Source organism: Bidens hawaiensis, unplaced genomic scaffold (genome assembly GCF_021521415.1).
Source record: "Bidens hawaiensis isolate Kalapana, Puna unplaced genomic scaffold, B.hawaiensis_p1.1 tig00009662_1, whole genome shotgun sequence".
NCBI lineage: Eukaryota > Viridiplantae > Streptophyta > Magnoliopsida > Asterales > Asteraceae > Bidens > Bidens hawaiensis.
In genome coordinates this window covers 524295-595069 of record NW_027491725.1, presented here as the reverse complement: position 1 = coordinate 595069, position 70775 = coordinate 524295, and the positions used below count along the sequence as shown (strand labels likewise).

Below are 70775 nucleotides of genomic sequence, written 5' to 3'. Positions count from 1 at the left end.
TAATGTGTAATAGCCCAGTAGGCAAACCATGTATACAAAACCCCACAATACCAGTAGTAACCATCCCGTAAGTCTACAGAGACTTAATCACAGTAATGTATTTAAAATACTTTAAAAATATATTTGAAAACATTTAGACCACCTGCCATGAGTTTTATAAGTTTTGAAATCATCATGACAGTGTCGCAAAAACAGTTATCTCACGCAAATGTGAGTGGTACAAAAACTCGAATATTTCACCTTGCAAGTTCACGGTTTATGAGCTTCCTGGTATTAAGCACCTAGGTTAGATACCATGTAGTATAGCTAAGTTAATATAAACCCATAATCATAACGATAATCACGAGATTAGAAACTTTACACGATAACACAATGTCTTACCTTATTCAGGTAGAGCTTTCGGATTCGTGTATAAAAAGCTTATTTCTATCGGATAGGATATCGTTAAGACCACTCGGATATTATACCAACATCCTTAAGAAAATTTGAGAGAGAAAGAAAAATTATGAGCAGAGAATGAAGGCTGATTTTTGCCCCATTTTATAGCTGATTTTCTGACCCATCGCGTATCGCGATGGGTTCAATAAGCAGGCGTCGCGTATCGCGATGGGTTGATGAGTCATCCCCATTTCTGACACGTGTCAGGTGACGTGGCACCTTTGCGTAACTTCCACGTCGCGTATCGCGATGGGTCACTTTGGGAGTTCATCACGTATCGCGATGGACACGTAAGCTTCTGGATAAGCTACACGTCATCGTGTATCGCGATGAGGCTAACTAACCCCGTCGCGTATCGCGATGGGTGGATTTATAAAAATTTTAATTTTCTACAAAAATAATAAGGCGGCCCTATAGCGGCTCGCGACAATGCGAGCGTGCGAAGTGCGCCATCAAAGCAGCACATTGCGCCCATCGCACTCCGCCTGAGCCTGTGCACGTTCGGGCTAGGACCACTTGAGAGTGACCTATCATATAAGAATTTTATTATAGAAACTCATTTCCTTATAAAGAGCTTCTATTTTCTTTCAAGTTTCTATGTGGGATCAAATTTCATTCCATATTTATACCCATGCAGAAATTCCATATTTTTTTCATCTTTAAATGTGGGATGAACCCATCCTTTCATTTATTCAAAGTGAGGTATTTCCATTTTCTTATTTTATATTTTACATTGTATGTTTTGGAAAATCTGGAAATGTTATATCCGTTGAACTATGTTAAGTTTTTATGCGAATTTTAAAAATGATGTTTTAGTGCTTTTAATCGGAAAGAGAATGCGAGATAATTGATTGATTAGAGTTTAAAACAAGCTCCATGCTTGGTTTTAAAGGAAATATGGAATAGTACTTTTGTCGTCCACCTTGGTTTCTCATACATATTTAAACGATATTCTTGCACATTATACATGTTGGTCTAACTTGACGATGTCTTTCTAAACAACTATAAAGAAGTAAGTATGCAACATCTTCTTTAGACAAGGAATGAGGATTGGAACTAAGAGAAATTTGTGGTCAATAAGATTTTGAACACTAAAGTCAACTAGTCTTAAATGAAATCGATTAAACTTGAAGAATTTGATGGTGGGGAATGGAAATTTCATGGGATATGGAAAGGATGGCTGTAAGTCTGTAGTTATTAGGGTTTAGAGATGTGTCTTGAAGAATTTATGAAGTAATCCACTCGATTAGGAAACGAAATAAGCTATTATGAGAAACACGGACATAATAACTAACAAAATTCAGCTTTGACAACAAGAAAACGAATTGGAATGTTATAAAATATTAATTGACGTGTCTTGGAGCTTAAGTTTCGTTGAATTAGTCGAAAATAGAAAAGATTTGGCAAAATTAGTTCATGTACTTCCATAAAACACGTTTTTTAGCCGTTTTAAGCGATTTTAAAGGTTTTCAAACATTGTTTGACAAGTTTAAAAGTTATTAAAATATTAAATAAGTTAAATCAGGTTAAATACTAATAAATACTAGTTTTTATTAATACGGAAGTTCGAAATATATTCCCGAGTCGGGTAAACGAATACAAATTCAAAAATAAAAATCCGAAATGTTACAATTCTGATATGGCGCCATATTATTATTACCACCCTAGCCACCTTTTTATGGCGCCATTTTATTATTATTTTTATTAGGGGGGGGGGGGGTTGTTACGTTTAGGTTAACCATATTTTAGGGAGAGGGAGACCCTTAGTATGCAAAATTTTTTCAGATAACGCTCAATAAGCTACGTCACATAATGTGAGAATGCGGTTATTATCCTTTTGGCATAAATGGTCGAATTCCAGTCATTTAATATATTATTCTATAGAATAACTATTAGAACTACCTTCACTTTATGCTTTAGAATATTTTGAAATAATGAAAAGGCAGTTCATAAAAAAGATGTTGGAGTGATGAAGTTAATATGAATCATGGATCTAGAAAGTAAACTACATCAATAAAACACGTACATTTGAGTGATGGTAAATATAACGGAAACATGTGTTGAAAGCAAGTAGAACTTGTAAGGATGATTATGACACATCAAACTGTTCACGAGTCGAGTCAGGGTGGTTTCGAGCTTGGGCTCGCAATTAAACGGGACAACTCAAACAAGACTCTAGCTCGATTTTGAAGTTAACCGAGATTAACATCGAGCCAACGAGCCGAGCTTAGGTCAATTTTGGCTCGATAACAAAAACGAGCCAACTCAACTCAGGATGTTTCAAATCAAGTGTTTTAGTTAGTTTTATTCGAGCTTTTATCAAGCGAGCCACGAGCCCGAGTTTTTTAAACAGCCCTACATAAAACATGGGACATATGCATAACTTATCGGGTAATACCATTAGTGATGATAAAGATGTTGAACGAACAAAAAGAAAAAAAAATTAATTTGTAGACAATGTTTATGGTGTTTTAATTGTGTTTTGAGTTCTAAGCGTTCACATCACGTCATTCCAATTAACAATTATATAGGGTCTTGGTATAGTTGTACGTCATCATGCCTCTTCTATAATCGCCTCTTTTATAATCTTGTGATGCATGTTCAAATCCCGCTTGCTAAGCCCCCTTCCGTAGTTCCAGCACCTTCATGTCATGAGACCAGAAGACTCATGACCCTGATACAAGTATTTAAAGACTGAATAGTCATCAAATCGATATACTTTTTGATTCGACTCGAACTAGTTTAAATTGACTTTAGATTATTAACCAGTTGATATTAAGTCGTTTACGAGCAACTCAACTCTTCAAAACCTACCATATTCATTTCGTGGAAGATTTCAATCCAAAACGATTCAATTAATCATAACCAAATCCAAGCATAATAAACGATGCTCTTATTTGAAAGCTTCAAAATAATATTCCATTTTTTAAATCATTTTTAATGCCTAATATTTCATACTTGCCATTAAAAAAATTCAGATGATGAATCTGTAACCGACTAATCATTTATTCGTTAATATCGTTACACGTATATACCTTCCGCGTCATTTCGTCGAACATATCCCAAAGCTTGAAAAGAGTCGGTTTCCTTTTCAAACTAATTTCACTATAAATTTAAACTTCTCTATCCCATAATCATCATTCTCTTTCCAACAACAATTCATTCATGGAGTATCGAAATCTAACCCTCACTCTCATCTCCGCAACCGGACTCAAGAAATCAAGATTCACTGGCAAGTCGAATGTTTACGCTGTCGCTTTCATCTCGGACGCAATCAGAAGCAAAGAACTAGTACGGATAAAACCGGTGATACCGACCCCACGTGGAACTTCCCCATGAAGTTTGTTATTGATGAAGTCTCGGGTATGACGCTGGTGGTTAAGATAAAGGCGGAGGGTTTGTTCAGTGGGAAGAATTTAGGAGAGGTTCATGTTCCGGTTAAAGAGCTTCTTGGAGGCATTAAAGATAACGGGAAGGCGGTTCAGACGGTTAGTTATCAAGTGAGAAGGTCGTCAGGTGAACCAAAAGGGGTTTTAAGTTTTAAGTATGAGTTTGGGGACAAGTTTGTTGGCAAACCGGCTGAACCGGTAACCGCGTATCCTCCCCGTGGGGTAGCGTATGCTTACCCGAACCAACAACCTGGGGGATATGGGTACCCGAATCAACAACCGGGATACGGATATTATCAACCACCGCCGGTTGTCCAGCCTCAGCCTCAGCCTCAGCCTCGTCGGTCTGGAATGGGGTTTGGGACGGGTTTGCTGGGAGGAGCACTTGGCGGGTTGTTGATCGGTGATATGATGTCTGGCGGCGGGTGTGGTGGCGGCGGGTGCGGTGGAGGAGGTTGTGGCTGTAACACCCCGATCGATGGCGGATTATACATCGGGGCGTCACGTATTGTTTCATTACTCGCGACACTATTGGGTGTCAATATTTAATAAATACATTATCATTGCGCACACGCAGAACACGAATCGTAAGGTAACATAATTCATATCATAACTTAAAATATTCAAATAACATAATTTGTCTTGTTACATTTTAATCTAGGTCCAAACAAAAGAAAACATCCTACGTGTCCTTGAGATTCCCAAAAGCAGCTACAGCAAACCTGAACACGTGTTAAAATAAAACGTCAACACTTGCGTGTCGGTGAGAAATCAAGTTTAATAGATATAAATAGATAATACAAACACTGCGCGCAACATGTGCTTAACTGGGGTTTAACATAGGGTGAAATCAGATTGTGATCAAGCCTTAGATCATAGCTCATAGTTCAATCCGTGCTCCCAATTGAGCACAAAAACGATAAATCATACGTGCATGTGTAATAAAACAAGAAAACCGTAAACGATAGGTCTCCCGTGTTCATCTAATGGATCCATGAAAACTTCGGAATAGGCCGTCAAAGCGGTTAATGAATCACACATACAAATAAACAGCCAAGTAAACGTCCATAACACATGGGGTTTTGCGCACATAAAGTTCATAAAACAAGTTTAAGACTCAAGTTGTACGAACACATGAACATCCCAAAACGTTAAAAATAAAAGGGGATTAAGTACGAGATTACTCACCTGAAAAAGGTGTGTTGAAAGATAATGCAAGAACCAACTTTTAACCAAGCACAAGTTAACCTATAAATAAAAGGTTATTGGTTTAACGATTGGTTTTTATGTCTTGAATATATGCAGTAAGTATCGATTTTTGTTAGTTAACCAGATTAAAACAAAATATATATATTTATATTTACCGAGATTCTGGGCAGAACAGAAGAGAAGACGGAGGCAAAGAGAGGGGTTGCAGAGGAACTAAGGCAGAGAGCAAAGGGAGAGAGATTTGGGGAGTGTTTAAGTGTAGTGTGTGTAGTGTTACAAGAAATTAACTTAATTTATAGGAAAACCCTAGGGAACACAATCCCTAAAAAGGAGGAAAAGATCTTATCAAATCAAGCAAAAGATATTAAAAAGCACAAGAAAACAAAAGCAAAAGATATTAAAAAGATATGCCGGCAGCTGCAGGGGATGGGGAAAAGCTGACAGGTTAAAGGTCAAAGCATGGGAGGTGTCAGATAAAACACTGTTCAAGACATGCGAAAGAAGATTTCAAAAGATTATGTCAGTCACTTTTTCTGTCAACCAATAGGATTGGTGCGCATGCTGCGCCGAAAGTGGCTTTTCGGACAGATGTCGGAACTGACCTAAAGTGCTCATACTAAAGATAAGATATTTCAAAAGCATACAGGCTGACCTAAACAGAAGAAAAGACTTAAGGTCTAGCGCGAGAAAGCTCGAGCGCTGCGCGCGAGGGCGAAGGCAGACAGAGCAACCCTTAGCACACCGCGGGAAGAACTTAAATCTTTAGCGCGTCGCGGGAAGAACTACAAATCCTTAGCGCGCCGCGGGAAGAACTAAAATCCTTAGCGCGTCGCGGGAAGAACTATAATCCTTAGCGCGTCGCGGGAAGAACTACCATTCTTAGCGCGCTGCGAGAAGAACTACAATTCTTGGCGCGCTGCGAGAAGAACTACAATTCTTGGCGCGCTGCGAGAAGAATTCGTCTCGCGTATCGCAGGAACAGCCGGTCTTCACGCAGGCTTCCTTGTAAAGAGTCTGGCGCGTGGAGCTGCGCAGACATCCTTAGGCGGGAAGAACCAAAGGACAAGCAAAGAGTTAAGAGAAAAAAAAAGGGTTTCAGGCTCAAGGGTTAAGCAAAGGGGCGGGACGGCGACAAGAGAGAAAAAGAGGCGGGACGGCGGAAAGGAAATTATTATTATTAGTAAGTAATATAAAATATATATATATATATAATTTATTTAATGTTAAATTTACAAAGATTAATAATCAAATTTTAAATCATAAAAAGAATCGGATTTGAAAACGGGTACCTGGGTCGGGTCGGATTGGGCAGATGTCACAGTCTCCCCTACTTTAAGAAATTTCGTCCCGAAATTTATCTCGAAGTAGGTTGCGCAGAGAAAAGGTGCGGGTACTTGATCTTCATCTGATCTTCCCTTTCCCAAGTGAACTCGGCTCCGCGCTTGGACTGCCAACGAACTTTAACAATAGGGATGCGACTGCGCTTGGTTTGCTTTACCTCGCGATCCATAATCTCAACAGGCTTCTCAACGAAATGCATAGACTCATCAACTTGAACTTCATCAAGTGGTATGTGGAGGTTCTCGTCAGCTAAACATTTCTTGAGATTGGATACATGGAAAGTTGGATGCACATTGCTGAGCGCGGGCGGCAGGTCAAGCTTGTAGGCAACTTTTCCCACCCTCGCAAGAATCTTGAACGGACCAACATAACGAGGTGCAAGCTTACCTTTCTTCCCAAAGCGGACAACACCCTTCCAGGGCGACACTTTGAGGAGAACAAGATCACCAACTAGAAATTCGAGAGGCTTCCGCCTGCGATCTGCGTAACTCTTCTGTCGGCTTCTGGCAGTCAGCAGATGATCACGGATCTTGGCGATTTTATCGGTTGTCTCTTGAACTAGTTCGGGTCCTGTGATTTGAACTTCACCCACTTCGTTCCAACAAATTGGTGAACGGCACTTTCGACCGTAAAGTGCTTCAAATGGGGCCATACCGATGCTGGAATGATAGCTGTTATTATAAGAGAACTCGATCAGAGGTAGGTGTGAATCCCAATTACCTCCAAAATCAAGAACACAAGATCGAAGCATATCCTCAAGGGTTTGGATGGTTCGCTCAGACTGTCCGTCAGTCTGGGGATGGTATGCAGTACTCATGTCCAAACGAGTTCCTAACGCAGATTGGAGAGATTTCCAAAAGCGAGATATAAAACGGCCATCGCGATCGGATATGATGCTCAAAGGAGTACCATGACGGCAGACAATTTCCTTGACATAAAGATGCGCAAGTTGTTCAACACGGTAGGTTTCACGAATGGGCAGAAAGTGAGCAGACTTGGTCAATCGATCCACTATTACCCAAATGCTATCATGTTTGCTTGCGGTCAAGGGTAACTTGGTGATAAAGTCCATTGCTATACTTTCCCATTTCCACGTAGGAATTCAGGTTGTTCGAGCAAACCAGATGGGCGTTGATGTTCAGCTTTTACCTTAGAACAAGTTAGGCATTTAGCTACGAACACAGCAATATCCTTTTTCATACCAGGCCACCAATAAGAAAGGCGCAAATCTTTGTACATTTTGTCAGCACCAGGATGAACGGAATAACGAGTTTTGTGCGCTTCACTCAGTATGACAGAGCGAAGATTCTTATCATTGGGGATCCAGATGCGATTGAGATAACAGAGAATTCCATTCAGGTTAGGGACTAGATGTACTTCTGCACCACACGCTAACTCGGCGCGTAGGTTTCCTTTGCTGATCGATGCGCGCTGCGCGTCGCGAATGCGCTATTCAAGATCGTTTTGGATCGGCGCGAAGCGAAGCTGCGTGCGCGGCAAGATACAGTTAAGTTGGCTGGGTTTACGGCTGAGCGCATCGGCTACCACATTAGCCTTTCCAGGGTGATATCGGATCTCACAATCGTAATCGCTGATGAGTTCGTTCCATCGGCGTTGTCTCATGTTAAGTTCCTTTTGATCAAAAATGTGCTGAAGGCTTTTATGGTCGGTGTAAATGATGCACTTAGTCCCATAGAGGTAGTGTCTCCAGATTTTTAAGGCAAATACAACTGCGCCAAGTTCGAGGTCGTGAGTCGTATAATTCTTTTCATGAATTTTAAGTTGCCTTGACGCGTAAGCGATAACCTTGCCTCGTTGCATAAGTACACAACCGAGACCTTGGTTGGAGGCATCGCAATAAACGACAAAATCGTCAGTACCCTCAGGTAACGCTAGAACAGGAGCTTTGCACAACAATTGCTTGAGTGTTTGAAAAGCTTCTTCTTGCTTAGAGCCCCAAATATACGGTTTGCCTTTGTGCGTTAAAGCTGTTAAAGGCAAGGCGATTTTTGAGAAGTTCGAAATGAATCGCCGGTAGTAACCAGCTAAGCCCAAAAAGGAACGGATTTCGGTAGGAGTGGACGGCGTAATCCAGTTCTTGATTGCTTCAATTTTGGATGGGTCGACATGAATACCCATCTTGTTTACAACATGACCAAGAAACTGTACTTCATCCGACCAGAATTCACACTTGGAGAGTTTGGCATAGAGTTGTTCGGTTTGAAGCTTTTGCAACACCAACTGAAGATGTTGTTCATGCTCGGCCTTGGTTTTGGAATACACCAGAACGTCATCGATAAACACGATCACGAATCGGTCCAAGAAAGATCTACACACCCGGTTCATTAGATCCATGAAAACAGCGGGTGCGTTGGTTAAACCGAAGGGCATGACCAAGAATTCAAAATGACCATAGCGGGTTCGAAAAGCAGTATTGGGAATATCCTCTTCGCGGATACGCAACTGGTGATAGCCAGAACGGAGATCGATTTTGGAGAAACAAGAGGCACCTTGGAGTTGATCAAAGAGGTCGTCAATACGCGGTAAGGGATACCGGTTCTTAATGGTGAGCTTGTTCAACTCGCGGTAATCGATACACATGCGAAACGAACCGTCTTTCTTTTTAACGAACAACACCGGAGCACCCCATGGCGAAGAGCTAGGGCGAATGAATCCTTTATCGGTCAACTCTTGAAGTTGACTTGCTAATTCTTGCATTTCAGCGGGTGCAAGTCGATAAGGAGATTTGGCTACGGGAGATGCACCAGGGACAAGATCAACACGAAACTCGACTTCCCGAGCGGGAGGTAAACCAGAAAGATCATCGGGAAAGACTTCAGGAAAGTCACGCACGATGGGGATTTCAGAAAGTTTCTTCTTTCCTTCATCGGGTTTGACCACATGAGCTAAGAACGCGACACAATTCTTCCGCAAAAGTCTTCGGGCTTCAGAGCATGACATAAGTTTAAGACCGTTAGATGGTTTCTCGCCGTAGATATGAAGATTTTCACCATTTTCCCGAGGAATGCGAATCAACTTCTTGGCGCAGATTACTTCGGCGCGATTTTGCGAGAGCCAGTCCATTCCAATAATTACATCAAAACTTCCAAGAGGCATGGGAATGAGGTCGATTAGAAAATCATGTTCATTAAGGTTAAGCGTGCAATCCTTGATCACGGAGTTTATAAAAATAGTTTCACCATTAGCCAATTCAACTGAAAAGTTTTCGTTTAAGTTTACTCGCGGTCGCGCGAGTTTTTGTTCAAATGCGCGAGAAATAAAACTTCTATCGGCGCCAGTATCAAAAAGTATAGATGCATATTGTCCGTTAAGTAAAAATGTACCATTAACCACGTCATTATTCGCCTGCGCTTGGTGCGCGGTTATATTAAAAGCTCGGCCGCGCGTCACTTGGTTTGAAATTTGGTTAACCGGATTAGCTTGCGTAATTTGTACTTGCAGTCTCGGGCACGCGTTCCGGAAATGACTGGGGTCACCGCAGTTATAGCACGACCTGGGTCGTGGATTAGGGTATGTTGGCTGTGGGTTTAGCGGGTAAGTTGGTGGTGTTTGCGCGATTGGGTTGGCGGGAAGGACTCTACAGTTCTCAGCAGTGTGTCCAGTACGGCCACATCGGTTACATTGTCGGCACGGGACTTGGGTCGGATGGTGAAGTCTACAGGTTGAGCAAAAGGGTTGGTTTCCTGTGTAAGGTTTCTTAGTTGGCGGGGCAGGGAGTGCGGGATTGGTTAAGGCATAGTTATGGACTACAGGGGGTGTTGGGTAAGTTGACAGTGGGTTAGGAGCGTGTACTAGAGGTTGGTAGGCGGGTTGCTGGACAACGAGCGGGTTGGTAAGCGCGTAGGTTTGATGATTGGGTCTGCGCTTACGCTTGAGGTTGTTACGGTTTGAGGGTTCTGGCTTGGTTTCTGTTGGTTCTGGGACAGTCTTGGTGGGTTTGGTCTTTTCGGCTCCCCGCAGGAACAGGGTTCCTGCCCTGACATGGTTGTCGCTGAGCACAGCGGCCAACTCGATGGCGTCAGAGAGGGTTACTGGGTTCCTGGCCCATACAGAATCTTGAATTTCCATGGGGAGACCCCCAAGAAACTTCTCGATGGCTCGGCGGGAAGGGGTAACTAGGTGTGGGACAAGCAAACTTAATTCGTGGAAGCGCGTCGCGTACTCGCGCGCTTCGCCACTGTACTGTTTCAAGTTCCAAAATTCCTCCTCCAGGCGCTTTATTTCGTTGGGAGGGCAGAATTCTCTAGTCAAAAGATCCTTGAATTCCTCCCAGAGCATGCTAGAAGCAGCCTCTGCGCCACGCGCGTGAGCTACTCCGTTCCACCAAGTAAGCGCCCTTGATTCTATGACACTTGAGGCGTATAAGGTTCGTCGGTCTGGAGGGCATTGGGTATGGAGGAAGGTGTTCTCAATTTTCTCGAGCCATTGGAGCATTATGGTGGCTCCTTCAAGTCCGGTGAATTTCGGAGGGTTACCCGCATTAAAGGATTTAATATTGTATCCGGAGGGGTTGGTATTATTTTGGTTTAAGGCTTGGGCTATCGCGGCGGCCATTTCCTGGGAACGTTGCTGCCTATGTCTGCGCGAGGCTTCTCTCCTCTGATGACGGCGAGATAGCGGAGGCATTCTATAAAAGTTTTAATTTTTGTTAATATCTTGGTATGGGAAATCGTTTTAGCGCAAAGTATATCGTTGTAAAGCTTGTTTCGCGGAGTTAAATGCTATCAAATTTTGAAGTAAAATATGAATTTAAATGTAAACTTAATACAGGTAATAAATTCGAATTGAAAATCGACAATTCATGTATCACCATGACTTTTCAAATCTTCAATTTAAAATATCGAGTAAATGAGCATTGAAGGTTGACAATTCATGTATCACCATGACTTTTCAATTCTTCAATTTAAAATATCGAGTAAATGAATATTGGAGATTGACAATTCATGTATCACCATGACTTTTCAAATCTTCAATTTAAAACATAAAGTTAATGGTAATTGAAAATTAACTATTCATGTACCACCATGACTTCTCGGATTTTCAATCCCCACAACAAACGAATATGTAAGTAAAGAAATAGATTGAAATTTAACAATAAAAATCGAAAGATCGCGACTAAAACATGAAATTATGTGCTGCGTATGCGCAAGCATATTTTATAAATATCGAGTAAATAACAATTAGCGCGCAAACATGAGATATTTCTCATGCGCGAGAAGGGACTCTTAGGTATTCTAGGTCGTTACGTCTAACCACCTATCCTAAAGTCACGGAGCTCTGATACCAATCTGTAACACCCCGACCGATGGCGGATTATACATCGGGGCGCCACGTATTGTTTCATTACTCGCGACACTATTGGGTGTCAATATTTAATAAATACATTATCATTGCGCACACGCAGAACACGAATCGTAAGGTAACATAATTCATATAATAACTTAAAATATTCAAATAACATAATTTGTCTTGTTACATTTTAATCTAGGTCCAAACAAAAGAAAACATCCTACGTGTCCTTGAGATTCCCAAAAGCAGCTACAGCAAACCTGAACACGTGTTAAAATAAAACGTCAACACTTGCGTGTCGGTGAGAAATCAAGTTTAATAGATATAAATAGATAATACAAACACTGCGCGCAACATGTGCTTAACTGGGGTTTAACATAGGGTGAAATCAGATTGTGATCAAGCCTTAGATCATAGCTCATAGTTCAATCCGTGCTCCCAATTGAGCACAAAAACGATAAATCATACGTGCATGTGTAATAAAACAAGAAAACCGTAAACGATAGGTCTCCCGTGTTCATCTAATGGATCCATGAAAACTTCGGAATAGGCCGTCAAAGCGGTTAATGAATCACACATACAAATAAACAGCCAAGTAAACGTCCATAACACATGGGGTTTTGCGCACATAAAGTTCATAAAACAAGTTTAAGACTCAAGTTGTACGAACACATGAACATCCCAAAACGTTAAAAATAAAAGGGGATTAAGTACGAGATTACTCACCTGAAAAATGTGTGTTGAAAGATAATGCAAGAACCAACTTTTAACCAAGCACAAGTTAACCTATAAATAAAAGGTTATTGGTTTAACGATTGGTTTTTATGTCTTGAATATATGCAGTAAGTATCGATTTTTGTTAGTTAACCAGATTAAAACAAAATATATGTATTTATATTTACCGAGATTCTGGGCAGAACAGAAGAGAAGACGGAGGCAAAGAGAGGGGTTGCAGAGGAACTACGGCAGAGAGCAAAGGGAGAGAGATTTGGGGAGTGTTTAAGTGTAGTGTGTGTAGTGTTACAAGAAATTAACTTAATTTATAGGAAAACCCTAGGGAACACAATCCCTAAAAAGGAGGAAAAGATCTTATCAAATCAAGCAAAAGATATTAAAAAGCACAAGAAAACAAAAGCAAAAGATATTAAAAAGATATGCCGGCAGCTGCAGGGGATGGGGAAAAGCTGACAGGTTAAAGGTCAAAGCATGGGAGGTGTCAGATAAAACACTGTTCAAGACATGCGAAAGAAGATTTCAAAAGATTATGTCAGTCACTTTTTCTGTCAACCAATAGGATTGGTGCGCATGATGCGCCGAAAGTGGCTTTTCGGACAGATGTCGGAACTGACCTAAAGTGCTCATACAAAAGATAAGATATTTCAAAAGCATACAGGCTGACCTAAACAGAAGAAAAGACTTAAGGTCTAGCGCGAGAAAGCTCGAGCGCGCGCGCGAGGGCGAAGGCAGACAGAGCAAACCTTAGCGCACCGCGGGAAGAACTTAAATCTTTAGCGCGTCGCGGGAAGAACTACAAATCTTTAGCGCGCCGCGGGAAGAACTAAAATCCTTAGCGCGTCGCGGGAAGAACTATAATCCTTAGCGCGTCGCGGGAAGAACTACCATTCTTAGCGCGCTGCGAGAAGAACTACAATTCTTGGCGCGCTGCGAGAAGAACTACAATTCTTGGCGCGCTGCGAGAAGAACTACAATTCTTGGCGCGCTGCGAGAAGAATTCGTCTCGCGTATCGCAGGAACAGCCGGTCTTCACGCAGGCTTCCTTGTAAAGAGTCTGGCGCGTGGAGCTGCGCAGACATCCTTAGGCGGGAAGAACCAAAGGACAAGCAAAGAGTTAAGAGAAAAAAAAGGGTTTCAGGCTCAAGGGTTAAGGAAAGGGGCGGGACGGCGACAAGAGAGAAAAAGAGGCGGGACGGCGGAAAGGAAATTATTATTATTAGTAAGTAATATAAAATATATATATATATAATTTATTTAATGTTAAATTTACAAAGATTAATAATCAAATTTTAAATCATAAAAAGAATCGGATTCGAAAACGGGTACCTGGGTCGGGTCGGATTGGGCAGATGTCACAGTGGCGGTTTTTGAGTTGTTTGATTTTAGGATTTTGTTGCGGATAATATCCTGTTTGTGTAACTATACTTTTGGTAGAAAATGAGAAATAAAAATGTTTTTATAAGTGTTTTTGAGTACACACTAACGCCTTGTTATTGAGTTTTTTAACTGAGGAAAGAAAAAAAAAAGAAAAGAGAGGGAGAGGGAGAGGAGGGAAGGATGAGAAAGGAAAGGATGAGTTTTTTATTCAAGGAAAGGAGAGGGAAAGAAAAGAAAAGGAAGGAAAGGGAAATTTTTTTTTTTTAATTAGGTGTGTTTTTGAATTGGAAGGAAATTAGAGGAAGGAAATGATAAATATATTAAAAAATAGTTATCTTTAGTAATCATCCCAATTTTGGGAGGATAAATATTAATTTAATCTCTTCTAACTCCTCTTACTCCTTTTCTTTCTATCCTAAAAAAACTCAAAACACCTATTTTTTAACTATCCTTAGTTTTCCTTTTCTTTCCATCTCCTCTTACTCCTTTTCTTTCTATCCTAAAAAAACTCACAAACACCTATTTTTTAACAATCCTTAGTTTTCCTTTTCTTTCCATCCTTTAAAAAAACTCAAGAACAGGGCGTGACTATTGTATTTGAACTAGTATTTCTCTCGGCGCAACAATTGGTAAAACCAGGCGGTGGTTAAACTCAATCGTTGATACGATAAGTTGATGTGAATTCCATCGATTTTGGTTACGTGTTTTATAGTATCGAAACTAAGACAAAAATAGTAAAAAAGAATTATAAAAATTAGGGTGAACCAATGGCGTGGCGTTGATCGGCAAAACTCGATTGTTGGTAAATCACGACTATTATCGATCTCGGGCTTTGAGGCGGTTAAGTCTACGTGAATGCAATCGGTTTTCATCATGTTTCTTACGGCAACGGAACTAAAAAAACAAAAATAGCATTCGGTCGATTTCGTTACGTACTAGAACTAAAGCAAAACATGGTGAGTCTACGCGAATTAAGTTGGTTTTCGTCGCGTTTGACACGATACCATAACTAAAACAAAATAATCAAAAAAGAACCAAACAAAATTCACATTCGGTAGTTGGTTTCCGTCGCGTTCGACACGATACCGTTACTAAAACAAAATAATGAAAAAAAGAGCAAAACAAAATTAACATTCGGTAGGTTTTCATTACGGGCCGAAACTAAATAATAAAAGAATCCTACTAATAGGGTGCCACAAAGTGGCCCAACAGAAGTTTTGCAGCACCAAAGTTATAAATTATTATATATAATAATTAAGGATCATGATTATCTTGATCTTAATTTATTTTTGTTTTGGTGGTTGCTATGGCTTTATGCCTTCATCGAGTTATCGTTGTTTAAACTTCAAATTAAACAGGAAATACCAAAGGTACCAAAGAACATAAATTGTTGTGAAGCAAACTAAGAACATAACATTCATCTGCCCATGTAGTTGTGAAAATTAGCATTTACTAGTAAAATACCTGCTCGCGTTGCGGCGCGATAAACCATGTCAAATATTAACATCGAAATCTACAACACTTGTTGCACAGATAGCTCCCCAAGGGGGCTGACACAGTGCTTTATGGTTTCATGATGGATAGTGAGAAAGGAAAATAAAGTTTTAATAACTTTGAATATAATGCAATAATTAATTAAAGCCTTGTTCATACAAACACACCTAAACACATAAATAATAAGCTCTGACCAAAAGAGAAAACATACAAATGAAGTAACTAATTGTATTGTTTAGCTAAATTAAGTTCAAAACTAATTAGTAACTACCAACAGTAGTAGCTTCAAGAAGTAGTAAACTTTTTTTTTAAATTTTTCAATGAATTAACTTAAAAACTAATTAGTAAGTAGTAACTAACAACAATTTTTGGAAAATAAATTATACCCTTCCCACAACCATGTTCAAAAACGCTACACAGAAAACTCAAGATGTGACTGCCAAAACCGAAATCAGTAGGAAACAAAAACGCATAGCAACCTTATTTTGTAAATCAAAAACAAAATAACACTATGTTCAACAAGTCAAACTTTGGGCCATTTGCACCCCATTTCAAACATTTATCTTAAAGCTAGACTTCATGATTGACACGTTTTAGGAAAAAACCCGAAGTCATAACTAAACGGGTCAAAATTGTCACTTCTATAAGCAAGATTTCGTTCAAATAACGCATACCTTCAAGTGTGTAATGCTAAATCTGCAAAAATATAGTACAAAAAATAAATGTTAGTTTTAATATTATTATTATTATTATTATTACTACTACTATTATGAAGTGTCCTGATCAATGGAAAATTGATCAGTTCACTGGAAGTCAAGACATACTTCAAATTGTATGATAAGTCATTAAAATGTTCTGTTTCATTTTGTTGGTTATGTTTCTTATTTATGCTAAGTGCAGCACCTTTTGTGTGCTTTACTTAATTTATTATTTGATTAGATATGCATTTTACTTGATTAGTTGTATACATTGTAGAAGAAATGTGTTTAATAGCATAAAAGATGTAATGAGATACTTGTACCTGTGCTTGTTGGAAAGTATAAACACAATGGCAAATTCATCTTCGAAATCTGCAGAATGCCAAAATTTGTATATAAAAACAAAATCATCAGATGTTATCACCAATTATACAAATTGAAGTACAGAAATGAGTAGAAGTAGGTACTTTACCTGAAAACCCCCTTATACTGTTTGAATGCAACCATCGAACAAACGATAAGGTTTTATTAGCATCTGCAAGTCGATTCAGAGACATCAATCGATGGCCATGGACGGACCATGATTCGCTGAGCACTAATAAGGTCTCATCGGAATCGGCAACAAAGGTTGAAGACAGCAAAAGAGAAACAATTAAGAGTAGTCGTCAAAGGCAACAAAAGAGAAAATTATCAGGAAACGCACACTTGTTCCCAGACATGTTAACCAAAACGTGAATGCGCGTAGCAAGTAATTTAAGCTACAAATACTTGTACAACACGCAAGAAAGAAAGCAAATTCTATCTACAGTTAAAATTGAAAGTTCAGTTATAACCTCATCCTGTAATAGCTTATTCACCATAGGCCATACTTATCAACTTAAAATAAACCTTCTCAAACCAAGTGACCATTGGCCATACTTACCAACCAAAATTAACCTTTTTTTTTTCAGTACCAAATCTAAGTCATTCACTCTTCAATCAATGAAAAAAAAATAATAATGCATTTATTTTACCGAATAGTTGGTGCAATCAGAAATTCCTCATCGCGAGCGAGTTTAGAAACAAGGAGAAAGACGGAAGTGTAGCGACCAAGGAGAAACAACGGTGGTGGCTGATGTGCCCAAAACAGCGAAAGTAGCAAATGAGTCAGATTGAAACTGATCTAACCAACAATAACATCAATTATTTAACAAGTTTCATAAAACAACATTAAGAAAAAGCATTGATTAAGAGAGGCCCAAAGAGGCAAGAGCACAGGCCTTAAATACCCACATCCATTTACAAACAATCATAGAGGATTACATCATTAATAATAATAACAATAACCATAATAGACGCAACAGCATCAGTTCTTCTGATGAACGGCTACTTGATGAATTTCCATTTCTTTCAACATCACTGTCCGACCACACGAGTCACACGGGGCGGTCCTGGACCCACAAAGACTCTCATGCTCAGAAAGTCCTCTTAACCGGTCTCGTGCATCAACTGCCAACGAACCCGCTTGGACCATGTCACCACAAAACCGACATGTCACTAGTCGTAAGGCACACTCTGAAGACTGGTGTTGCACCTGTAATAAACAAGACAAACATATACTCTTTTAACTACCTGAATCTAAATTATCTAAAGCAATAAAGAAACCTAGAGTTAGACGTTGGTTAACTTATCAAAACGGATCAATTTTCAATATGGGTTGATACGGGTTCACCAGTCACCACAAACAATCTTTTTATCCATTTGTAAAAAACGATTAACAATTTCATTAAAAAAGGGGGATAAAGTATGCCACCAAAAGTTCTGAAGGTTTACTAGGAAACTTGAAACAACATTTCAAGATAGAAGTATCAATATGATTTCGTTTATGTCAATTCCAACGAAAAAACTTTCGGAATAATCATAAAATGACAAAAATACCCCTAACTTTAAAACATTTTGACAACAAAATTAATAAGTTTTCAATCCAAAAATGTATGCCTTTTGTAATTTCATGGCATTTCCATCATGTGACAAGTTTTGGGCGGAAAATGACAAACGATTCCAAACTGATTAAAATCTTTTATATATTTAAGTGACCTTAGGTTCATGAAAACAATATTAGTAACTAATTTTTTAATCTAAATCTGTAAATAAAAGGATTTAAGGATTGTGTGCATTAACAATAGACGTTGGACGACTGTAGACTCGTTAGGCATGTTCCCTTTAAGCCAAACAATTATATAAAAGTGTTGCTTACCATTTGTGTCTTCTCTAGGACAACCCCACATGGGCAACGTAACGGCTCATGAAACACTTTCATATGTTTTTCCAACTCAGTGCTATGAGAAGCCAACCCACATTTCTCACAATGGACATGATTCTTAACCTCTTCAGTCCTCAAAACAACACCACACCCCGTATGCTGACAAATGACATTATGTCTTCTACAATACGCCTCATGAAGCGCTATCGTTCTCATAGGTATATAATGTTTGCAATTCCCACACTCCACTGTATCTGCTGTTGATGTTGAAGATGACACGGGTTGTTGACCAGCGTTTGACTTTGAAATATCTTTAACAGTTACGGAAACATGGTACTTTGTTGTTCCTTTGAAACCGTACACACCGACACTGTAACTACCTGGACCTAACGTGTGGTCCTTCGACCCGAGAACCAAACACTTCGACCCAACATCATGGCTAGACCAACCGTGTTGGTGGGTGTTCGGAAACAATAACGGGTGTCGGGAAAGATAAAGATCCGTGTCTCCGTTTGCCTCTGAATCCAAAACGACTTCAATTTCAACATCTCCAGAACTGATTATTCGCCACGTGTCATCATCGATTAGAAACTTGTAATAAACGTATTCACCTTCGTTAACAACTCCCGACTCAGGTTTCCCGAACACTAACGGTTTCAACACGTGCTGGTTGGTTTTCTCAGGGAGTGAGTCAGGACCCATAATATCAACCTCGATATCAGTTTCGAGAACTGACACACTCGATGACGGTTTTAGCTCAAGAACGCGTAAATGAAAAGTTAACACCCCATGTTTAACAGTTAAAACATCGTTTTGTGAAAGAGTCGCGTGTTGGCGAAGGGTCGTTTCAAGAACCGCTTTGTGGTTTGGAATATCTGAAAACCCGAGTTCTTGCGATTGAAGTTTTGCATATGTTCCTTTTGGTAACCAAACATACTTAATTTCAACTAAAGGAGTGCTTGGATCTTGATTAGAATATAAGTTATTCCATATGTGAGGTGGGATCCCGACCGAGCCTTCGTCTGCGGTAAATTCCAAGACCCCCGCATGGGTTGACCCGTGATCTTGATGAGCTAGTGATAGTTGGAAATGAAGAGGGCCTTTATCAAATGCACCTTGATCTGATAATTCAGTGAAACATGAAGGTGGTAGTTTGATTTTATCTCCTGAACCCTCAAATGGGACGGCTTCTAGAACACGATTGAAAGATATTCCTCTGCCTGCAAATATAGTTTCTTCCATTTGTTGCTCTGCCTGAATAATAATCAGAAAAAAAGAGACATTTTTATAGTTATATATGTACACACGCAGAGAGATATAGCTCAGGGTTCCAATGAAAACCATCTTTAACTTGGAAACTCGTGAAAACCACTTTCAAATACTGATTTTTTAACTTCATTTCATATGAAAACTCATGTAAAATATATGTATCTCGTGAAATTACATATATGCATCTTATACAAGGTAAATATATGTCGGTTACGAGCTGCATATGTTTACATACCCGAGCTACATTTTTTTTTGTTTCGAAAAATATTAATAACATATAAAAAGAAGCCCAAAAAAAAAATTAGTGTTTTGAAAGTGGTTTTCAATCAGATTATTGTTGATAAGATAAAAAAATAATATATGTTGTTTACTACTTGAGCTTATGAGGATAATCCTAATCTGTTTAGACATGCAATGACAAACAATACAGCAGTAGTCTTTATTGTTGTTACTAATCACAAAACCCTAATTTATTCCCCAAATTTACATATCCAAATCATACTGATTAAGAATAAACATCATGGTAACTAAATCACATGACACCGCATTCAGTAATTATAAATGGAAAACGAAATTACCTTGAGTTGTGCTTCCATGGCATCAATTCTACGAGACCTCTGAGCAGCTTCAATGGCTTCACGTTGACGAGCAGCTTCCTGTTTGGCTTTCCTCTCTCGTTCAATTCGTAATTTTGCCTTCTCTTTTCGATCCTTTTGTTCTTTCTCTAATTTCTCTCTCGCTCTTCTCAGTTCGAAATCCATCCTGTGTCAGGTTTACAAATAAATAGATCTGTAATAAGAAGTTAAATGAATTTGATGATTTCAGATGATTGATTATATTATCGATCGTTGTAGAAAATAGAAAATAGTTTGGGGATATATATACGAGTTATTATTATTATTATTGAGAATGAGATTACCCTGTTCTCCAAGAAACTTGTGTTGGTTAGGTAACGGGTCGAGAATGATCCGGAGCCTTCTTGGGTTTTATACTCGGGTCTTGGTCTTACGGGGTGTTTGGCCTAGCTTTTATTTTTAAGCTTATGCTTGTATATAAAATTAGCTTATAGCTTTTTTTCTATTATTTGATAAGCTTTTTTTAAGTGTTTGGATTAGCTTATATTCTACGAGTTAATTATATGTCTTAATAAGTTGTTAAATCCAACATTCTTTAATTTGTTAAAGTAATAATTACTAATCCACCACCATTTAAGGACAAATGAGTAATTTACACCCTTAAACAAATAAGCTTATATCAAATAAGCTAAAAAACCATATTCAAATAAGCTTATTCAAATGAGCTTATATAAGCTAATAAGTATAAGCTTAAAAAGCTAAGCCAAACACAAAATTAAGCTTATTTTGTAAAAAAAAAAGCTAAAAAAGCTATAAGCTTGGTTAAAAAAGCTAGGCCAAACACCCCCTTAGATGGAGGCCGGTCCATATTCAACGTGATATATTCATTGTTTTATCTAGAAGGAATCATCAAATCATGGGTGACAAGATGATGATGTATCGTATTACTATGATATAGCCTGTATAATACATTTACGCTTAAAAAATGAAATAAAAGTTAATACAACATTCAAAGTTATATTTATAACTTTGTTAATAGTTCTATAAATGGTTATAATATTATTTGGTATCCTAGTTGGCTACTCTAATTGAATGACATGTGGAATAATTGTTTTGTTTTAATAGTATAGATTCTAGGTAGATGTATTTATTATGGGTTGGGCTCACTTCAAATCCATGTATGTTAAGAAGCCGGGCCCATAGGTTTAATCTACTTGTCCAGCAATCTATCATCCTCCATAGTAGAGTTGGCATATTGTGTATACCCGTACAGGATAAGACACGAACACGAAACATGTATAGTGTACATGATACAAAAACTAATCGTGTACATGTATCCCAAACCTAAACACGAACCTTTTAATACCATGTATACACGATAAGAGCTGTTTAGAAACACGTACTTATAACTGCAATGAGGCCGGACTACCGGAGAATTGGAGATGTGGAGAGGTAGACCGGGGAATCGAAGGGTTGTGACTAGTGGAAATGTGGAGCTGTGGAGGGAAACCACCGGACTACTAGAGATCCAGATTGGAAGAATCGGAAAAGGGTTTGTGAGCCATCTACTTGATGCTGGATTGGCATGATGTACACCGTGCTCAATTGTTTGATATAAAAACTTTAGGGTATATAGCATATTATATTGTTTTATAATTTTATTTATAAAAAAAAATATAATCACGTACTAATGGGTACTTAACAGGTAAACGAGTATTTTACGTGTTTAGACACGAAAATTAGTAAGTCGATTCGTGTCTACCTAATTAGTACACGAAATCTGTTTAAAGCCATACCCGATACATGTTAAAATCGTATAGATCCGTATCGCGTATTGTGTCTAAATTGTTAGCCCAGCTCCCTAGAGCTGTAAATTGAGAGGGTTCGGGGTCCCAAACTAGACCCAAAAATTAAAATCGAAACTGGCCCCAATCAAATCTAATCCGCCAAAATAGGTTTCAAACAGAACCAGATTATTTTCTTTATAAAACAGGTTTCAACATAATATGGATGTACCATCTGTGATCTGTCCATCTGCATAATCAACTCAGTATGGCTTTGTGTTTTAGCTAAAATAGTACCTCCAGACAAAATTCATACAGCTCTCATTATCTATGAGCAGTTACAGCGTCGCCTACATTTCGTGAATTTACCAAAACACAAAAAGCCGATAAATGACTTCAATAAGAATCACAAAAACCCCTTATCTCACCTATTCTAAGCTTTCAATTACGTTTTCTGTAGTACTCATGTCGTTTAAAATGCTGTTACATGCATCCTCAGCTGCTCTATTTAATGCAATCTCCTTCTTTGCTTTGTATACACCTTTTCCTTTAAGTTGATTATCAATAAAAACTTCATAAACCCCTTGTTTTGACCACTTATCTCTAAATCTTATTTTTAATTTCTTTTTGTGACAGAGTTCATTAAGCTTCCTAACTGGATTCTGTTGCAGCATTTCAGGAGTAATCATTGGCTCCAATAAAATCTTAGCCACCTAAATAACACAAAAACAAACATGTCTTGACTCAGATTATGTTTTTCCCTAGCAGGTAAAATCATAAAATTTAGTATTATTATTATTATTATTATTATTAGTAGTATTATCATTATTATTATTGAAATTATTAGTTTCATATATACCCTTACAAACTTGACAATTTCCATAGATACCCAACCAAAACTAAATATATCATATACACCCAACTTTAATGAATTTTTACTTAATGATCATTCTACCACTTTCCATTGCATTTGTTTAAACGTTAATTTTTTGGATTTTGAACGACATTGACGACAAGCATGTATAAAGATGGAGATATATGAAATTTCAGGTAATTGAGCCATGCATAAAGATGGACATATATGAAATTTTAAAGTTTTAGAAAAAATAAAGATAAAATGGTCATTTGTTATATTGTTTTTAATGAATTAGACATATTTGATATTTTAAATACTTTGTAAGGGCATATACGATATTTTTAGTTTTGTATGAGCATATCTAAGATTTTCCAGGTTTGTAGGGTATACATGTAATTGCCATACCAAAAAGATCAATAATAATTAACAACCACGGCATTTATAGAATAGAAACATAAATTAAACGAAAGGAGGCATAAATGAGTCAAACCTCCCATGTAGTATCGATTGACGAGTTGCTATCAACATATATGGCCCCGATTGTGGATTCAACAACATCAGCTAAAGTTTTTGGAGCATCGATTAATCCATACGAATGAAACGGATACTTTTCAATAGCTTTAATAAATACCCGAATCTACACAAAATAAAGAATAAGTTTACAATTTACATACAGAACTATTTAAAAGCTATAAGAAAAAAAATATTTGGAATAACATACTTGCTTACTAAGCATTGGATTCTCATGTTGTAGGTAGTTATGGAAGTTATACTTAACTGCCACACGCGCTAATTTCTCAGTGTCAACCTTAGCAGCTCGTAAGGCGGTTAATGAGCCTGGTGAGAGATTTGGGTACATAAAAGAATTGTTGTTTACTGATTAAAAAATTGAGAATCGAATCACCAACGTACTCGAGTCTTTCATAAGATTCAGATTCTTGATCACTTGGACGTGTAAAAGCTTGTTGTAATAATAACTTGTTCCTGAATTTGTACCCGATAATATTCTCCATTTCCTTTAAACTTTCTAATGCTTTCTGTTCTTGTGATGATTTTACCATCTTAAGATTGGCTGTTAATAAAATTAAGTTAGAAAGCTTTTAAAATCTCAAGTTTTCACAGTTGCAAGATGTATTCAAAACCTGAAATAACTAAGATTACAGTCACAAAGAGTATTATCTAGCTGCAATTGCCCTAATTTCATGGATATAGTTATATAAATGATAGATATACACAGTGTTGTAAAAATCATGAATAGTTGCCGATCTAACAGGACCAACAAATCGTTAAGCGGTCAAAAGCACCCAAAATTGGACCTTGGTTTTAACCCTTTAAACCCGAGTTCCCGACCCGAACCATGAACTGATACGTTTAATTTTCTGGTCTTGTGATGATGTCACCATCTTAAGATTGGCTGCTAACATAATTGAGTCAGAAAGCATTTAAAATCTCAAGTATTCACTGTTGTGAGAATGTGAGATGTAATCAAACCATGAAATAACTAATATTTAAGTCACCGAGTGTCTTATTTAGCTGCAATCCCTAATTTAACACATACAGTTAGATAAATGATAGATATACACAGTGTTGTGAAAATTGTAATTAGTAAACTGTCAAATGCGCCCAAAATCGGACCTAGTTTTTAACCCGAGTTCCTGACCTGATCCACGAACTAGTATGTTAACGTTTAAATTTTTTTACTCATTGATTTGTTATGTTTACGTCTAATTGTTTACGTTTGGAGATTGAACTATACCATGTCAAAAATTATATAAAAATAATTTGAGAAATTACATATAGAAGTTCCAATCCGATTAAACCCTGGGTACCCCACCGCCGACTAGCGAGTTCTACAACACATATAGATGTATGTATAGTATAATGGGGGTACATGTGTACAATTAGGTCAGAGTAGATGATGCTTGAATTCAAATGTTAAATTGGCATACAGTCAACGAAATGCAGATTGAAATCGATGGTGAATATATAAAGAAGACAGCATAAACCCTAATATTGTAATTGAAAGGTAGCTAACCGTATTCTTGGAGGCGTTTGAAGCAGTGAGCGGTCAACGGATTCTTCGCCGGAGAGAACAGTGACTGCCACCATGAAGATGATGAAGACGCCATTGAGTTTACTTCCCATCCAAGGATTCATTCAGTTCAGTTTAATCAAATGTGTGGGGGTGATTAACAATTAAAATATTAAAAAACTATTTTAACATTAAGTGTGTCGGTTTCGGTAACGCGTGTTATTGTACATGAATTAAAACCAAATATAAAACAAAAAAGTATAAAAGTTGAGGTGAACCAAAGGGGTGACACGAATCAATAAAACCCGAGCGCTGGTAAAAGCATTTTGTTGTCGATCCTGGAACTAAAAAAGAACACAAAAAAATTGGCGCTCGATCGGTATTCGTTACGTTCGTTACGATGAATGAACTGAATAAACAAAAAAAACTTTGCGGACCAGTTCAGTGCCGCCAAGTGGCCCAATAAAAGTCACTTGCGGCACCAAACTTTTTATTTGTTGTCCAGTAACAATATAGAAAAACAATATAAGTCAAGGCAACCAAGCTAAAGAAGAAGTAGAACACACGTGGTGGCTCTCGTTTAGAACTCCACAATGAGCCCAAAACAGGACAAACACCGTCGGCCCCTCGTTTTGTCAGGGTCCATTGTGTAGACAATGTTCGTTAACTAGATGAGGTTTTGATATCAATTCTTTAGCCATTTTTAATCTATCATGGACTTATCACAATCTTGACCAATTTTGTATGTGCATTGATTCTTTTTATGAGTTTAGTTTTGGTATATAAACTTTATCTAGTAGCAACTAAATTGTAAAAATAGATACCATCCAATCCATTTTGTATCATTCTTATACATTTAGGTTATCGATATCATAATCGGCATTTACATGGAGCCCCACTCACACCGCTTGTGAAATCATAACACCTTATCAATTTGTAACTATTACTCGAAAATCAGGGGCGTACATGTGTTTTGAGAACGGGGTGTGCTCGCCTAAAGGCGCAATATCTTTACCCAAGTCATAACATAACATAAAATTGTTTTAACCTGTTTACCTTAAAGCGGGACAAACTCAATTTTATATCACAAAAAACAATATGATACAACACAAAACTGAATAAATCCAAATCAAAACAAAATAAGATACAGAAACCAAAACCTTAAGTATCTATCCCCCAACCTCCAAAAATCATTATTGCTTGGTAGCGGTAGCGATGGTGGTTTTGGCGGCTGCCATGGCATCTACGCGGTCCCATGTGGACTGTCGTTTTGTGATGGTATCCTTCTCTTTGGTTTCGTCTTCTTGGTACTTGACCAGACATTCTTGGAATGTTGACTGATCGGCATCCGAGAATATCTTTCTGACATTTAAGGTTAGGCTTTGAACAGCTTGGTTCCAATGACCACGTGTGTTTTTCTCTAACGGGGAGAAGATAATGGGCAGAATCACCTTGCGGTTTTGAGTTGTTAGATTCCTTATATGCTCGTTGTTCCATAAGAACAATGCGCGTTCTGCCACCTGTCATGTATATGGAAATGGGTCAATTCAGGTTGTACTTTATTGAAAACGGGTCAAAATTAGGAAAAGGGAAAGTTAGTTAAAATGAAACGGGTCACAAAGGTTAAAATTCATACAACATATAAAGCATCCTAAATTATTTAACTTTGAACAGTCATTTCATTAATTTTATATTTATATCATATTTAATACGTTAACTATTCACACAATTATAAGACTAGACTAGACAAAGCAAAAGTGAACTCAGGTAGTGCTTTATTGATAACGGGCCAAAATACATAAAAGAAGGTTAGATAAAGAAGAAACGGGTCAAAAGGGTCAATATTCATCCAACATGTATAACGTCCTAAGTCTTTTATTTCAAACGATTATTTCTTTAATAATATTCGGTAATCATATTTAATAAATTAACCATTTAGCAGTTGTAAGAATAGAAAAATAAAAAGTGAGCTCAGGTTATACTTTACTAAAAATGGGTCAACACATGTAAGAAAAAGTTAGATAAAAATAAAACGGGCCAAAAAGAACATAACTTAATCCAAAATGTATAAGGTCCTAAATTATTTTATTTATAAACAACTATTTCTGTAAATTTATATCGTAATCATATTAAATGCATCAACTATTTACACCATTATAAGAATAGAAAAGAAAAGGTTAATTCAGGTTGTACTTTATTAATAAAGTGTCAATAAAATAAAAAACTTTGCTAAAAAATGAAACGGGTCAAAAAGGTCAAAACTTTCAAAAATGTATAAAAAATCATAAATTATTTTATTTTAAACATTTTTTCATTTAATTTAAATTGTGATCATCATATTTAATAGACAAAGAAAAAGCGAACTCAAGTTGTACTTTATTCATAACAAGTCAAAATAATAAGAAAAAGGTTAGCTAAAAATTAATCCAGTCAAAAAGATAATAATTTATACAAAATGTATAAAATCCTACATTATTTTATTTTACAAATTATTTCTTTAACTTTATCTGGCAATCATATTTAATACAACTATTTACACATTTATAAAAATAAACAACATTTATAAGAATAGACGAATTTGGTTCAAAAAAGGTGAGCTAAATACGAAATGGGTAATAAGATCAAAATTCATCCGACACGTATAACATCCTAAGTGATTCTACTTTAAACAATAATTCTTTAACTATATATGGTAATCATCTTTACTTACTACATTAACTACTCACAGTCTCACACAACTACAATAATAGACAAAGAAAAAGTTAACTCATGTTAATACTTTATTGATAACGGGTCAAAAGAAATAAATAATAAAAAAGTTAGCTAAAAACTAAACGGGTCAAAAATGTCAATATTCATGATGAAACATACCTGAAAATGTGAACTGTTGAGGCATTGACCGACTCGTCTAAACAACGGTACCATAAACTTTTCAAACTCCACAGCTTGAGTAACTTCTAAAACCTCCTCCAATTCACCAAGAAACATAACCTCTTTTGAACTATTACTCATCGGCCAATACTTCAACAACCCGTTAACAACCGTACCCGCCAATTTAGCATCTTTCTCAACAAACTGACAAACACAATACACAAGCTGCTGATGATACATACTCAAACACCTAGGTTTATGAAGCGGGATCAAAACATGAACAAGAAATGACTTATGTTCATCCTTCAAAGGCAAAGCAAACCCGTTCACTATACTCCCCAAAACTTCAAGCAATTGCGCTATACCATTATGTTTTTCCGTCTCAAACACGAAACGATAAAATATATTATTAACCGTTTTTCTAATAAACGGACGGTGAACCATAAACTTTCCATATATTCTATGTAATATCGTTTTCAAATACTCTCGTTCGCGTTGATCTTCCGAGTCAAACAAGTCAAGCAACTTCAAAACAAACGCGTGATCAATGTAACGTTTAGTAACCTTCGCATTCGTTTCAGGTGAAGCCACGAACCTAAGAAAAAACTCGTACACGACTTGAAGGTGCGGCCACGATGGATCCATACAAAACTCATCGTCTTCTTGATCATAAGCATCTAACAATTTATTCTCTTGATTCAAATTCGGCAACGCCCGAAACAGATTACAAGACACCATTTTTATAATTTCTTGAATCGTAACCTCAGTGAATTTTGAGGTGACCGACGACACATAATCAACTAGCTCAAGTAAAGTTTGCTTCTTTACTTCTTTCTCTTTAACATTCTTCTCAGGATCATTGAAATCAAACACCACACAACACATGTTCAGCTTCTTGATGAACAAATTATGCTTTTCCGGACTCAATACCGACCGGAAGCTCGGTAACGGTTCGTAAGAAGCGGGTGGTGTCGAATCAGTATTTGATTTGTGGGTTTCATTCAATTTGGGGGTTTTATCAGATGATGAATTGGGTTTGGAATTATTAACGGATAAATCCAATTCGTTGGTTCGATCAGCGATGTGTAATGATTTAGAGGATGATTTCCTTGGAAGCTTGTTTAGAATTTGCTTAATCATATTAAACTGAATTCAATTTCAGAATATAAACATAACAATAATAATAAAGCTCGTACCTTTAATGGTTCAAGAATTGGGGGTTTGACTTCAATTGAACGTGTTGGGGTTTGAATTGGAAGTTTGATGATTAAGAAGCTTAGAGGAACAGGGGAAGTGGGTTCTGAGTGATTTCGAATATTCAAATCAAATTTTGTAGAGAGAGAGAGAGAGTGTGTTGAGTGTGACCGACAGATGAGAGAGTAGAGATCAAGGATAATAATAATAATAATAATAATAATAATAATAATAATAATAATAATAATAATAATAATTGTTTTGGTAGATGAAATGGAAACAAAAAAAAGGCTAAAACTAAAGGAGTTTATGAGAATGTTTGGTGATGTTTATATTTTAAGAGTTGATGAATGGGGCATGGGTCCTTTGTTAAAAGGATTAAAAGTAGAGATCTTTATATATTAATAGAAAAGATGTTTGATTAAAGAGCTGTGAGAATTGTGAGCTAGAAATGTAAATCGTTTTATGTACGATAAGTAGTTAAACAACATCTATAAATGTTTATGTGATTCTCACTCTTCTTTAGTTAGACTTAGTTTTGGATTAAATGTTACTTAGACAGTCTAAGTACGCATTTGAAAGTTTATTGTCGTCAATGGCATTTTAGTAGACATCGGAATAAACATTGATACAAGTTAGAAGATGTTGAGTGCATTAGACGTTGTTTTGGATTTGCATAACTAGTAAAAAGTTGCATTGCAATGAACTTTAGTAAGAACTGATTATCATTTGAGATTAATGACAACTTGGTCTAGCAGGATCAAGTCACATTAGTAGTAATGGCATTTTAAGCTCACAATTAACTTTGTTAAAGTAGTAACTAAGCGTAATGTTAAGTATGCTTAGAAGTAACTATGAGTGGGGTGGTCAAAGCTTTTGACTAAGGTTGAGCTAAAGTGGATGAGACACATGTTGACTGTGTGTGTGAAGTCCATGATTGTGGCAAAAAGTGGAAGCCCACGACAGTAGCAAAAATATGGTGAGCTAAATATGGTGTGTGGGGCATGTTAATATGTGGGATGCGAAGTGGGGGTGCTTTTCTAAACTATAGATTCATCAGCGTAAGCTAACCCATTCTAGACTTCTGCACATGTTTCGGGATGAGTTTAGGAGTGCGGTGATATGCCATTTTCAGGCTATCGAATGAGGACCATTGACATGCTAGTGCAGAGTGCGCTTTAAAGTTACGTGTGTCATTTAGACTATATAACGTGAGCTTAATTTGAAAGTCATCCGACTTACAATGTGTGTAAATCCAACCAAAAAAAATATATGAATACGGCATATTTTAAAAGTTATCTTTAAAAGAACATGACACATTTTTTGTTTTCATTTTTAAAAAAGAAAACACTTAAGCTCTAATATACAAACACCGTCTTATTATCTATATCTTTCTAACATACAAGTGTTTTTTTATTGTGTGACATTTTCTTAATTTAAAATCTGAAGAACAAGATTTCGCATTTACCTTACACTCGTAAATATTTAAACTAACAAATTCGTATTTATGAGATGGGACCGTACCACTAAACCAATAAGTTATGGATTACAAACACGTTACCTAAAAATTCTATTTAATACACGAGTCTTCATTCAAAGAAATTAAGCATAAACATATTTTTAATCGAGTTATTAAAATGTAATAAATAGACAAAAATAATAAAATATAATACATGTCCCGGGCATATTATTATGTGTAGTTGCTTTAAAAAATTCGGCAACATGTCCATAAAAGACTTAACCAAGACTGACGGCTTAAATTAGTTATTCAATTAAAATAAAACCTTCAATCTAATATCTTTTTAGAAATCACAATTATTAGAAAATAAGATAATGCGTTAATTATGGGTGATGTAGTCATATGGGCGAATCTTAACCAAATTAATCGATAACCAATAGCTTGGTTTTTTTTTACATTCGAAATTACAGGTCAGTTTCAGTACTATATGTTTAAAAACCAAACGCTAAGAAACAAAACTGGGAAAATGATATGCACCAAACTACATTGAACTTGTTTGGATTAGGGATAAGCATTTTCGGTAACGGTATCGAATTGATACCAAGATTTTAGTTTTTGGTATCGGTATAGTACCGGTACCGAACCGAATACTTCAGTACCAGTACCACTACCAAATATTTCGAATTACCTGTTCTATCCCAAACTCATCCCTAGTTTGGATATTTGTTATATTTGATTTATGGACCAAATTCATCATTTTGAACAAAACTTTCAAAATTTATTGTTTTGAGCTAATTTTATTATACTTTAAACATTTCAATCTCAAATGTAATAATGTAATAATGCTATTTTTATACTAATTAAATAATGTACTTTATTTGAATAAACCTCTATCATTCACAAGTCACATTTTCAACAACACGAGTTTTGACGCTTGTGTCAACCAATTTGGACTCCCCCAAGCGGCGGCTGTCTTTTTGTAACATAATTTTAATTGTATTTTAGCCTATGTTTTCAAAACCGGTTTGAAATCTAAGCTGGTTGAACTATCAGTTCAAACATATTGAAAACATGATGACGTCATAGACTATAAAAACTAGTGTGTATTTAAAGTGTTTGAATCAAATACAAATGATTCTTATTCTATAAAACACGATAAACTTGTTGCCAGGTGTTGGTCAAAATTTAAAAGCGGGTAGTATCATTTTTGGGCCAAGACAATAGCAGCAATTCACGCGAATAAAAGGTTATGGGGATGTCTTTTCGTCAAAGTAATCGAGGGTGAAAAATAGGGGTGAGTTCAGTACCAGTATTGAAAATATCAATATTGAAAATCATCACTGGCACCGAAGACAATAATTCGGTAAAATACCAGTACCTAATCGTACTATACCGATCTCGAAACCTCAAAAGTTGGTACGGACAATACCCGATTCGATACCAGTATGATACTTGTACCATTTACTCATCCATAATGGAATCTGGAAATTCAAAACATTATGCAAATACAAGATTTTTTAACTAAACATCTACATTAAGGTTAACAATTCAAACGATTACAATAAAATAAAAGGGGTATACCCTTTCTGAATTGTGTCTTAATAAGATTAAAATAAAATAAAAAACGCTAACTCTTTTGCCCCATACAAACTGAGATACAAGCTAATACATTAACACAATGAAGATGCACTAGCACTCTAGTTATTAGAAGCATTTGCATCACCATTAATAGAGCATTCCACAGAGCAGAAAAACTTGTCTAGTTGCTTTGCACGTTTAATTGTCATGTTCTTGCATCTTGGATGAAACCTACAAAATAAGCGGATTTGTATCAATAACATGTACAGAAGTATGCAAACGAAATTACATAGTGTGCAGTTATATTAATTTCTAAGTTATCCGTTAACCAACATCCGACCCATGCACACCCTTACAATTATATCAAAGTTACACACCCAGTCAGCTAATTGTGTATCATCTCTAATAACTAGTTTTGTATCCAAGATAATGATAATAAAATATCTCTTTTGTAGCATTTATATTATGCATGTGATTGTAATATTCTTGATGATATTTGAAGAAGACATACCATGACATGCATCCATCACATTGCACCATGAAATCATCCGGATTGTAGGGCATATTGCACTCGCAATACCTTCATATATATCATATAAAAATCATCAAATACTAAAATAGTAGTTTATAAGATTATAACATCTAGTTGACCGAATCAAGATACTCACACTCGGACTTTAGCCTCAACGACACGTTTTTTAGGAGCATCATATTCAAATCGGCAGAAGTAGTCGTCAACACCAGCACGTTCTAGCTTTATATAGTCCTCGTAGGAATGAACAACACACTTCCCTTGGATTGTTCGTGTGCTCTGCGTATCAGTATGATTAGACAAGAGGAGCTCCTTCTTGCCATGAAAATTCTTTCTCCTCTCCTTCGTCTCCTCTGGTCGGTAATACCATCGGATTTTAACCCTTTCCTTGTTTACTCGAAGCACACGAGCAACATAAGGGTTCTCATTACAGTTGCTAGGCCTCAACAACACGCAATCGTTGGCTACACACACAAACAAATCAAAAACACGTTAAATATTTCAAAATTTGACTTTTCAACAAAAAGAAATTGAGTTTTCTCGATCTGTGAGGTCTGAACATGTCGAGAACAATGAGGATTGGAACTTAAATACATAGAGGATGTAATTAAAAACATATTAAATCTTCCAAAATGGTCGATGTAATCAAAAGCACAATAGATTTTCCAAAAGTCAGACCTTTAACAAAGAGAAATTAAGTTTTCCCGATCTGTGAGAGCTGAACAAGTCAAAAAATGCGAGGATCGGAACTTTGATACACAATTGGACGATGTAATTAAAAACACATTAAATCTTCCAAAATGGTCGATGTAATCAAAAGAACAATAGATTTTTCGAAAGTTGACCTTTTAACAAAAAGAAATATTAAGTTTATTCGATCTATGCGGGTTGAACTAGTCGAGAAAAGTGAAGATCGGAACTTTGATACACAACGACCGATGTAATTAAAAACACGCAAAAACTTTCAAAATGGCCGATCTAATCAAAAGCACATTAAATCTTCCAAAAAATCAACTTTATAACAAAGATAAATTAAGTTTACCCGATCTGTGAGGGTTGAACAAGTTAAGAAAAGTGAGGTCGGAACTTTGATACACAATGGCCGATATAACTTAAAAACACGCTAAATCTTTCAAAATGGCCAAAAGCACATTAAATCATCCAAAAAATCAACTTTTTAACAAACATAAATTAAGTTTGCTCGATCTGTGAGGGCTGAACATGTCGAGAAAAGTGAGGATATAAACTTTGATACACAATGGTTGATGTAATTAAAAGCACATTAAATCTTCCAAAAAAATCGACTTTTTAATAAATTGAAATTAAGTTTTCCCAATCCGTGATGGATGAGAAAGTTGAGAAAAGTGAGGATCGGAACATTGATACACAATAGAGATGTCATACCTTTGATAGTTATGTTGGTACCCTTGATGGTGAACGAATTTAGGTCTCCCTCTCTAGGATTAATCTGTTGCGACATTGCTGATGCTAAATTTAGACCTAAAAATCGAGAAACAATGAAAATCTTATGAGATCGAGGCTAAAAAGACGAAGATCGTTAAGTGAAAATGTTGAAGTTCAGAAACTGAGAAAGAAAAGGTAAAACTAGAGTTTTAACAAAAATTTCATAATAAAGTGTGAGGATATGAGTTTTATAGTCGGTAATGAATGTAACGTAAAATGTATTAATGGCATGACATTAAATGGTGTATAACAATCTTTGTTTGTGTATGAGGTTCATTAAGGAACTAAAAAAAGTGAAGAACCGAAAAACCACCGGTTTAAAAATAAAAACTCATTTCTATATGTAACAAAAATTCAACTTTTAACAATTTTTTTAACATTTAAATGGCGTTATAATAAAACACACACATTTATGTAAAAAAAATTACTTTTGTGAACTAGTTTTTTTATCTTAGTTTCTTTAACAACACAACTTCTAAATGGGTTTATATGCAAAATGTTTTAAAAGAGTTATGTAAAACACATGGTTCCTAGGTTTCACACTTTTTTATGGCTCCCCGACAAATTCACCGCTATGTGTGTGTGTGTGTTTTTTTTTTTGGGGGGGGGGGGGGTCAACAATGATTAAACACTAAATTATTATGATAAGAAAAAGAAAATATAATACATTTAATTTTACATATATGTAATAAAAACAACTATAGTATTTGAAAATGTAACAAAAATTTTGTGTTTTATAATTTTTTTAAAAAAATTAATTGAACACGCGTTATAGTTTTAAATGGTTTTTCTAAGTTACCACTAAGATTTTCAAACCATAGTAGTAGACCATATAACGTTTAATTATGAAGCTCGATGTTCGCTAAATCTTATTTTGTTGACATGTGATCACCATAAGTACAACCAAATACTTAGTCACGTTATAACATAGAGAAGATGCATATTATTAAAAGTCCATTGGTGTTTCGTCACAAAAAAAAAAATGATAAAATGGACGTTTGTTGATAAAGCCTTCGGAGAATCATCATTTTGATTTTTGCATGAACATCATATGAGCACTCATTACATGAAAACTTTTTTATTAGCCTTTCATGTTTAGTTAAAAGTATTACTTATTATTATATAACATGCATATACAACCACCAAATTATTCCAGATGTTGAACATTGATTCCATACATAACGTTGAACAAGACAATAGATAAGTGTGTGAAAATGGTTTCTCTTTAACCATAATAAGTCTATATGGCATTTTAAGTTGGTTAAATTAAGACGTCGCATGAAGGGAATGAAAAAATTTTGTTTACTATCATGTGACTGGTTAATTAAGAAGTGAATTTAAGTTAGGGGTGAGCAGAAAACCGAATTAACGAACCGAAACCGAATAACCGGAAAAATTGAACTAAAAAAACCCGAACCGAAGCATTAACGACGATTAATTTTATAGTTTTTCGAAAAATGATTTTTGAGTTTAGGTTCGGTTATCCATTTTAAAAAAAAAATGAACCGAACCGATTAATCGAACCTATGTTTTCTACGTGTTTTTTAAGATGTTATGACCGCAAACAAAATACCAAAAGAATCTACCATTGACGGTGATGAAGATTATGAAGATGATTTGGGTCTAAACTTTGAAGATAAATAGGATAATGAATGAAGATTCGGCCAAACTTTTAATGGTTTTTTTAATTAAGAACTTTGTTAAATTTTAAATTCTACTACTCAAACAACTTTGTATTTGTTTGGTTCCATGTAACACGTGCCTATTTTTGTATTTTAAATTCAATATATATGAGGTATTCTATTTTTTGAATTATTTTATTTATTTTGTAATGTCTACTCGCAATAGAAAACCGAAACCGCAACCGCAATTAATCAAAAATCGAATAACCAAAAACCGATCGATTGGTATTCTAAAATAACCAATAGCTTCGGTTTCGGTTTGGGTTGAACCCAATAGCCGAACCGAACCATGCTCACCCATAAATTAAGTAGTAGTCATGTCAACTTCTCACCGTGACAATAGCATCAAAGCTAATTGCCTCCCTCCTCCCATTTTATATCTAAATACATTATATCACGTTAGGTACCCGTGTTATACACGGGTCAAATACTTTAAATTATATAAATAATAGGTTTATAAATAAAAATAATGATAAATAAAGTTGAGTATTACATTAAATAGGTATAAAGTTTGAATTGAGGTTTGTAGATTCAAACCTCTTCAAAGACTTCTCATGTGGGTCCCTAAACACACACACACATATATAATATTACATCATGTAATATCATGTCATATTGTATCATGTTGTATCATATCGTATCGTATCATATCGTATCGTATTGTATCGTGTCATGTCTTATCGTATCGTATCATGTCGTATCATATCGTGTCGTATCGTATCGTATCATGTCGTATCATATCATGTCGTATTATGTCATGTCATGTCATATCATATAATATCATATCATGTCATATCATATCATATCATATCATGTCATGTCGTATTATGTATGTCATAGCATATCATATCATATCATATTGAATTAAACATTTTTAAGAACATTTGTGAATGTTTGTGTTTGTTAGAGAAAATTAATGTTTTTTTAAAGAGTTTGGAATCACATGTAGATATGATGTGACTATTTGTAGAGGTTTGTGTTTGTTAAAGAAATTTGATGTTTTTAAGAAGAGTTATTTGATGTTTTTAAGAAGAGTTAGGGACTACAAAGGCTCAGAGACAACAAAGTAGGATGTAGAGAGCCTAGGATTGGACATGTAATGTTAGGGATTTACTTTGATAGAATATTATAATACAAGTGAGAAGAACAAAAAATGTAATTTTACATAATTTAAAAGTTTAAATAATTACAACTTTTAAACACATTATACAATCTTTTTGTAACACCCTGGCCTCTCGTACCACCAATATTGTCCGCTCTGCCCACGAAGAGCTCACAGATTTGTTTTTGGCTGCCCAAAACGCGTTGGTGATTGAAGAGGCAAGACATTTACTTATGAACCAAGGATCTCTCTTGTCCACGGCTGATGTGGGATAGCCTAAGAGTGGGACGATGTTGTGTTTACCAAGGGTGTTACAGACAACCCTCCTTTGGACTCATCGTCCTCGATGAGGCGTGTCCCAACATCCCGAAAGGCACAAGAGTGGCTTTGATACCACCTGTAACACCCCCGCCTCTCGTACCATCAATATTGTCCGCTCTGCCCACGAAGAGCTCACGGATTTGTTTTTGGTTGCCCAAAACGCGTTGGTGATTGAAAAGGCAATACATTTACTTATGAACCAAGGATCTCTCTTGTCCACGGCCGATGTGGGATAGCCTAAGAGTGGGACGATGTTGTGTTTACCAAGGGTGTTACACTTTTTAAACATATTGTTGACTTTTAAATTTCCTCCCCACGAAGTTTAAACAACTATAATCGTCTAACACGTTAATACTATATCTTAGGAAAAAAAATACTTAATAAAACAAGCATTTTGTTATATTTAACTTGAGTATGGTATTGCTATTTTTTAATTAAAAAAACATGTTACGTGATTACCAACGTATGTGTTTCTCGACACATTGTGTCGACAACTCTTATGTATGTATGTATGTATGTATGTATGTATGTATGTATTGTAGCATGTGCTCATGTGATTAAGAGCACCAACAACGATGCCAAAAAGCGATCTAAGTTGCAAAAAGCGGATGAAGGAGTGCAGGCAAACATTGATGTGGGGGAAATTTGCGAACAGGTTAGTAGATTCAAACCTCGTCAATGACTTCTCATGTGGGGCTCTAAACTCAAAAACACACATATTATATTATATTATATTATTAGGATAGTACCCGTGTTACACACGGGTTGAAAATAGATAAATAACAAAATCAATATAGACAACCATATATTAACATTAAGCTAACCTAAACAAAATATTAGAGAGTAACATTGTTTACATAAAAAGTTAATAGTTATACAAATTTGTCAATATTAGCAAAGCCATGAAAATATTTAACCGTATTATCCTAGTATGAACTTCAAAATTTCCGTCCAATCGAATCTTCGATTAGTTTTTAACTGTATTATCTAATTTCAACCAGTGTTTAACATACCAATATGATTAAGTATTAAACTAAAATGTTATTGTATGTCATAATGAGTTAACATTAACATTAATATCTAGAAGATTATGTAAAATTAAAAACAAAATACGTGAATGTAATTATTACCATAAAAATATAGACAATCATAAAATTTCACAAGAAAACATTTTGAAAATCATAAAATTTAACATAACTTTATAACCGTATATATTATATTATATTATATTATATTATATTATATTATATTATATTACCTTTTTAAATTTATTTAATAATATTTATAGAGATTTGTGTTTGTTAAAGAAAGTTGATGTTTTTAAGAAAAGTTTACAATCCATGTAGATATGATGTTATATTTTGTAGAGGTTTGTTGTGATGAATGTTATAAATTTATAATAATTTTTTAATGATATTTGCTCAAAATAGATAGGCCTTGCATTCACCACATTGCACCATCAATTCATCCGGGTTGTACGACATTTGACACGTGTAATACCTTCATAGATATGCATATCATTTCAAAATTTCGATTAATTCCTACTATAAATCTCATAAAATACTAAGGAAAAAAAACACTAAATTAAAATACTCACACGACAACATGAATGTTGAAGAATCTTTGTTAAGCAACATCGTATTCATATCGAAAAAATAGTCGTCAACTTGGACATTTTTTTAGGTTTATGTAGTCCTCAAAAGAATGAACATCACACTTCCCTTGGATCATTTGTGTGCTCTTGTCACACCCTCAATTTTTGACTAATGGGGTTTTACCGTGAGACGCGTGACATACCAAGATCTAGCCATGTGTCATAACGAACATTCAATTTATAGTGGAAAATATTAAATATTATTGCTCACCATAAATGAGGTAAGTATATTTATAATAAAATTGTTACATTTGTGGAAGCGTATTATTTATGAAAGACACTTAAAAACCCAGAGTGCGTGTAAAGACGCCCAGACATAACATTTCATTAAAGACTCCCAGCATAATTCGATGCTTAGTGGGATCCATGCATCCTAGACTCATTTCAACTTCGCACGTGCACCTTAAACACCTGAGAAAGACATGCTAAAACGGGTCAACACAACGGTTGGTGAGTTCACGGGTTTGAGTTTAAAAACAAGTTTGTCAAACAAATTCATTTAGTAAGTAAACGTTGTAAGCAATAAAGCATGGATAATGTATGCATTAGTAATACCGCTAGTTAACTAGGCTAGCAATCATGTTACATTAGTGTGAGTTCCATTGTGACCGACGCTGACTTGTTAGTTTGCTGCCACCCACAGAGTCTAATATAAGACTAGTGTGTTTCTAGTAAATGAGACGCCCAGCGACTCCCTCAACCGAGAGCCCCGAGTGTCACACCCCAACTTAGGGCCTACGCGTATGACCAATAGTTGGTACCTGTTTTGTAAATATATCAGAGTTGCGGGTTTGTTTTTAGCGAAAGTCTTTTTAATATAAAATATTCATTTGTAAAATACCGGGTTACAATACCCGTTGAAAGCTTACTTGATAAAATATGTTATTTTCAGCGGAAGTCTTGAATAAGATATTATATTAAAAACTCTGATTCAAATACCCGTTTAATATTTTAAATACATTTCTTTATAAAACATAACTCTTTATAATATTTTAATATAAAATATATGAGCCATCAGATAGCATTTAATGACTATAACTTCAATCTTCTATCATGTCTTGCTTGTCTGTTCTAACCTTTCTGATTTCCTGTAAAACGGTTAGAAAATACGTCAGCACACAGCTGGTGAATGACGCTGACTTTTTGTAAAAATCTTTTTAATACCTTTGTGAAATCAACAATAATACCTTTGTGACTACTCATTGGGCACCCAACTACATTGGGATCAAATTACCCTAAGTACTTTGTACAATCAGTTATATACACAAATCATTTCTCATCAAGCTTCCGGAGACATGTTGATGATTTGCATGGCCTCGGGAAAATGCCGAGTCACCATGTATGATGGATCCAGACACATGCATACTTTTAATCAGAGTGTCCGTTTCTTATTATTGTAACACAAGGTTTTAAGGATTCGTAAATCCTATGCAAACATTCTGACTCTAAAATAGTTTGTAAAAGGTTTGGGGCGTATTCACCTTTTCTGTTTATAATCAGTTTCTGATACTGATTCCTGTTTTCTGATTTTGTCTTCTTGTTTTGTTACCTCGGACCTATAGTACGAGAATAACCTTTTGTATAAATAACTAGATCATCGATCTAGCTTTAAACCTTTAGTCCGTTTTGTATAGCTTTAACCTTGATAAAAACATTTGTTTATATAAAGCATTTGGACCTTTAGTCCTCTTGTTTATTTACCAATCATATACTATGTTTATTCTTCAGGAAGAAACGTCTGTACTGAGTTTCTTCTTTAAGAAGAAACATTAATTTAACTATATTATTTGAATATTATATTTCTTAAAAATAAAGAAATACTATTTTAATTATACTCTTTGTATGTAATTGTTTACGTTTCTTATTCAAGAAGAAACAATATTTTGACTATAACATTCGCTTAAGAAAAGTTATATAATATTAAATTGTAATCAAGGTTCGGCTATATCTCCGACTATGGTCTAAGCCATTTATAAAATAATAACTTAGGCAGAACCCCTACTTTGCACGGTATTCGGAGTTAGATATTCCTAAGTTTATACGGGCAGCACTTCTACTCAATATGAACGTTTATCGAGGCGTTCTTAATCAACATTCATTGGCACGCAAATCGAGGCGATATTCAGGTGTCTCTAGGTCGTGCACGTACTTCGAGGCGGAATGTCGGGTTACTTTTAGTTGGCACGCACTTCAAGAAAAACACCGGGTATTTGGCACGGATTACGAGGTTCGTCACGCCAAATGATACTCGGCACGCAAAACGGTGTAGAGAGAGAAAGTGTGGGAGGTGTGTGTGAGAATGAGCCCGTGGCCTCCCCTTTTATAGCCAGTTTTACACTCCATCGCGATATGCGATGGAGCCACTTCTGCATGAATGCCACGTGTCGCCACGTGGCCTGACACGTGGTCTGACACGCCTGCTACGTGTCCTGCCCTGCTGCCACGTGTCACCAGAGTGTGACACGTGTTTCTGAGTCATCACGGACCTTCGCGATACCCGATGGCCGTGCTCTTGGACTCATTGCGTATCGCGATGGGTCCCTAAATACCATTTTTCATTTTCGGTCCATTGTCTTTGATAGCTTGTCATGTCTGGGTCTAACTCTCGTTGTCCAAAAATACTAAGGCGGCTCTCGGCGATGCGAGCGTGCGAAGTGCAAAGTGCGCCATCAAAGCGCCACATTGCGCCCAACGCCCTTCGTCGTCGCCTTCACCATCGTCATCGCTCGAGCCCGAGCCCGAGCCCGTGCGCGTCGGGTGCTTAGCACCCTCCACTAGGACCACTTGGTGCATGCTAAGCATAAAAGAATATAACTATGGAAATTCTATCTCTTATAAAGACCTTTCATTTCTTTACCACTTTCCATGTGGGATGGATTTCATCTTCCTTATTTATACCTAAGTAAAGTGCTTACACTTTCTTACATACTTCGATGTGGGATGGAGTTTCCTTTTATTATTTTCTTTATGTGTAAAAACTTAACTTAGAAAATATTTTTATTTCCTTATTTTTCTTATATTTTCTTATTTAATATTTTCTCATGACTTGTCTATATATTATTTTTGATCCCTCAACTTTCCTAAGTTGTCAAATTTGGATCGAAATTTTGGGGATGTTACACCGAGGGGGTTCGTCAAACCCAGTAGTACTACCTTTCATTAACGATCCAATGTACAATTGTTAACGGTCCAATGTGCATGGGGGACTTCAGTTTAAGTGCACTATGTACCCATGAGATATTAAAAAGTCTACAATTATCCAAAAAGTTTGTATGTTGCATGAATTCCCCCCAAAAGTAAGTAAAAAATGGGGTAGTGAAACTCACCTCGAATGCGGTTCAAATTGAAAGTCAACTGCTTAAGTCAAAGTACTGCTTAAATCATACAAGCATTATAAGTATTTGCTAAGAGATTCCTAAAACTCTTAGTATCCAAACAATTCCCTTGTTATTTGAAGTTTGACCAAAGTTTGACTTTTTGTTGACTTGACCAAAGTTTGACTTTTGTTGACTTTGAACAAAGTTTGACATTTTGTTTTACTTTTGACCAAAAGGTCTAGGTTGTTGACCGTTGACTAAAAAGTCCAAGTCTCGATGACCGAAGACTATAAATTGAGTTTTGTTGACCGTTGACCATTGACCTTTGACCAAAATGTTGACCGACGGTCCAAAATGTTGATAGACAGCCCGTTGGTGACTTTTGACTTATTCGCTAGACTTAGAATGATCACATTATGTTCCTAATCACAAAAATCAAGTAATGTACACTTAACCAATTTTCATACAATCTTATGGCTAAGTCTAACTTCTACGACTTTCAACACCTCACAAGTAAGACAAACCACTTAGTCAAATAGTTATAAGTTGACCCATAAAGTCAAAATTCAATTTATCACAATCAATCTATTACAAATTACAATTATTTTCACTAACCAATATGTTGATCATCCTTAACATGTTTTCAATCATCAAAACTGATTTTTCCAACCAACTAAAACTTGTGATTAAGTGCATGTTTGAGATTGCTTCTTTAAAATGCTTTTTGCTTTTTGAAGAGCCAAAATGTCTAAAATGACCATCAAAAAACACCTAAAAGCATTAATTTGATGCTTTACGTGTTTTTGAAGGAACATTTTGGACTTCGTTTAACTTTATCTGAACAAATTTCAAAACCAATGCAACTGGATCCAAAACTCCAAATTAGAATCCCGGCCCATATTATATACACCGACCCGGTAGCATCATATATACATACATACATACATACATACAATACATACAGATATACCAAATCGTTACCCTCTCACACAAGCAAACCAAACGAAAACCAAAACAATGGAAGACTCACCGGCGATTAACACCACCACCGGCGGCAGCAACCCACACGACGACATAATCACCGCATTCTCCGACATAACCTCTGCTTCCCGTGAAGAAGCCACCTTCTTCCTCGAATCCCACAACTACGATCTCGATTCCGCCGTCACCACCTTCTTCGAAGCCAACGATGATCCCATCACTCACCAAAACCCTAACCCTAACGCTGATACTCATTCTCCGTTATCTTCACCGTCTCGTTCACGATCAGCTTCACCGCCTCCTTCGCACCAATTGGCCAGTGATAATAATCCGTACAATTTACGATCTCGGAATACCGGTGCGGATATGAAGGCTTCTGGTAGTCGGTCCAGTGGACGTATTCGGACCTTTGCGGATCTGAATCGACCCGATGATGACTCCGGGAGTGACTCGGATGGGCCTCAGGAGTATTTTACCGGTGGTCAAAAGAGGTAATTATATTATTCGTGTTTTACGGGTACATACGATTAATGTTAGTGCTTATAATTATATAGTTTTGAGTGTCTATTCACTTTTTTTTGTATCTTTTAGTGGTTTACTAGTGTTATAGTTATACTATTAGTAGTTGTTTGTTTGCTGATGTTTATATCATATTAGAAGCAATATGTGTCTATACTATAGTTATGGTGTTTTCCTCGGAAGTCGGAGCTTCGTTTAGTTATTAAGCCTGAGCTCGAGCCTCGTAGGCCAGAAAATCTTTAAAATAAATCTCTTTCTCTATATATTTATTGCCTAATTCATTTAAGCTCATTTATAATTTATATATATAAAAAAATTGCATAGCCCAAACCATAACCCAATAAAGCCATTTAGAAAACTAATTATTCAAATTCAATAAAAATAGCCTTTTACCTAAGGCCCAAAATATTTCTCGCATTCGGCTCAAATTTTTTTAATGGTGAGCTGAGCTTTGGCTTGTTGAAGGTACTACACGAGCTTGAGCCGAGCAAGGCTTGTTTAAGGTTTTTCGTAAAGTATATAATATTTGAAACGCATATAAATTAATTTATAAATAAGAAACGAGTGGGATCTGATCTTGGAAGAACAGCTCATGAGCGGAGCTTGGGCTTTTGCTCTTGTAAGTCAAAACGAGATGAGCCCTGGATCCTCCTAATGGCTCTACTAAAGGTGGGATTTTTACTGGGTAGGGTGGTGGTTGTACTTGTTGATACAGAAATCAGTGCAGACTGGATCATGTGATGGCTATTGCGATTATTATATGGGATTAATTGTTGAGTTTCATGTGTTATGTTGAAAATGTTTTAAATGTTGATTGAATCTGTATGTTTGGCATTTGTGAATGATTGCAGTGGTATGCTTGTTCAAGATCCAACAAAGAGGAATGATGTGGAAGCTCTGTTTAATCAGCTAAGACAAGCAGGAGCTGAAGAACGAACACCTGAGCAGTTTCAACCATCTTCAAGCTCCAGAAGCTTTTCTGGAAGAGGAAGACTGTTATCTGGAGACACCACATCACCTCCACCTCAGCAGGTTCAACCTCAATCTCAACCTCAACCTCAACCTCCTAATGTTACCATCACTTTCTGGACCAACGGTTTCACTGTTAATGATGGCCCTTTGGGGAGCATGGATGATCCCCAAAATACAGCTTTCTTAGAGGTAATAATATTATTTTTCATCAACATTCTTAACCTCTAATTATACTATTATTGTTATGTAACCTATAACACCTTTGATGCAGAGCTTAAAGAAGGGTGAGTATCCTGAAGAACTTAAGCCTCCACCCGGAAGTGCCCCAGTTCCAGTTAGTGTTGTGAGAAAGTTGGAGGAATACCCTGTAAGCCCTTTGTATTTAATTTTCGTAGCTAATTTTTTTTTTTTCATCAATATATTTCTTAATGGCTTGGGAGGTTGGATAATGGGTCTTGATTTGGTTTAGGGTTAACCCAAAACAGCTATTGTACAGTTAACATCCAGTCTTTTTTAAAATGTTTGTCAAATCATAAAAAATAGGGATTTAGTCATGATCTTTTTGTTGTTTAAAAAAAATTGAGGGATATTATGATAAGAAAAACAAGGATTTGAAACCACAAAATTCTTTTGCTTTGTAAACATAACGAACCGAACACGAGCAAAGCTTGTCCATGCTTGTTCGTTTAACTTTCACCAAACTTACGAGCATGATAACTTATACAAACGGATTCTTTCATTCATGTATGTTCGTTTAACGTTTCCTAAACGAACTTGATAACTTAAACGAATGATTTCTTTTGTTCATGTTCGTTTGTTTAACTTTAACCAAGTGAACGAATAGCAAACATATATTTTTTTGTTCTTGTTTGTTCGTTAAAAAGTTTGATGCTTTTGTTTATATTACCCAAGGCTTAGTTCTAAAACTTTGATTGGGGTGATGAGTTGATTCATGATGGACTAATTAGTGTTTCTAATAACTAATAAATAAAAACGATTATAGAAAAGAAGATAAACGGACCTAAATGAGCGAACAAAAATGAATGTAAATGAAGAATGAGACGTGTTCTTTTGTTCATTCATTTAATTGAATAAATAATTTTTTTTTACATGTTTGTTCATTTATTAAGTAAAGCGAGCATAAAGGAATTTCCCACTAAATGGTTGATTATTAATTTTCTAAAATCAAGTGTTTCAATCTCGCAAAATTAAAACTTATGGACTTCTCTACAAATAAAGTAAAAGGCTACAGTTTTTTTACATGTATGCCTTTAATCCTTTATCATATATAAGTAATAATAATATTTTTGAATAATGTAGGTTCAGAAACACCGCAAGGCGGCCTTTGTGGGGGTGGGTAGAACCCTAGGCAGTAGCGGCGCCACAGAAGCCGTCACTCCGCTGCCTGTAACTGCAGCCCCAACCCTATCTGCAGGTCTAGTTGTTGATGACACGTTACCATCCACTTCTATTCAACTTAGATTGGCTGATGGGACCCGTATGCTTTCGCGCTTCAATAACCATCACACAATAAGAAACATTCGATCTTTCATTGATGCATCGAGGCCTGGTGGCTATGGTGCATATCAGTTGCTGACAATGGGGTTTCCGCCAAAACAGCTTAATGATTTGAACTTGACGATTGAAGAGGCCGGACTAGCCAATTCGGTTGTGATTCAAAAGCTCTAGTTATGTTTTCACTGAATTTGCTTCTGGGTTTTTGAATTGTTTGGATAGTGGACGTTTGGGTTATCTTGATACTTGTTATTGGATGGTTATATTTTTATATATTAGGGTGGTTTTAATATTTATTTGTTTTGTGTTAATCAACGCATTTTCTTATTTTCTACATAAACATGCTCTAAACTTCCTAAACATGTTAAAAGAGTATGAAGTCTCTTTTACTTTATTTTGCTTCTATTTCTCTAAACTCTCATAGAATCCAAGTTTTTATAAACAAATTTTGAACTATTATTTGTTTTTGTTACCCTTAAATTTGCCGAATCGAGATGGTTTGTTTTTTTTTTTTTTTTTTTTTCAAGTTGAACGTCATGTTATCAAAAGTCTCCATGGTGCCATAGCTCATAAATCGTATCATAGTGTAGCTAGCTATAGTTATTAAGAATATGTTAGTATTATACAGAGTAGATTATTTTTATCATAATCTCCAACTCGGCAATTCTCTATATTTTCAAAATTTAAAGTTTTATGAATAGTGATTCTCTAAATATAGTGATACTAAGAATATAGATATTCACTATTGATGTCTATGAAAATGTTGTGATTATTTAAGATAAAAAGATAATAAAAATAAGGTTTTTTTAGTAAAATAAAAATAAAGATGAAGAAAACGATATGGTAGGTTAATAAAACAGAAAAAAAATGTTATATTATATTAATGAAGATAAAGATTCTATCATCAATGCTCTAATACATTCAAAGCTCACTTCTAGTCAGCCCTATGTTGAAGTTTAATAAAATGCTCAACTTAAGTTGAGCTATTCATCCGTTAGACAGAGGAAAATAAAATTATGACTCGTATAATATATTTAACCAACAAATTTAATAAATGTGATTTTAATTACGATGTAAAAGTTGTACGTCCCATGTAATCTTATTATAGGATATGTGAGGTATTAAATAGTTAAATGTATAGGAGCACCCTAAAAAAATATACCAAAAGACTGTAAACTAATTAACACACTTTTTAAATAATTTTACTTTCTAAAAATGACATTGATAATACTAGTAATAAGAAAAATAAAGAAATGAATATTCACATTTAAAATATAAAAACAGTCATAATAATAAAAAAGAAAGAAGAGAAATCTGCAATTTGCCTCCCTGGTTTATATCGTCGCTGGATGGAATAGCCACTGAAAAAGGATTCGTGCATAATGGACCAATGGATTTCTCGGGCGGGTTTTTTTTACTCCCACCGTCAGTTGACCTTCCTTTGACCTGTTAAAAATTGTGAAATGACCCATTTACCCTTATATCTTCATCTTCATCATCTAACCCAGTGTGTGTTCTTGGTGTTCTTAGTGTAAACGACCGACCAAATCCTTCACCGTTAATGACCCATCAAATTAATCCCACCAATCCTCAATTCAACCCCTCACCATGACAAAACCCTAAGCGACGAAGACGAAGACCCAAAAAACCGAAGACATGGTTTTCTTTCCGGCGACTCGCCGGCCGGCCAAATAAACCCAACAAAACCCGACATATACCAACAAACCATAACAATAAAAATAACCCACCACAAACAACCCATAAAGACTCCACAACGTTATGTAAAGACGATAACGAATACGAAGATCCAAAGAATTTCGGCGCCGCGGTGGCCGGAAAAACGAGATGGCCGGAATCCAAGGCGGCGGTGGCTGCCGTGGCGGTGGCGTGGTGCCGGAGGTTAGGGGTTTTGATCGGAATGATTTATGGGTGCGATGGCTGAATTATTGAAGCGATTGGTAGTGGGATTTGAGAGATTTGAGGTTTTGAGTGATGAAATCTAGGGTTTGAGGATCTAGTATGTTTGAGGTTGATGATGATGAAGATGAGCTGATGATGAAGACGACTGATGATGATGATGATGATCTACTGTTAATATGATGAGATGTTACTGTTGTTGTTATATGATAGTATTATTATTATTATTATTGTTATATGGATTGTTGCTGATGAGATGCTCCTGCTGTTGTTGCCATAGGATGATGGATTATTATTATTATTATTATTATTATATTTATTAGAAGAAGATTACTAAAATGCCCTTAATATGTTGGTATTATTACTATAATACCAACTGAACGGTCAACTGACGTTGGGAGTCAAAAAAAACTCGCCCGAGAAATCTAGTGGTCCATTATGCGCAAATTTTTTTTCAGTGGCTATTCCATCCAGCGACGATATAAACCGGGGAGGCAAATTGCAGATTTCTCAAGAAAGAAAGAAAAGCGTAAAGCCCTATTTTGTTGAACAATAATAATACATCGCTCGCTCGCTCGCCGCTTCATCTTGTCTCCGTCCGATTAGAATCGTCTTGTTTATTGTTGTGATTCAGGTACTTTTGGGTTTATATTTTTTCTCATGCCTTTGAGTTACGAATTACTATCACTGAATCTAATATAATACCAGCTTTAGGTCATATAGAAACAAGAAAGAATTGACATGTTAATTCATCATTTAGGACTCAGTTGATCCTGTGAAATGACATTTATATCATAATGCTAATTTAGACCTTCTTCAGCACTTTGCTCGGTGTGTGTGGCATTACATTAGGTGCTAAGCTTTACACACTTCTATTCATTCAATCACTCACCTTTTTACTGCTTATTGTTATTATATATCGGCTCATAGAAACCGATAACCAAACTAGTAGTTCAAATCCTTTTTATTCACAAAAGTTGCAACTTTTGTATTTTGTATTTCTGGACTCGTACATCGACTGTGATGTGGACCGACAATGTGTGTTTGTTCGCCGGTTTATATGTTTCATAATAATTTGAAGTTTAAGAATATTAGTTTAGTAGGAATAATTAAAGACTAAATAGCTGAAAGTATATGAATTCTAATGTAATTTTCTGTTAGTTAGTTCATTATATGCATAATCACATAAATTTCACTCTTATGATCTTATGATTTTGCATACACATAAATCCCTTTTTGAAATCTCACTTTAGCGAATTTGTCGTTGCTCTTTTTTTGGGTCCAGCGACTTAATCGGTTTAAAGACTGAGAAACTAAAGTTTTCTTATTAAGTTTTGTTATGCGATTTAAGGTGCTCAGAAAGCCATAAAGATGAATGCTTACAAAGCTTATAAAGCATGTGTCCCAATAGCATGGAGTCCCAATCTATACATAACTCTGGTTAGAGGAATCCCGGGAACCAGGAGACTTCACAGGCGCACTTTAGAAGCGCTACGTTTAGGAAAGTGCAATCGGACCGTCATGAGGTGGAATACTCCTACTGTTAGAGGAATGCTTCAGCAGGTTGTTCTCAAATCTGGTTTTTATTTATTTCTTTATTTGGTTTCAGTAGATTAAACCTAACTTCAAAAGATAGGTTAAAAGGTTGGTTGTTATTGAGACTGAAGAAATGTTTAAGGCCCGTAAAGAAAAGGAAGCAAATCATCGTGCCATCCGCCCGCCTTTGGTTTTGAGCCATCTTCCTGCTCCTGGAAGTGTTCTGCCTCAACAAGCTGCCTAATATTATATTTTTTTATGTAAGTAGAATAATTACATGACATCATTTGTTGGAGTTGATTGATTCAAATATGCATGGTTTTTTTCGCTCTTGTGTTTTACATTTTTTGATTTACCCTTTTGTTTTATTAATCAATGCAGGTTTTCTTTTGCGTGTTCAAGGTTTATTTAGAGCTGATGTGGCAAGGGCAATCCAAGTTTTTCTGAATTTTGTATTGATATGGTTTGCAGCTCATCCAATTTAATTGAGGTATGCATAAATCTTAATATGGAGAAAAACTGCTTTTGTTTTTTTTTTAATTCTGTGGGCTTACACATGAACGCCAAAACCTAAAAAAACATGAGGTAGTTTGACAATAACAGCACTTTGCCTAGTCTAAAAGAGGTTATCCCATTCACATTTTTGTGGTGTTACAATATATTATTTTGTTGAGCACTTAAAGCAATTAGCTGTCTTGGGCCGACCAAATATATAGGTATATATTTAGCAAATATGGGTTGATAACTAAATGTTTAAGGTTAACACAAATTCATGGTCACAAGTTAGAAATGTCATACACTTAATTCTAGAACATAACAAGTTGATCCAACTAATATTTAGACATCTAAAAAAACTAATCATTAGAAACACGTATTATAATAACCCAAACTTTTGTATTAGATAACAAACGAATAACCATAATTTTAATATAAATATTATTTTATACTGTAAATGGTATAATTAATAATAATAATAATAACATCAACAGATGAGTGTTTTGAATAAAATATGAAATTTAAGAATTTGAGTTTGAGCAAGTTTACAACTTGTAACATTCCAGCGAAAACTTGAGCAACAAACAACTAACTTATTTAGGAATTTGATTGTGTTTATAACTTGTTTAATATATATAAACGATAAAGTTCCAATGAGATCGATTCATCAAACTTTAAATCTTAATCTCTCTCTGTACAACACCACAACCCCGCCGGTTGCCGTCATCACCTCCGCCACCGTAGCAGTCGCTTTTGTTTGCCGCCAAGACCACCCGCTTTGTGAATTCGCCAGAAAACTGCACCACCACCGTTCCGTTACCGCCCCCTCCTCGCCATCACCCTCTGTGCTTCCGTATTAAACCGCCCCTGTTGCCGCCGTCACCGACGCCGCCATAGCCATACGCCGCTGCTCTCCGCCACCCTTGTTTAGTCCGCGTGAAGCCTCAGCGCTGTAATCCGTTTCCATCGAAGGTAACCCCATATGGATTTATGATGTCTGTTTCATTCTATCGATTTTAACAAAGGGTAGGATTAACAAGTCTTAGCTAGTGGAGTTTAAAGATGAAGGTAAAACGTATGCTTAAAAATTTTCAGAACCAAACTCCTGGCCACGTATTACATACTAACCATTGTTCTTGAAAACACCTCCATGGCACCATGAATTCACACGTATCGTGATCTTAATTTTGCATGGCACCTTGTTTTTGAAACCCAATATCCAACTACAAATTTTAAAACGTTATTTAATTAATTATTTATTTATTTTTTTTGTTAACTACTTGTGATCCAAAGGTATTGGTGACTAAATAAATAAAAATGTAATTATCTGTTTGAGTTATGTTGAAAAGTTTGTAACATGAGGTTTAGTAGTTTTAATATATATAAATGAAATTCACGTAAACAGTTTTATGAATATTAAATAACTATTAAAGCATGTAGTATATATTACTGAAAACTGGGAAAAGGTAATTATAACAAGACAATTATATATATACGTATATAAAGGACATCACCAAATAAATAAAGAGTACATGGATATCAAAACATAATCTAAATTACAATAAAATTGTAGGTCCTCGTGAAGTTTAATTCAAGCTTAATTCTTATTATAGTTATCGCCATTCGCTTATAAGGTACGGTTTCTGTTTTCGTTTACTCTTAGTATTATTATATTCCGTTACTTCGTAGTACGGTTTCTGATTTCGTTCATTCGTAGTATTAATTATATTTCGTTACTTCCTAGTACGGATTCTGTTTCTTGTTACTTCATAGTACGGTTTCTGTTTTTGTTACTCTTAGTATTAATTATATTCTGTTACTTGGTAGTACGGTTTCTGGTTTCTTTCTCTAATAGTATTAATTATATTCCGTTACTTCGTAGTGCGGCTTTTGTTCTCGTTTACTAATAGTATTGAATCTATTCCGTTACTTTGTAGTACGGATTTTCGTTACGTGTCGGTTATATTTTGAGTTCAGTTATTTTATATAATATATTTTAGTTATATGTTTTTAGTTTTAGTACTCTGTTACCCGAGCATTTCTGACTTGTCGTTGGGGCGTCAACGACATGGCACTTATCGTGACAGTGCGTAATCAAAGTTCACGGCGTCTCTGAAAGTACTCATGTAGTACCTTGGCCACTTAGAGGCGTATAGATCGATCTTAGCTCCGACTCCTGACTCCTGACTCCTGACATGGCACTTATCGTGATAGTGCGTAATCAAAGTTCACGGCGTCTCTGAAAGTACTCATGTAGTACCTTGGCCACTTAGAGGCGTATAGATCGATCTTAGCTCCGACTCCTGACTCCTGACTCCTGACTTCTGTTTGAGATGGAACAATGTGTGCACGCCACCCACACCGTCTCTTTGGTGCATGGACTAGCTAGCTGTGTACCCCTATGTTTAGGCTCTGGGTGCTTCCGTATTACACGACCTATTTATTTTAACATCATCGTCGTGTATTTTAGTAATTATATTTGTTTCGCTATATTTCTGGTCCGTTTTGATATGTGTATATGCATTTGATTAAATTTGAGTATATTCAGATTTCGTCCCGATCGTGTATCGGATTATGTTTCGCATTAAATTATAGTTCAGTTAAATGTTACACGTTATATGTTACTCGTCACACATTATATGTTACAAGTTATATGTTTCTGGCTCTGGGTGTTTTTGTTATAGTTCTGATATATTTCCGCATGCGTTTGACCATGTTCTGGCCAAGTGTCGGATCATACATCCAAATTTTATTAAGTATATGTTTAGGTAAAAAAAAAGGTTGGTTTCGAGTTTGAATTGAAGTTCGTATATTTATTCTCTTACGTCTGTCCTTACCTATACTATTGTTCTTTCCGTTACTGGGCAATTTTTGGCTCAGCCGTGTTTTCTTGTTTTGTTTTTCTTATTTTGTTTTCAGGTAATCCGGGATTCTGGGAATTTAGTGATGAGAGATAAAAAAAAATGAAGTTCAAGCTTCTAAAAGTTAATTCATTTTGTTTAATAATATGACGTAGGTTGCATTAATTTTTGTTGTATTTTGGATTGTGGCGTTGATTTGATATCTGTAATAGTAACACGTTAGCCTGTTCCGGGTTGGGGTGTTACAGTTATGGTATCAGAGCTCAGGCTCTTTCCTGTAGAAAACTTATACAATAAATAATTAATCATGTGAGTTAATGGGTAGACGTCGGGTTAGGATTCCTCTTTTCGTTCTCCGCGTATTCCGTAAATCTTTATCTTTCAGCTCATACGCTACCTTACTTCCAGATGCCTCCTAGAAGACGTGTGAATCGCCAAAACGAGAATGATGCTGGAAACGACCCTCCTCTTGCGACCCTTGTTACTAACGCCGTCAATGCAGCTATTGCGGAAATAGTCCCTAACATCATACAACAGTTGCAGCAAAATAATGCCGGTGGCAACAATGCCGGTGGGAACAACGCTGGAGGCAACAATCCCCCTGTTGGTATTCATGTCTGGCTTGAGCGTTTTCAAAAGCAAAAGCCAAAATCCTTTAGTACTGCTAGTTCTCCAGTAGAAGCTGAAAACTGGATCGCGCACATCGAGAAACTGTTTGAAGTGTTGGGTGTTGAAGATGTGTTTAAGGTTCGGTTAGCTACTTACAAGCTCGAAGATGACGCTCACAGATGGTGGAAGACACTGAAAGCTGCACGTGGTGGAGACAATTATGCTGCTACACTTCCTTGGAATGAATTCCGTACTTTGTTTTACCAACAGTATTTCACTGATGCTGATCGCAGTGAATATTTGAGAGAATATTCTTCAATTATTCAGGCTAATGATGAGCCCATCGTTGAGTTTAAAAATCGTTTCAGTCGATTGGTTAGTTTTCTTGGCCCAACTGTAGGCACGCAAGAACAACAGACCAACCATTTCAAGTGGGCCATTTGTGACCGAGATAGGGAGTTTATCTTGAACCTCCGTTTTAATGACATAAATGAGATAGTTGATGCGGTTAAGAACCTTGATAATGATAAGAAACACCGCCAGAAGTCTTTTGATGAAAGTCGTAAGCGGCCAAGAGAAAATAATCAGGGTCAATCTTCTTCTCAGGTTGGAACCGAACAGTCCCTTGTACCCCGAGACCGTAGACAGCGTACTGATGGGAATTTCAACAATCAGCCACGAAATGGGGGAAATCAAAATCAGAATCATAGGACCGCACAGAATAATATGCAACAACATCATAACCCCACCAGAGCTCAACCACTTAATCAACAAAACTGAAATACTCCTCTGTGTGGCACGTGTGGGAAACGTCATGGAGGTGCTTGTCGTCGAGCTGAAGGTCGTTGTTTTAGATGCGGAGATGCAGGACACATGATCAGAGACTGCCCTCAGCGGGACCCTAGAGCTAATAATGGAGAAAACGCTAGACCTGCGCAAAAAGATTAGTTCTGGGGAAATTGAAGCCATGAACCGTTTTGATTATCCGTATTTGTTTTCGTTTTAGTACCCCGTATTTCAGTTTATTTGGGTTTGATTTCGTGCGAATTTGGATTTTGTTAAGTTTCACACTCTGTTTATCTGTCATGTTAGAAGACTCTTATGTTTGGTATGTTTGAAGTTTAGCATATTTGGGTCGTGTTTCGTATCATTTATGTCAAGACTTTGACATCATTTTTTTTAGTATATCAACACGTCATTTTTTTTATATAAGTTTAGTCTTTAAGATGTGTAATGGAAGGACCGTTAGGACACACTCGTAAGGTAAATTGATGATTATGGTCGCGAACGTAACCATGAATTTACAGGTATGTATGTGTGCTACTAAAATCCATTTTGCAGCTTAATGTTCCTCTAATATTTAGATACGACATTGTCTTAAGTTTTCGCTATTATCTGCTAGTGTTACGTGTCTTTTATTATATATTTATTTATTTTTATATCAGTGTAGAAATGCATGTTAATATTCAAAATATGTTTTTGAAAATTTACGTTTTAAGTCTTGATTTTTTTTAGTATTCCATTAGTTATCACTTTTTATTTCCACTTATAAGTCACATGTTTCAGTTATCTGTCTTTCGTTTTGGTTATTAGTTACACAATTTAGTCATAGGCTTTAGCTCATCAAAATTTATTTATTTTATCCACTATGTTATATGTAATTCTGTGTTCAAATGAAATTTTTGATTTCCGTTTATAAGAACTAGTATTATCCGATACAAGTTTTAGGTTACCCATAGTTTCGTTCAATATCATCATGGCAACGAGTCAGCTATTTCAGTTTGGATGGTTTTGATTTCATATTAATTCTGTTTTATATGTCCTAATATTTGTTTCCAAGACTTTGCAATTGTCATGTCTGAATTTATGAAAGTTTTAAGTTTGTTTCGTTTCCGTGATATCCGAAAGTATGTGTCACCGTCTTACAATTTCGAGGACGAAATTTTTTTTTAGGGGAGTATAATTATAATAACCCAAACTTTTGTATTAGATAACAAACGAATAACCATAATTTTAATATAAATATTATTTTATACTGTAAATGGTATAATTAATAATAATAATAATAACATCAACAGATGAGTGTTTTGAATAAAATATGAAATTTAAGAATTTGAGTTTGAGCAAGTTTACAACTTGTAACATTCCAGCGAAAACTTGAGCAACAAACAACTAACTTATTTAGGAATTTGATTGTGTTTATAACTTGTTTAATATATATAAACGATAAAGTTCCAATGAGATCGATTCATCAAACTTTAAATCTTAATCTCTCTCTGTACAACACCACAACCCCGCCGGTTGCCGTCATCACCTCCGCCACCGTAGCAGTCGCTTTTGTTTGCCGCCAAGACCACCCGCTTTGTGAATTCGCCAGAAAACTGCACCACCACCGTTCCGTTACCGCCCCCTCCTCGCCATCACCCTCTGTGCTTCCGTATTAAACCGCCCCTGTTGCCGCCGTCACCGACGCCGCCATAGCCATACGCCGCTGCTCTCCGCCACCCTTGTTTAGTCCGCGTGAAGCCTCAGCGCTGTAATCCGTTTCCATCGAAGGTAACCCCATATGGATTTATGATGTCTGTTTCATTCTATCGATTTTAACAAAGGGTAGGATTAACAAGTCTTAGCTAGTGGAGTTTAAAGATGAAGGTAAAACGTATGCTTAAAAATTTTCAGAACCAAACTCCTGGCCACGTATTACATACTAACCATTGTTCTTGAAAACACCTCCATGGCACCATGAATTCACACGTATCGTGATCTTAATTTTGCATGGCACCTTGTTTTTGAAACCCAATATCCAACTACAAATTTTAAAACGTTATTTAATTAATTATTTATTTATTTTTTTTGTTAACTACTTGTGATCCAAAGGTATTGGTGACTAAATAAATAAAAATGTAATTATCTGTTTGAGTTATGTTGAAAAGTTTGTAACATGAGGTTTAGTAGTTTTAATATATATAAATGAAATTCACGTAAACAGTTTTATGAATATTAAATAACTATTAAAGCATGTAGTATATATTACTGAAAACTGGGAAAAGGTAATTATAATAAGACAATTATATATATACGTATATAAAGGACATCACCAAATAAATAAAGAGTACATGGATATCAAAACATAATCTAAATTACAATAAAATTGTAGGTCCTCGTGAAGTTTAATTCAAGCTTAATTCTTATTATAGTTATCGCCATTCGCTTATAAGGTACGGTTTCTGTTTTCGTTTACTCTTAGTATTATTATATTCCGTTACTTCGTAGTACGGTTTCTGATTTCGTTCATTCGTAGTATTAATTATATTTCGTTACTTCCTAGTACGGATTCTGTTTCTTGTTACTTCATAGTACGGTTTCTGTTTTTGTTACTCTTAGTATTAATTATATTCTGTTACTTGGTAGTACGGTTTCTGGTTTCTTTCTCTAATAGTATTAATTATATTCCGTTACTTCGTAGTGCGGCTTTTGTTCTCGTTTACTAATAGTATTGAATCTATTCCGTTACTTTGTAGTACGGATTTTCTTTACGTGTCGGTTATATTTTGAGTTCAGTTATTTTATATAATATATTTTAGTTATATGTTTTTAGTTTTAGTACTCTGTTACCCGAGCATTTCTGACTTGTCGTTGGGGCGTCAACGACATGGCGCTTATCGTGACAGTGCGTAATCAAAGTTCACGGCGTCTCTGAAAGTACTCATGTAGTACCTTGGCCACTTAGAGGCGTATAGATCGATCTTAGCTCCGACTCCTGACTCCTGACTCCTGACATGGCACTTATCGTGACAGTGCGTAATCAAAGTTCACGGCGTCTCTGAAAGTACTCATGTAGTACCTTGGCCACTTAGAGGCGTATAGATCGATCTTAGCTCCGACTCCTGACTCCTGACTCCTGACTTCTGTTTGAGATGGAACAATGTGTGCACGCCACCCACACCGTCTCTTTGGTGCATGGACTAGCTAGCTGTGTACCCCTATGTTTAGGCTCTGGGTGCTTCCGTATTACACGACCTATTTATTTTAACATCATCGTCGTGTATTTTAGTAATTATATTTTGTTTCGCTATATTTCTGGTCCGTTTTGATATGTGTATATGCATTTGATTAAATTTGAGTATATTCAGATTTCGTCCCGATCGTGTATCGGATTATGTTTCGCATTAAATTATAGTTCAGTTAAATGTTACACGTTATATGTTACTCGTCACACATTATATGTTACAAGTTATATGTTTCTGGCTCTGGGTGTTTTTGTTATAGTTCTGATATATTTCCGCATGCGTTTGACCATGTTCTGGCCAAGTGTCGGATCATACATCCAAATTTTATTAAGTATATGTTTAGGTAAAAAAAAAGGTTGGTTTCGAGTTTGAATTGAAGTTCGTATATTTATTCTCTTACGTCTGTCCTTACCTATACTATTGTTCTTTCCGTTACTGGGCAATTTTTGGCTCAGCCGTGTTTTCTTGTTTTGTTTTTCTTATTTTGTTTTCAGGTAATCCGGGATTCTGGGAATTTAGTGATGAGAGATAAAAAAAAATGAAGTTCAAGCTTCTAAAAGTTAATTCATTTTGTTTAATAATATGACGTAGGTTGCATTAATTTTTGTTGTATTTTGGATTGTGGCGTTGATTTGATATCTGTAATAGTAACACGTTAGCCTGTTCCGGGTTGGGGTGTTACAGTTATGGTATCAGAGCTCAGGCTCTTTCCTGTAGAAAACTTATACAATAAATAATTAATCATGTGAGTTAATGGGTAGACGTCGGGTTAGGATTCCTCTTTTCGTTCTCCGCGTATTCCGTAAATCTTTATCTTTCAGCTCATACGCTACCTTACTTCCAGATGCCTCCTAGAAGACGTGTGAATCGCCAAAACGAGAATGATGCTGGAAACGACCCTCCTCTTGCGACCCTTGTTACTAACGCCGTCAATGCAGCTATTGCGGAAATAGTCCCTAACATCATACAACAGTTGCAGCAAAATAATGCCGGTGGCAACAATGCCGGTGGGAACAACGCTGGAGGCAACAATCCCCCTGTTGGTATTCATGTCTGGCTTGAGCGTTTTCAAAAGCAAAAGCCAAAATCCTTTAGTACTGCTAGTTCTCCAGTAGAAGCTGAAAACTGGATCGCGCACATCGAGAAACTGTTTGAAGTGTTGGGTGTTGAAGATGTGTTTAAGGTTCGGTTAGCTACTTACAAGCTCGAAGATGACGCTCACAGATGGTGGAAGACACTGAAAGCTGCACGTGGTGGAGACAATTATGCTGCTACACTTCCTTGGAATGAATTCCGTACTTTGTTTTACCAACAGTATTTCACTGATGCTGATCGCAGTGAATATTTGAGAGAATATTCTTCAATTATTCAGGCTAATGATGAGCCCATCGTTGAGTTTAAAAATCGTTTCAGTCGATTGGTTAGTTTTCTTGGCCCAACTGTAGGCACGCAAGAACAACAGACCAACCATTTCAAGTGGGCCATTTGTGACCGAGATAGGGAGTTTATCTTGAACCTCCGTTTTAATGACATAAATGAGATAGTTGATGCGGTTAAGAACCTTGATAATGATAAGAAACACCGCCAGAAGTCTTTTGATGAAAGTCGTAAGCGGCCAAGAGAAAATAATCAGGGTCAATCTTCTTCTCAGGTTGGAACCGAACAGTCCCTTGTACCCCGAGACCGTAGACAGCGTACTGATGGGAATTTCAACAATCAGCCACGAAATGGGGGAAATCAAAATCAGAATCATAGGACCGCACAGAATAATATGCAACAACATCATAACCCCACCAGAGCTCAACCACTTAATCAACAAAACTGAAATACTCCTCTGTGTGGCACGTGTGGGAAACGTCATGGAGGTGCTTGTCGTCGAGCTGAAGGTCGTTGTTTTAGATGCGGAGATGCAGGACACATGATCAGAGACTGCCCTCAGCGGGACCCTAGAGCTAATAATGGAGAAAACGCTAGACCTGCGCAAAAAGATTAGTTCTGGGGAAATTGAAGCCATGAACCGTTTTGATTATCCGTATTTGTTTTCGTTTTAGTACCCCGTATTTCAGTTTATTTGGGTTTGATTTCGTGCGAATTTGGATTTTGTTAAGTTTCACACTCTGTTTATCTGTCATGTTAGAAGACTCTTATGTTTGGTATGTTTGAAGTTTAGCATATTTGGGTCGTGTTTCGTATCATTTATGTCAAGACTTTGACATCATTTTTTTTAGTATATCAACACGTCATTTTTTTTTATATAAGTTTAGTCTTTAAGATGTGTAATGGAAGGACCGTTAGGACACACTCGTAAGGTAAATTGATGATTATGGTCGCGAACGTAACCATGAATTTACAGGTATGTATGTGTGCTACTAAAATCCATTTTGCAGCTTAATGTTCCTCTAATATTTAGATACGACATTGTCTTAAGTTTTCGCTATTATCTGCTAGTGTTACGTGTCTTTTATTATATATTTATTTATTTTTATATCAGTGTAGAAATGCATGTTAATATTCAAAATATGTTTTTGAAAATTTACGTTTTAAGTCTTGATTTTTTTTAGTATTCCATTAGTTATCACTTTTTATTTCCACTTATAAGTCACATGTTTCAGTTATCTGTCTTTCGTTTTGGTTATTAGTTACACAATTTAGTCATAGGCTTTAGCTCATCAAAATTTATTTATTTTATCCACTATGTTATATGTAATTCTGTGTTCAAATGAAATTTTTGATTTCCGTTTATAAGAACTAGTATTATCCGATACAAGTTTTAGGTTACCCATAGTTTCGTTCAATATCATCATGGCAACGAGTCAGCTATTTCAGTTTGGATGGTTTTGATTTCATATTAATTCTGTTTTATATGTCCTAATATTTGTTTCCAAGACTTTGCAATTGTCATGTCTGAATTTATGAAAGTTTTAAGTTTGTTTCGTTTCCGTGATATCCGAAAGTATGTGTCACCGTCTTACAATTTCGAGGACGAATTTTTTTTTTTAGGGGAGTATAATTATAATAACCCAAACTTTTGTATTAGATAACAAACGAATAACCATAATTTTAATATAAATATTATTTTATACTGTAAATGGTATAATTAATAATAATAATAATAACATCAACAGATGAGTGTTTTGAATAAAATATGAAATTTAAGAATTTGAGTTTGAGCAAGTTTACAACTTGTAACATTCCAGCGAAAACTTGAGCAACAAACAACTAACTTATTTAGGAATTTGATTGTGTTTATAACTTGTTTAATATATATAAACGATAAAGTTCCAATGAGATCGATTCATCAAACTTTAAATCTTAATCTCTCTCTGTACAACACCACAACCCCGCCGGTTGCCGTCATCACCTCCGCCACCGTAGCAGTCGCTTTTGTTTGCCGCCAAGACCACCCGCTTTGTGAATTCGCCAGAAAACTGCACCACCACCGTTCCGTTACCGCCCCCTCCTCGCCATCACCCTCTGTGCTTCCGTATTAAACCGCCCCTGTTGCCGCCGTCACCGACGCCGCCATAGCCATACGCCGCTGCTCTCCGCCACCCTTGTTTAGTCCGCGTGAAGCCTCAGCGCTGTAATCCGTTTCCATCGAAGGTAACCCCATATGGATTTATGATGTCTGTTTCATTCTATCGATTTTAACAAAGGGTAGGATTAACAAGTCTTAGCTAGTGGAGTTTAAAGATGAAGGTAAAACGTATGCTTAAAAATTTTCAGAACCAAACTCCTGGCCACGTATTACATACTAACCATTGTTCTTGAAAACACCTCCATGGCACCATGAATTCACACGTATCGTGATCTTAATTTTGCATGGCACCTTGTTTTTGAAACCCAATATCCAACTACAAATTTTAAAACGTTATTTAATTAATTATTTATTTATTTTTTTTGTTAACTACTTGTGATCCAAAGGTATTGGTGACTAAATAAATAAAAATGTAATTATCTGTTTGAGTTATGTTGAAAAGTTTGTAACATGAGGTTTAGTAGTTTTAATATATATAAATGAAATTCACGTAAACAGTTTTATGAATATTAAATAACTATTAAAGCATGTAGTATATATTACTGAAAACTGGGAAAAGGTAATTATAATAAGACAATTATATATATACGTATATAAAGGACATCACCAAATAAATAAAGAGTACATGGATATCAAAACATAATCTAAATTACAATAAAATTGTAGGTCCTCGTGAAGTTTAATTCAAGCTTAATTCTTATTATAGTTATCGCCATTCGCTTATAAGGTACGGTTTCTGTTTTCGTTTACTCTTAGTATTATTATATTCCGTTACTTCGTAGTACGGTTTCTGATTTCGTTCATTCGTAGTATTAATTATATTTCGTTACTTCCTAGTACGGATTCTGTTTCTTGTTACTTCATAGTACGGTTTCTGTTTTTGTTACTCTTAGTATTAATTATATTCTGTTACTTGGTAGTACGGTTTCTGGTTTCTTTCTCTAATAGTATTAATTATATTCCGTTACTTCGTAGTGCGGCTTTTGTTCTCGTTTACTAATAGTATTGAATCTATTCCGTTACTTTGTAGTACGGATTTTCTTTACGTGTCGGTTATATTTTGAGTTCAGTTATTTTATATAATATATTTTAGTTATATGTTTTTAGTTTTAGTACTCTGTTACCCGAGCATTTCTGACTTGTCGTTGGGGCGTCAACGACATGGCACTTATCGTGACAGTGCGTAATCAAAGTTCACGGCGTCTCTGAAAGTACTCATGTAGTACCTTGGCCACTTAGAGGCGTATAGATCGATCTTAGCTCCGACTCCTGACTCCTGACTCCTGACATGGCACTTATCGTGACAGTGCGTAATCAAAGTTCACGGCGTCTCTGAAAGTACTCATGTAGTACCTTGGCCACTTAGAGGCGTATAGATCGATCTTAGCTCCGACTCCTGACTCCTGACTCCTGACTTCTGTTTGAGATGGAACAATGTGTGCACGCCACCCACACCGTCTCTTTGGTGCATGGACTAGCTAGCTGTGTACCCCTATGTTTAGGCTCTGGGTGCTTCCGTATTACACGACCTATTTATTTTAACATCATCGTCGTGTATTTTAGTAATTATATTTTGTTTCGCTATATTTCTGGTCCGTTTTGATATGTGTATATGCATTTGATTAAATTTGAGTATATTCAGATTTCGTCCCGATCGTGTATCGGATTATGTTTCGCATTAAATTATAGTTCAGTTAAATGTTACACGTTATATGTTACTCGTCACACATTATATGTTACAAGTTATATGTTTCTGGCTCTGGGTGTTTTTGTTATAGTTCTGATATATTTCCGCATGCGTTTGACCATGTTCTGGCCAAGTGTCGGATCATACATCCAAATTTTATTAAGTATATGTTTAGGTAAAAAAAAAGGTTGGTTTCGAGTTTGAATTGAAGTTCGTATATTTATTCTCTTACGTCTGTCCTTACCTATACTATTGTTCTTTCCGTTACTGGGCAATTTTTGGCTCAGCCGTGTTTTCTTGTTTTGTTTTTCTTATTTTGTTTTCAGGTAATCCGGGATTCTGGGAATTTAGTGATGAGAGATAAAAAAAAATGAAGTTCAAGCTTCTAAAAGTTAATTCATTTTGTTTAATAATATGACGTAGGTTGCATTAATTTTTGTTGTATTTTGGATTGTGGCGTTGATTTGATATCTGTAATAGTAACACGTTAGCCTGTTCCGGGTTGGGGTGTTACAGTTATGGTATCAGAGCTCAGGCTCTTTCCTGTAGAAAACTTATACAATAAATAATTAATCATGTGAGTTAATGGGTAGACGTCGGGTTAGGATTCCTCTTTTCGTTCTCCGCGTATTCCGTAAATCTTTATCTTTCAGCTCATACGCTACCTTACTTCCAGATGCCTCCTAGAAGACGTGTGAATCGCCAAAACGAGAATGATGCTGGAAACGACCCTCCTCTTGCGACCCTTGTTACTAACGCCGTCAATGCAGCTATTGCGGAAATAGTCCCTAACATCATACAACAGTTGCAGCAAAATAATGCCGGTGGCAACAATGCCGGTGGGAACAACGCTGGAGGCAACAATCCCCCTGTTGGTATTCATGTCTGGCTTGAGCGTTTTCAAAAGCAAAAGCCAAAATCCTTTAGTACTGCTAGTTCTCCAGTAGAAGCTGAAAACTGGATCGCGCACATCGAGAAACTGTTTGAAGTGTTGGGTGTTGAAGATGTGTTTAAGGTTCGGTTAGCTACTTACAAGCTCGAAGATGACGCTCACAGATGGTGGAAGACACTGAAAGCTGCACGTGGTGGAGACAATTATGCTGCTACACTTCCTTGGAATGAATTCCGTACTTTGTTTTACCAACAGTATTTCACTGATGCTGATCGCAGTGAATATTTGAGAGAATATTCTTCAATTATTCAGGCTAATGATGAGCCCATCGTTGAGTTTAAAAATCGTTTCAGTCGATTGGTTAGTTTTCTTGGCCCAACTGTAGGCACGCAAGAACAACAGACCAACCATTTCAAGTGGGCCATTTGTGACCGAGATAGGGAGTTTATCTTGAACCTCCGTTTTAATGACATAAATGAGATAGTTGATGCGGTTAAGAACCTTGATAATGATAAGAAACACCGCCAGAAGTCTTTTGATGAAAGTCGTAAGCGGCCAAGAGAAAATAATCAGGGTCAATCTTCTTCTCAGGTTGGAACCGAACAGTCCCTTGTACCCCGAGACCGTAGACAGCGTACTGATGGGAATTTCAACAATCAGCCACGAAATGGGGGAAATCAAAATCAGAATCATAGGACCGCACAGAATAATATGCAACAACATCATAACCCCACCAGAGCTCAACCACTTAATCAACAAAACTGAAATACTCCTCTGTGTGGCACGTGTGGGAAACGTCATGGAGGTGCTTGTCGTCGAGCTGAAGGTCGTTGTTTTAGATGCGGAGATGCAGGACACATGATCAGAGACTGCCCTCAGCGGGACCCTAGAGCTAATAATGGAGAAAACGCTAGACCTGCGCAAAAAGATTAGTTCTGGGGAAATTGAAGCCATGAACCGTTTTGATTATCCGTATTTGTTTTCGTTTTAGTACCCCGTATTTCAGTTTATTTGGGTTTGATTTCGTGCGAATTTGGATTTTGTTAAGTTTCACACTCTGTTTATCTGTCATGTTAGAAGACTCTTATGTTTGGTATGTTTGAAGTTTAGCATATTTGGGTCGTGTTTCGTATCATTTATGTCAAGACTTTGACATCATTTTTTTTAGTATATCAACACGTCATTTTTTTTTATATAAGTTTAGTCTTTAAGATGTGTAATGGAAGGACCGTTAGGACACACTCGTAAGGTAAATTGATGATTATGGTCGCGAACGTAACCATGAATTTACAGGTATGTATGTGTGCTACTAAAATCCATTTTGCAGCTTAATGTTCCTCTAATATTTAGATACGACATTGTCTTAAGTTTTCGCTATTATCTGCTAGTGTTACGTGTCTTTTATTATATATTTATTTATTTTTATATCAGTGTAGAAATGCATGTTAATATTCAAAATATGTTTTTGAAAATTTACGTTTTAAGTCTTGATTTTTTTTAGTATTCCATTAGTTATCACTTTTTATTTCCACTTATAAGTCACATGTTTCAGTTATCTGTCTTTCGTTTTGGTTATTAGTTACACAATTTAGTCATAGGCTTTAGCTCATCAAAATTTATTTATTTTATCCACTATGTTATATGTAATTCTGTGTTCAAATGAAATTTTTGATTTCCGTTTATAAGAACTAGTATTATCCGATACAAGTTTTAGGTTACCCATAGTTTCGTTCAATATCATCATGGCAACGAGTCAGCTATTTCAGTTTGGATGGTTTTGATTTCATATTAATTCTGTTTTATATGTCCTAATATTTGTTTCCAAGACTTTGCAATTGTCATGTCTGAATTTATGAAAGTTTTAAGTTTGTTTCGTTTCCGTGATATCCGAAAGTATGTGTCACCGTCTTACAATTTCGAGGACGAATTTTTTTTTTTAGGGGAGTATAATTATAATAACCCAAACTTTTGTATTAGATAACAAACGAATAACCATAATTTTAATATAAATATTATTTTATACTGTAAATGGTATAATTAATAATAATAATAATAACATCAACAGATGAGTGTTTTGAATAAAATATGAAATTTAAGAATTTGAGTTTGAGCAAGTTTACAACTTGTAACATTCCAGCGAAAACTTGAGCAACAAACAACTAACTTATTTAGGAATTTGATTGTGTTTATAACTTGTTTAATATATATAAACGATAAAGTTCCAATGAGATCGATTCATCAAACTTTAAATCTTAATCTCTCTCTGTACAACACCACAACCCCGCCGGTTGCCGTCATCACCTCCGCCACCGTAGCAGTCGCTTTTGTTTGCCGCCAAGACCACCCGCTTTGTGAATTCGCCAGAAAACTGCACCACCACCGTTCCGTTACCGCCCCCTCCTCGCCATCACCCTCTGTGCTTCCGTATTAAACCGCCCCTGTTGCCGCCGTCACCGACGCCGCCATAGCCATACGCCGCTGCTCTCCGCCACCCTTGTTTAGTCCGCGTGAAGCCTCAGCGCTGTAATCCGTTTCCATCGAAGGTAACCCCATATGGATTTATGATGTCTGTTTCATTCTATCGATTTTAACAAAGGGTAGGATTAACAAGTCTTAGCTAGTGGAGTTTAAAGATGAAGGTAAAACGTATGCTTAAAAATTTTCAGAACCAAACTCCTGGCCACGTATTACATACTAACCATTGTTCTTGAAAACACCTCCATGGCACCATGAATTCACACGTATCGTGATCTTAATTTTGCATGGCACCTTGTTTTTGAAACCCAATATCCAACTACAAATTTTAAAACGTTATTTAATTAATTATTTATTTATTTTTTTTGTTAACTACTTGTGATCCAAAGGTATTGGTGACTAAATAAATAAAAATGTAATTATCTGTTTGAGTTATGTTGAAAAGTTTGTAACATGAGGTTTAGTAGTTTTAATATATATAAATGAAATTCACGTAAACAGTTTTATGAATATTAAATAACTATTAAAGCATGTAGTATATATTACTGAAAACTGGGAAAAGGTAATTATAATAAGACAATTATATATATACGTATATAAAGGACATCACCAAATAAATAAAGAGTACATGGATATCAAAACATAATCTAAATTACAATAAAATTGTAGGTCCTCGTGAAGTTTAATTCAAGCTTAATTCTTATTATAGTTATCGCCATTCGCTTATAAGGTACGGTTTCTGTTTTCGTTTACTCTTAGTATTATTATATTCCGTTACTTCGTAGTACGGTTTCTGATTTCGTTCATTCGTAGTATTAATTATATTTCGTTACTTCCTAGTACGGATTCTGTTTCTTGTTACTTCATAGTACGGTTTCTGTTTTTGTTACTCTTAGTATTAATTATATTCTGTTACTTGGTAGTACGGTTTCTGGTTTCTTTCTCTAATAGTATTAATTATATTCCGTTACTTCGTAGTGCGGCTTTTGTTCTCGTTTACTAATAGTATTGAATCTATTCCGTTACTTTGTAGTACGGATTTTCTTTACGTGTCGGTTATATTTTGAGTTCAGTTATTTTATATAATATATTTTAGTTATATGTTTTTAGTTTTAGTACTCTGTTACCCGAGCATTTCTGACTTGTCGTTGGGGCGTCAACGACATGGCGCTTATCGTGACAGTGCGTAATCAAAGTTCACGGCGTCTCTGAAAGTACTCATGTAGTACCTTGGCCACTTAGAGGCGTATAGATCGATCTTAGCTCCGACTCCTGACTCCTGACTCCTGACATGGCACTTATCGTGACAGTGCGTAATCAAAGTTCACGGCGTCTCTGAAAGTACTCATGTAGTACCTTGGCCACTTAGAGGCGTATAGATCGATCTTAGCTCCGACTCCTGACTCCTGACTCCTGACTTCTGTTTGAGATGGAACAATGTGTGCACGCCACCCACACCGTCTCTTTGGTGCATGGACTAGCTAGCTGTGTACCCCTATGTTTAGGCTCTGGGTGCTTCCGTATTACACGACCTATTTATTTTAACATCATCGTCGTGTATTTTAGTAATTATATTTTGTTTCGCTATATTTCTGGTCCGTTTTGATATGTGTATATGCATTTGATTAAATTTGAGTATATTCAGATTTCGTCCCGATCGTGTATCGGATTATGTTTCGCATTAAATTATAGTTCAGTTAAATGTTACACGTTATATGTTACTCGTCACACATTATATGTTACAAGTTATATGTTTCTGGCTCTGGGTGTTTTTGTTATAGTTCTGATATATTTCCGCATGCGTTTGACCATGTTCTGGCCAAGTGTCGGATCATACATCCAAATTTTATTAAGTATATGTTTAGGTAAAAAAAAAGGTTGGTTTCGAGTTTGAATTGAAGTTCGTATATTTATTCTCTTACGTCTGTCCTTACCTATACTATTGTTCTTTCCGTTACTGGGCAATTTTTGGCTCAGCCGTGTTTTCTTGTTTTGTTTTTCTTATTTTGTTTTCAGGTAATCCGGGATTCTGGGAATTTAGTGATGAGAGATAAAAAAAAATGAAGTTCAAGCTTCTAAAAGTTAATTCATTTTGTTTAATAATATGACGTAGGTTGCATTAATTTTTGTTGTATTTTGGATTGTGGCGTTGATTTGATATCTGTAATAGTAACACGTTAGCCTGTTCCGGGTTGGGGTGTTACAGTTATGGTATCAGAGCTCAGGCTCTTTCCTGTAGAAAACTTATACAATAAATAATTAATCATGTGAGTTAATGGGTAGACGTCGGGTTAGGATTCCTCTTTTCGTTCTCCGCGTATTCCGTAAATCTTTATCTTTCAGCTCATACGCTACCTTACTTCCAGATGCCTCCTAGAAGACGTGTGAATCGCCAAAACGAGAATGATGCTGGAAACGACCCTCCTCTTGCGACCCTTGTTACTAACGCCGTCAATGCAGCTATTGCGGAAATAGTCCCTAACATCATACAACAGTTGCAGCAAAATAATGCCGGTGGCAACAATGCCGGTGGGAACAACGCCGGTGGCAACAACGCTGGAGGCAACAATCCCCCTGTTGGTATTCATGTCTGGCTTGAGCGTTTTCAAAAGCAAAAGCCAAAATCCTTTAGTACTGCTAGTTCTCCAGTAGAAGCTGAAAACTGGATCGCGCACATCGAGAAACTGTTTGAAGTGTTGGGTGTTGAAGATGTGTTTAAGGTTCGGTTAGCTACTTACAAGCTCGAAGATGACGCTCACAGATGGTGGAAGACACTGAAAGCTGCACGTGGTGGAGACAATTATGCTGCTACACTTCCTTGGAATGAATTCCGTACTTTGTTTTACCAACAGTATTTCACTGATGCTGATCGCAGTGAATATTTGAGAGAATATTCTTCAATTATTCAGGCTAATGATGAGCCCATCGTTGAGTTTAAAAATCGTTTCAGTCGATTGGTTAGTTTTCTTGGCCCAACTGTAGGCACGCAAGAACAACAGACCAACCATTTCAAGTGGGCCATTTGTGACCGAGATAGGGAGTTTATCTTGAACCTCCGTTTTAATGACATAAATGAGATAGTTGATGCGGTTAAGAACCTTGATAATGATAAGAAACACCGCCAGAAGTCTTTTGATGAAAGTCGTAAGCGGCCAAGAGAAAATAATCAGGGTCAATCTTCTTCTCAGGTTGGAACCGAACAGTCCCTTGTACCCCGAGACCGTAGACAGCGTACTGATGGGAATTTCAACAATCAGCCACGAAATGGGGGAAATCAAAATCAGAATCATAGGACCGCACAGAATAATATGCAACAACATCATAACCCCACCAGAGCTCAACCACTTAATCAACAAAACTGAAATACTCCTCTGTGTGGCACGTGTGGGAAACGTCATGGAGGTGCTTGTCGTCGAGCTGAAGGTCGTTGTTTTAGATGCGGAGATGCAGGACACATGATCAGAGACTGCCCTCAGCGGGACCCTAGAGCTAATAATGGAGAAAACGCTAGACCTGCGCAAAAAGATTAGTTCTGGGGAAATTGAAGCCATGAACCATTTTGATTATCCGTATTTGTTTTCGTTTTAGTACCCCGTATTTCAGTTTATTTGGGTTTGATTTCGTGCGAATTTGGATTTTGTTAAGTTTCAAACTCTGTTTATCTGTCATGTTAGAAGACTCTTATGTTTGGTATGTTTGAAGTTTAGCATATTTGGGTCGTGTTTCGTATCATTTATGTCAAGACTTTGACATCATTTTTTTTAGTATATCAACACGTCATTTTTTTTTATATAAGTTTAGTCTTTAAGATGTGTAATGGAAGGACCGTTAGGACACACTCGTAAGGTAAATTGATGATTATGGTCGCGAACGTAACCATGAATTTACAGGTATGTATGTGTGCTACTAAAATCCATTTTGCAGCTTAATGTTCCTCTAATATTTAGATACGACATTGTCTTAAGTTTTCGCTATTATCTGCTAGTGTTACGTGTCTTTTATTATATATTTATTTATTTTTATATCAGTGTAGAAATGCATGTTAATATTCAAAATATGTTTTTGAAAATTTACGTTTTAAGTCTTGATTTTTTTTAGTATTCCATTAGTTATCACTTTTTATTTCCACTTATAAGTCACATGTTTCAGTTATCTGTCTTTCGTTTTGGTTATTAGTTACACAATTTAGTCATAGGCTTTAGCTCATCAAAATTTATTTATTTTATCCACTATGTTATATGTAATTCTGTGTTCAAATGAAATTTTTGATTTCCGTTTATAAGAACTAGTATTATCCGATACAAGTTTTAGGTTACCCATAGTTTCGTTCAATATCATCATGGCAACGAGTCAGCTATTTCAGTTTGGATGGTTTTGATTTCATATTAATTCTGTTTTATATGTCCTAATATTTGTTTCCAAGACTTTGCAATTGTCATGTCTGAATTTATGAAAGTTTTAAGTTTGTTTCGTTTCCGTGATATCCGAAAGTATGTGTCACCGTCTTACAATTTCGAGGACGAAATTTTTTTTTAGGGGAGTATAATTATAATAACCCAAACTTTTGTATTAGATAACAAACGAATAACCATAATTTTAATATAAATATTATTTTATACTGTAAATGGTATAATTAATAATAATAATAATAACATCAACAGATGAGTGTTTTGAATAAAATATGAAATTTAAGAATTTGAGTTTGAGCAAGTTTACAACTTGTAACATTCCAGCGAAAACTTGAGCAACAAACAACTAACTTATTTAGGAATTTGATTGTGTTTATAACTTGTTTAATATATATAAACGATAAAGTTCCAATGAGATCGATTCATCAAACTTTAA

The 70775-nt window shown here is 36.1% G+C and overlaps 4 protein-coding genes and 3 pseudogenes across 6 annotated transcripts; 3 read left to right on the top strand and 4 right to left on the bottom strand.

Moving 5' to 3' along the window:
- The first annotated feature begins 3598 nt into the window (after positions 1-3598).
- Positions 3599-4418, top strand: LOC143533383 (protein SRC2 homolog; annotated as a pseudogene).
- Positions 4419-17200: 12782 nt separating this feature from the next.
- Positions 17201-20333, bottom strand: LOC143533357 (uncharacterized). The gene is made up of 3 exons (XM_077028177.1): positions 20081-20333; positions 18228-19487; positions 17201-17564 (listed from the first exon to the last, which is right to left on the bottom strand). Exons 1-3 carry the CDS (start codon positions 20261-20263, stop codon positions 17337-17339), a joined length of 1671 nt encoding a protein of 556 aa, XP_076884292.1. The 5' UTR covers positions 20264-20333; the 3' UTR covers positions 17201-17336.
- Positions 20334-22250: 1917 nt separating this feature from the next.
- Positions 22251-25595, bottom strand: LOC143533382 (ribonuclease 3-like protein 3; annotated as a pseudogene). Its single transcript, XR_013135343.1, has 5 exons — positions 25574-25595; positions 24753-24854; positions 23439-23789; positions 23208-23354; positions 22251-22574 (listed from the first exon to the last, which is right to left on the bottom strand). The product of XR_013135343.1 is annotated as a ribonuclease 3-like protein 3 (transcript).
- Positions 25564-28817, bottom strand: LOC143533358 (serine/threonine protein phosphatase 2A 59 kDa regulatory subunit B' gamma isoform-like). Its single transcript, XM_077028178.1, has 2 exons — positions 27621-28817; positions 25564-26269 (listed from the first exon to the last, which is right to left on the bottom strand). The coding sequence occupies exons 1-2, from the start codon at positions 28758-28760 to the stop codon at positions 25943-25945; spliced, it is 1467 nt and encodes a 488-aa protein (XP_076884293.1). The 5' UTR covers positions 28761-28817; the 3' UTR covers positions 25564-25942.
- Positions 28818-31970: 3153 nt separating this feature from the next.
- LOC143533381 (chromatin remodeling protein EBS pseudogene) lies at positions 31971-32869 on the bottom strand (annotated as a pseudogene). The gene is made up of 3 exons (XR_013135342.1): positions 32520-32869; positions 32363-32431; positions 31971-32082 (listed from the first exon to the last, which is right to left on the bottom strand). The product of XR_013135342.1 is annotated as a chromatin remodeling protein EBS pseudogene (transcript).
- A 10014-nt stretch (positions 32870-42883) lies between these two features.
- LOC143533356 (plant UBX domain-containing protein 4-like) lies at positions 42884-46278 on the top strand. Its single transcript, XM_077028176.1, has 4 exons — positions 42884-43395; positions 44275-44584; positions 44667-44762; positions 45716-46278. Exons 1-4 carry the CDS (start codon positions 42941-42943, stop codon positions 46082-46084), a joined length of 1230 nt encoding a protein of 409 aa, XP_076884291.1. The 5' UTR covers positions 42884-42940; the 3' UTR covers positions 46085-46278.
- Positions 46279-49178: 2900 nt separating this feature from the next.
- On the top strand, positions 49179-49927 carry LOC143533333 (uncharacterized). Its single transcript, XM_077028156.1, has 3 exons — positions 49179-49390; positions 49464-49623; positions 49745-49927. Exons 1-2 carry the CDS (start codon positions 49199-49201, stop codon positions 49605-49607), a joined length of 336 nt encoding a protein of 111 aa, XP_076884271.1. The 5' UTR covers positions 49179-49198; the 3' UTR covers positions 49608-49623; positions 49745-49927.
- Positions 49928-70775: the final 20848 nt, after the last annotated feature.

What these genes read in the sequence shown, in the direction of transcription:
- LOC143533357 (XM_077028177.1), bottom strand. Translation starts at nt 20,263, where the DNA reads ATGGATTTCGAACTGAGAAGAGCGAGAGAGAAATTAGAGAAAGAACAA. An exon ending in CCATGGAAGCACAACTCAAG is followed by an intron (nt 19,488 to 20,080) that starts GTAATTTCGTTT and finishes ATTATTATTCAG; the next exon opens with GCAGAGCAACAAATGGAAGA. An exon ending in TCCTAGAGAAGACACAAATG is followed by an intron (nt 17,565 to 18,227) that starts GTAAGCAACACT and finishes TGTTTATTACAG; the next exon opens with GTGCAACACCAGTCTTCAGA.
- LOC143533358 (XM_077028178.1), bottom strand. Translation starts at nt 28,760, where the DNA reads ATGATTAAGCAAATTCTAAACAAGCTTCCAAGGAAATCATCCTCTAAA. An exon ending in TCAACAGTTCACATTTTCAG is followed by an intron (nt 26,270 to 27,620) that starts GTATGTTTCATC and finishes TATACATGACAG; the next exon opens with GTGGCAGAACGCGCATTGTT.
- LOC143533356 (XM_077028176.1), top strand. Translation starts at nt 42,941, where the DNA reads ATGGAAGACTCACCGGCGATTAACACCACCACCGGCGGCAGCAACCCA. An exon ending in AAAATACAGCTTTCTTAGAG is followed by an intron (nt 44,585 to 44,666) that starts GTAATAATATTA and finishes CCTTTGATGCAG; the next exon opens with AGCTTAAAGAAGGGTGAGTA. An exon ending in GAAAGTTGGAGGAATACCCT is followed by an intron (nt 44,763 to 45,715) that starts GTAAGCCCTTTG and finishes TGAATAATGTAG; the next exon opens with GTTCAGAAACACCGCAAGGC.
- LOC143533333 (XM_077028156.1), top strand. Translation starts at nt 49,199, where the DNA reads ATGAATGCTTACAAAGCTTATAAAGCATGTGTCCCAATAGCATGGAGT. An exon ending in TTAGAGGAATGCTTCAGCAG is followed by an intron (nt 49,391 to 49,463) that starts GTTGTTCTCAAA and finishes TTCAAAAGATAG; the next exon opens with GTTAAAAGGTTGGTTGTTAT.